This window comes from Lactuca sativa, chromosome 3 (assembly GCF_002870075.4).
Source record: "Lactuca sativa cultivar Salinas chromosome 3, Lsat_Salinas_v11, whole genome shotgun sequence".
In the NCBI taxonomy this organism is placed as follows: Eukaryota; Viridiplantae; Streptophyta; class Magnoliopsida; order Asterales; family Asteraceae; genus Lactuca; species Lactuca sativa.
Genome location: NC_056625.2, coordinates 264,882,548 through 264,954,636, shown reverse-complemented (window position 1 = coordinate 264,954,636; position 72,089 = coordinate 264,882,548). Strand labels below are relative to the sequence as shown.

General features: G+C 38.0%; 1 protein-coding gene and 1 non-coding gene across 3 annotated transcripts; one reads left to right on the top strand and one right to left on the bottom strand.

Moving 5' to 3' along the window:
- Positions 1 to 20,908: 20,908 nt before the first annotated feature.
- On the bottom strand, positions 20,909 to 28,197 carry LOC111919142 (DNA repair protein RAD5B). 2 transcript variants are annotated; one of them, XM_023914755.3, is made up of 18 exons: positions 27,283 to 28,197; positions 27,077 to 27,210; positions 26,855 to 26,990; positions 26,700 to 26,750; positions 26,448 to 26,600; positions 26,127 to 26,278; positions 25,945 to 26,029; positions 24,991 to 25,188; positions 24,118 to 24,261; positions 23,858 to 24,010; positions 23,446 to 23,513; positions 23,224 to 23,346; positions 23,050 to 23,149; positions 22,846 to 22,958; positions 22,186 to 22,753; positions 21,926 to 21,997; positions 21,752 to 21,850; positions 20,909 to 21,192 (listed from the first exon to the last, which is right to left on the bottom strand). In XM_023914755.3, exons 1-18 carry the CDS (start codon positions 28,162 to 28,164, stop codon positions 21,070 to 21,072), a joined length of 3,354 nt encoding a protein of 1,117 aa, XP_023770523.2. In that variant the 5' UTR covers positions 28,165 to 28,197; the 3' UTR covers positions 20,909 to 21,069. The 2 variants fall into 2 exon arrangements, with proteins under 2 accessions (XP_023770523.2, XP_052625528.1); XM_052769568.1 differs by lacking the exon at positions 24,118 to 24,261.
- Positions 28,198 to 49,759: 21,562 nt separating this feature from the next.
- On the top strand, positions 49,760 to 49,866 carry LOC111919158 (small nucleolar RNA R71). Its single transcript, XR_002859416.1, has one exon. It is a non-coding gene; the product is annotated as a small nucleolar RNA R71 (small nucleolar RNA).
- Positions 49,867 to 72,089: the final 22,223 nt, after the last annotated feature.

Sequence of the window (72,089 nt, the reverse complement as noted above, 5' to 3'; positions counted from 1 at the left end):
GAGTTTAGTCTAACGGTTGACGAGACTAATTTAATAGTCTAGCTATTATTATTATATAAGCGTTAAAAAATACTTATATAACCCATAATAATAGCCCAAATACTCCTTATAAGGCCCTAATAACATTACTATATTGTAACATAAGCTATACTAAAGATAGGATAGGTACAGCTCACTTACAGCGGGTTTTTCGCAAAAACCGAGCTTTGCTGGAGCAGTGTTCCCGAGCCGAAAGGCTCTTTTCTTGGGACTCCGGGATCCTCGGGGCTTCCTTCAGGTGCTAGAGGGTTTACCTAAACTTTAGGGGGGGTGGGAGGCTAGAGAGAGAAACTAGAGAGAGAAAGTGAGTTTGGGAGGTGTGAAGAAGAGGCTAGACCCGGCACCTCTATATATAGTGAAAATATCTGATGGACTTGCCGAGTAGGGGGACCTACTCGCCGAGTTGGTGCATGTGGTGGCCTTCTGGTGGTGCCACGTCACCCCCTATCGCGTATCAGCCTTCAAACATAGAAAAATCATAACTTTCGCATACAAGCTCCGTTTTCGACGTTCTTTTTGTTTCAACGCGTAGGTAAAATCAAGATCTACAACTTTCATTTAGACTCCGTCGGCTAATTCTCGACCGATCTCAAATTTAACAGTAGGAGGCATTTAGACTGTTAAATGACCGCGAAGAATTCGTAACTCCTTCATACGGACTCCGTTTTCGTCTATCTTTTTACGGTTGAGTTCCTATTAATGAGATCTTCAACTCTCATTTAGGTCGCGTAAGCCAACAACCGCTCGAACTAAAATTCGAGTTTCGGGTCGTGCACTGCTAAGCCGAGACTTCGAAAAATCATAACTTCCTCATACGAAGTCAGATTTGGGCGTTCTTTTTATCGACGCTCTTAGTTTAACATGCTCTACGATTTTTGTTTATATCACTAAGGCTAAAACTCGCTCTATCGTAAATTCACTATTTACGTCTCCCGGTGTCGTGCAGGTTTTGCCGTAAAACTTCGGCGGGTCATAACTTCTCCGTTATAACTCGGATTTCGGCGTTGTTTATATGTACGGAAACCTTGTGATATATACTACAACTTGGTTCAAATTATTTATTCTAAATAATCTTTTGCCAAAAATTCGTTTTCGACACTTATTGCATCTAAATTGACTAGCCCTGATCTACAGGAGTTACAATTATCTCCCCCTTAGGATGATTACGTCCCAGAATCATCAATGAAACAGGATTGTATAATGACTCCATACGTTATCTCTTCATCCTAGGTAATAATTGTAACTTCTATGTTGCTCCAAACGAGTATCTAACTCTTGGACTCCTTGACTGCAGGCGGTGCTCGGTCTTGCACCTGCTCGTTAGACTTTCAATCATGACCTTTGTCTCACAACCTCATTCTTTGTCAGATACTTCTTCATCTTCTTAATAAACTTAGGATAAGTTAATTTGATTACTACAATTAACCGATGTGTCATATTCTAATGACCTATCATCGTATGTAGCAATGCTTAGACTCGGGTCTCTTAGAGTCAAATTTCGGAATGGAATATGCCTTCCTTCATTGTCTAATGTGATATAATCACATTTTAACAGGTAGCATTTCTAGATACCAACTTTTTTTAACAACTAGCGCGATACTTCTATTGATCGCTTTGATTTCAATCGTTTGGTTTAAGTCGGACACTACATCAAACTTGGTTCTCCGAACCACGTAACATACTTACCGTAGTCGGACTCAATTCAATATGACCACTAGGGTTGGAATAACAATCATCCTCTTAGTCATTACTAAAATGATGGTAACGACATGCTTGAATAAAACGAAATCATTTACTAGCTTCTTGGTAACCTTGTGACTTTCCCTGATCCAAGTGTGAGTCTTGTGCTTCTGGTAGTATAGGCCTCTACTACCATTCACACCTACTCATACTCATCCAAAGTATTGTCTCGCACTTTTCCCAAGTTATTATCACAAAATAAAAAATTTTAACACATGTATATGTGTCGAAACAATCATAAAATTTTCCCTAGACTCTACTAGGACTTCTTCCATGTGTATCTTCAATAATACATTCTGCTTCAACTCGGTTGTCAGACAATGGGATAACTTTATGGATTATACCAAAAATCTTTCTTTTTGCTAATCGAAAGTGTACTTCTCCCGTACTAGACGTATTATTTATTAGACGCATTCTAAAGGCAAGATATCACTCTTACGATATCTTCTGATATGTATCATTCACTATCATAAGCCTTCTCATTTCCTCCATTTACTCAATTCACTACGAGTCTTCACCATGATGTTTTGCACACCAAAGAAGGCGTTCGGTGTATCGAGACGAGAATATAGATAGAGGAAGATTTAGACGCGTATTCCTCCTTATTACTCCGAAAAGTTACATGCCAGTTCTAACACCGTAATTAAACATTTAGAAATCTGATCACATAAAATTTCCAGATCCGATCAAACAATAGCATAAAGCATCACAAATCATTTAGCACATAAAAGCATTTTAGGCATCTCCCCTAATTAAGCTAGTGCTTGTGTCTATTCAGGTGTACTTCCTAAAATATATTAGACACACTCCTCACAATCATCGCTTAGCATTCTAAGTTTAAATCTAGAAATAAATCCTTATTCCTAGTTCACTTAAGCCGATGCTCGGATACCAACTGTGACATCCCCATTTTTACGGCCAGAAAAGACCGATTTTGTTTATGCTTTATAAAAATCAGAGTATCTCTTTTAATAAAAATGTTGCGGAATTTGTTCCCAGAAAAACATGATAATCGCGTTATCAAAGCATTTCTAAAGAAATATATTTTTATTCACTTTTAAAACATTTGGGATGTCATCGTCAATACAGAAACATAAGCATAAACAGAACTTACATTCATTTACACTAGTGATCTACATCTCTTTTAAATCTCTCAGTGTAATGTGACTTCATATCAATACCTGTGATATAAATAAACTGAGTGGGTCAGGTTGGGAAACCTGGTGAGTACATAGGGTTTTCAACCCACAATAATATAATTATTATGTTTAAACAATCAAACAATCAACCCAATTACCCATCCCTATTATCTTCTTTATTCTTAAGGGTCTACCCTAAGAATCAGCTATTTCTCATTCATTCATTCCTAAGGATCATCCTAAGGAAACAACATGAAGTCCATTGTTGCCAATGACACATTGGTCAAGCGCAGCTGCTAATATTATCACTTAGGCGCAGCTGCCAGAATTGGGACATTTTCTATGAGGCGCTTCTGCCGGTATTGACCTTTAAACGCTACTGTCATGGTCATAAGGCTCCCTATTAGGCGCAACTGCCGATACTGTCCTTAGAGCGCAATTGCTAGGACGTTTACCGTAGATCTAAATCATCGACGAGTTGTGGCGCAGCTGCCAGTGCTCATATATAGGGTACTAGGTCCACTGCTGCCAATATATACCTATAGGCCACTAGGTCCGTACTACTAATGTTCCTCTATTTCAGCTTTTATCCCTCATAAATCATCTACCCATGTTTTACCCAACATATTTTGTAGATATAAAATACTTTATACAGCTTACATCATTTAAAACATGTATAAAAATCTTTCATCAGCATAGACAACAAGTATTCAGACAATATGCACACATAGCACGTAATTTATATTAAAATACTTCATATCTATGTGTAAGATGAAAGGGACTATGCACTCACCTGGGAAGGTGGTGACTCGGCACTCGGACAGCACTTCGTTACTCTTAAAACAATTATCCCTTGACAAAACCTAGTATCATTACCACTAGAGTTTAGTCTAACGGTTGACGAGACTAATTTAATAGTCTAGCTATTATTATTATATAAGCGTTAAAAAATACTTATATAACCCATAATAATAGCCCAAATACTCCTTATAAGGCCCTAATAACATTACTATATTGTAACATAAGCTATACTAAAGATAGGATATGTACAGCTCACTTACAGCGGGTTTTTCGCAAAAACCGGGCTTTGCTGGAGCAGCGTTCCCGAGCCGAAAGGCTCTTTTCTTGGGACTCCGGGATCCTCGGGTCTTCCTTCAGGTGCTAGGGGTTTTACCTAGACTTTAGCGGGGGGGTTGGGAGGCTAGAGAGAGAAACTAGAGAGAGAAAGTGAGTTTGGGAGGTGTGAAGAAGAGGCTAGACCCGGCACCTCTATATATAGTGAAAATATCTGATGGACTCGCCGAGTAGGGGGGCCTACTCGCCGAGTTGGTGCATGTGGTGGCCTTCTGGTGGTGCCACGTCACCCCCTATCGCGTATCAGCCTTCAAACATAGAAAAATCATAACTTTCGCATACAAGCTCCGTTTTCGACGTTCTTTTTGTTTCAATGCGTAGGTAAAATCAAGATCTACAACTTTCATTTAGACTCCATCGGCTAATTCTCGACCAATCTCAAATTTAACAGTAGGAGGCATTTAGACTGTTAAATGACCGCGAAGAATCCGTAACTCCTTCATACGGACTCCGTTTTCGTCTATATTTTTACCGTTGAGTTCCTATTAATGAGATCTTCAACTCTCATTTAGGTCGCGTAAGCCAAAAACCGCTCGAACTAAAATTCAAGTTTCAGGTCATGCATTGCTAAGCCGAAACTTCGAAAAATCATAACTTCCTCATACGAAGTCAGATTTGGGTGTTCTTTTTATCGACGCTCTTAATTTAACATGCTCTACGATTTTTGTTTATATCGCTAAGGCTAAAACTCGCTCTATCGTAAATTCACTATTTACGTCTCCCGGTGTCGTGCCGATTTTGCCGTAAAACTTCGGCGGGTCATAACTTCTCCGTTATAACTCGGATTTCGGTGTTCTTTATATGTACGAAAACCTTGTGACATATACTATAACTTGGTTCAAATTATTTATTCTAAATAATCTTTTGCCAAAAAGTCATTTTCGACACTTATTGCATCTAAATTGACTAGCCCTAATCTACGGGCGTTACAGAACATGTGTCGAACATGTGCAACCATTGAATAAAGGAAGTCTAAGAGATTATATACTCTAACAGACAAATATTTCAGTTAAGGGAAATATAGCATAAACCCAAAAATCAAGAAAGGGTCAAAATGATTAATGTTGTTTTTATTGTGGAAGAAACTGGACACTGAAAGAGGAACTGCACATCTAATCTCATGGAGTTGAGAAAGTCTGGCTTGACCAATACTTCAGATATCTATATAATAGAACTATATATTTTTCCATCATTCACTTGAGTATGTTATACTTTAGGTGACTAGTAATTGATATTATGTCTTGATGATTGGAATAAATAATCAACTGATTACAGAGAAATGGCATTTCATGTTGAAGATATAACAAGTGTTGTTATAGTCTGTATTTGAACAATAGATGTTTTGTACTTATTTTATACGGCATGTAACAGTTGTAAATTTATGAATAAATCCAAATTTACTTATCTAATGGATGTTCGCATTCATGATCTAAAACGATGTATTTTGTGTTAAGAATACTTTCTCATAATGTTATTTACGAAGTAAACTATATGCTTTCATTAAATTGATAGTTCTGATCATAACACCTAAATAATCAAATGATATTTGATTCAAACTTATCTATGTCATAATAATCATGCCTATATAAACATGAAACACATATACCAACTTCAAAATGATGGAATTTTGAAGGCATATGAGTTTGATTCATTTAATATATATGAATCTTATTTATATGGGAACATGATTCGCAAGTGTCTTTATCTATTAGTAGTTAAAGAACAAAAGGCTTGATAAAGAATTATATATAAGTGATGTATGTAATCTTTTCAATCCATGAATAGATTTGGTGATAGGTACTTAGTCAATTTCACTGACGGCTTTTATTCGTTTTTATTGAAACCTTTTGATTTGCTCAAAATTGTTTCATAAGGAAGATTGAAATACAACTTAATGAGACCATAATTAACCTTTTGTTGTGATAAATAAAATGAGTTTTGTAAAACAAGTCTTCTTGGAACATCTTAGGAGTTGTAGAATCAATTCACAACTCATTCCGTCAAAAACACTCACTTGTCATTCGTATGGTTCTTGTGGCATAGGATCACCTAGTCGCTTCGATCTGTATTATGATGTTCGAGGTAGCCTTCTAATTCTCTAGTAGGATAGGGTCACCTGGCCACTGGCTAAATGTCAATAGTACAAGTTTTTGAATAGGATAACATAGAGCTTGTAGTCTACAATATGATATTTTTAAAAGAACTATTTACTTTATAAATTTTTGGAATTATGCTCACTGCAACAAATATGTATTGAATATATATTTTCAACCAAAAAAGTACATTAAATACTTTCATTAGACTAAGGATGTAATGGTTTGTCCTTATCTAAAAGGTATGGAGTTATGGACCTTATGTTATACAATAAGCCTAATAACTCTAGCATCTATTAACTGCATTTATGTAGACTGTCATAAATGATTGTTTAGGATGAAGTTTCAACAGTCCTACTGATTTTCATTCCAGAAGACTTATACTTAGAAAGTTCTTTTTCTAAGTGGGAGCAATATGGAAATTTAATAGCTAAAGAACCATAAACTAAATGCATCATAGTTTGGAACTAGAAAGTTTTTCAACTGTTGTTGAATCTGTTCAAGAGTTGATCAAAAACTAATAAAACACATAGAGATGCATTCATGTATGATCATCAAGTATGGGATTGATTAATCTTCCTCGATATATTGCGAATATAAAGAGTATGTGAGTTTTCAAAGGAGAAAACATATATGAAGAAAAATCTTTTTAGATTTAAGCTAACATCTCAAAGTAAGAATCATCTTTCTTATAAGATAATTACATTGTATGATTCAATTATAAATCAATATGACTCTTGTGTTTTATTATAAAGCTAGTGGGAGCGCAGTAACATTCCTAGACTTATATGACATACTAATTCTTGGAATAAATATCTATATAGATAGATCATGGTAGCTTAAAAGATTAAGTAAAATTGCATTGATTATCAAGGATCTTAAAGAGCTTAAGATAAAGGACTATGAGAGAGTTATCTTGTCAAATACCACATGACATGATTTTGAGCACTCCTCAAAATCCTAGTATGATGTTTTGAACTAGATAATATGATTGTATTTTATATGTTGTTGCAACTGGATTAATCATATATGTCATGATTATGCATGAACGTCAAATAAATCGTATCCTTAGAGCATGTCGAACGATACCAGTATAATCCTAGAATAAGTCATGGTGTAACTTATAGGAACACTCTAAAGTACCTGCGAGAACTAGAGAAATATTCCTAATCTACGGAGTATTTGAAAAAAATATGTTTAAGCTGTTACACATATGTCAAACGTCCAAATAGATTGAAATTGTAACATCCCAAAAAAATTCAAGCCAATTTAAAACCTTTTAAAACATTTAAAATCGTTAAGTTATTACAATTTGTTTTCAAAATAGTTTAAGCATCAGAGTATCCCCATAATCAAATCATGAAAATATAATGAGGTGCACGATCACGCCTTCGCCTTCCCGCAATCATCAGAAGCACCTGAAACATAATCAACAACTGCAAGCCCAAAGCTTAGTGACTTCCCTCAAAATACCAACGTCATACCAATATAACCATATCATATAACAAATACCAAACAACATGCATATAGAGTCTACAGTAAGACTGAATTGCCCCTACCGGGCCTACAGTCTCACTGGCCCACTCTCAAAACCTTCAGCATGTCTGGTTCACCCACTCGGGCCTTTAGCCTGTCTGGACCGTTCTCCGGGCCTTCGACCTGACTGATATGCCCCTAGGGCCTGAAATCTATCTGTTCCGCCTTGGGTCTGTTGGCCTTCAGCATAAAGCAAGACCGCCTCAACCCAACCAAACACAATATGTCGACATATAAACAATCATGATCAAGTAGGCACATAATACAAGCAACAATAATCATACAACTCACTACTGCCTACTAATCCTCAACCATATATAGTCCTGCTACCAGCTAACCCCCATAGAATGCATAACCATAAGTAACCAGAGGTGAGATAGCCACCCGAACAGATAGTCCTACTCTATAACCACAACCAAACAAGGAAAAAGCAAGAGAGCCTAGACCAAGAGTTCTTAGGCTATCCTGCGTGACCACCGACAGTCGCTAAGGGCACTCCATGGATGATAACCATCAAGCATAGATAACATACAGATCTACAAATCACTAACATAACAACCATCCTATAACCAGGATATTCATCTAACCGATCTCTAACATAGCAACCATCCTATAACCAGGATACTGATCTAACCAATCACTAGCATAGCAACCATCCTATAACCAGGATACATATCATAAAGCATAACGTGCAATGAACTCAGATACAAATCCGAAAAGTGTCGGCATTGGTGCATTCGACCCTGTTAGTATAGAGACGACAACTACCTGGCACTGCTGAAGTCCCGCGGGTGAAACTCCAGGTGTTCGCTAACAGATTCCCGAACTGCCAACATCAAACAATACCCAATTAATAATTGGGTTCCAAGCCCAAGGTCCAACTCACATTCCAAAGGCCTAATAGTCAAGTAATGGGCTCGTGCATGTCCCGATCAATCCCTAAAATTAGGGTTTTCCAAACCCTAATTAGGGTTTCCAACCCACATACTAGCCCATTAGTCAGATGGTTGGGCTTTCGGTCAATTAGGGCTTTATTAGGCCCATTAGGGTTTCATTAGGCCCACTAGGGTTTCATTAGTCGGGCACCACCCACTACCACCTTGGGTAGTGGTGGTCAATGGCGACTCACGGCCGCGGCCACCACCTCGTGGTGGTGGTTAGGGGTCTATTCCAATTGTGTCCAAGCATTCCAAAAGTAATCCAAACACATGGAAAGCAGACCGCCACCCAACACGGCGGTCGATGGAGGTAGGAGGTGGTAGCCACCACCCTACGGTGGTGGTTTTTGAGTTTTCTTTGATTATACCTACCTTATTACAATTTTACAATGCAAATCTCAAATAACACACACACTAAGCTAAACACACACACAGCCACCTTGTGGTGGCCGGCGGTGGTAGACGGTAGCAGCCACCACCTCACGGTGGTGGTGGTGGTGGGTTCTCTTTTGGTTCCAGGTCAAGCAAACACACATCAATATATGAACAACACAACACATACATACACTTGACACACACACTAATAAACGCACACAACCACTCACATATGGTGGCTAATGGTGGTAGAAAACAGAAATGGCGGCAGAAAGAGCATCACGGGCGGCAACCACCATGGTTGGCTGCCATGGTGGCCCCTTGCGTTTTCCGGCCAAACAACACATCCACACCACGACCCCGACTGAACCCGCACACACACTCATCGACCTAAGCTAAAACACATACACATGCGAAATTACAACAAACACAACCACCCATGCGGCGGCAGGTGGCGGCAACGGAATAGTAAAACAGAATGGAGGTGGCGAAAAGAAAGGTTCGTATGTCAGCTCGTGTTCTTCGTCGTCAGCAGCAGCGGGAGTAGCGGTGGCATCGGCTTGGCGGTTCACCACAACGGCAAGGGGGTTAGTAGTGTCCCTCTCTGGTGTTGACGGATCCTCCCGACAATCCTCGACGTCGCCGGCAGTAGGAGCATCGATGATTCGGCGCAGTAGAGAGTGGATGGTGGCGGCGACTGGAATAGGGTGGCGGCGGCTGAGATCATTTAGGGTTAAGGTTTGTGATGGTTGCGGTTCAAAAATGAACGGACGATGGAAGGGTGACGGGTATTAACCCGTCTCTTATGAACTTCTGCCAATATTTCACTTTCAGTCCCTCCCACATCCATTTTTCTCAATTCAAGTACATAAATTACCAAACAGACCTTGCTTCATGAATTTCTTTACATTTCAAGTCCAATTGATACAATTTAGACTCCAAATTCCTAAAATTATACTCCCTCCATCCCAAAATTATAGTTCATCTTTCATTTTTGGTTTGTCCCAAAATAATAGTCCACTTCTAAAAATAAATAACATTTTTACCAAAATACCCCCTCATTATTACTTAACCAACTAAGCATTTAATGGAACATTAAATTCAAGGTAAGGACAAAACTGTCATTTTATTATATAAAGTTACTGGTAATTAGTGCTTCCTTAATCTGTGTGTTTTTTGTCTATGGACAATAATTTTGGGACGGAGAGAGTAACATTCAACTCCCCTGCTAACACTGGTCAATTAATACAGACTTAAGGCTAAAATAAAATAAAATATAAAATATATCTCGAGACTTTAGGGCTTATTATTTATTTATTTATCTACTTATTTTATTTATCATTATTATTATCTTTATTTATTTTATTACTTATTTTATTTTATTTTTAAACAGAATGTTACAGAAATGACTCTCAATCACAATTGAGAGTGTTCTTATTATGAATGAAGAGAAATTGCATGGATTATAGTTCCATGTAGATTTTAATTACAGTTATACATTAGAGTTAGAGTACATTGTTGTTCGGGTAACCACATACTAAGATGTTTAATGTATAGTTCATTATGACTATGAGTAATCTCATTATACAAGTATTGGTATCTAGGTCATATTTAAGCATCTAATACATTCTCAATAGTTTTCTCTCTCTCTCTCTCTCTCTCTCTATATATATATATATATATATATATATATATATATATATATATAATTGAAAATGTAGGTATTCACATAGTTTATACAAATCAAGTTTGTAAAATCTACTTAACAAAGTTCTTTCATTAGCTAAAGCATGAAAGTCACGTTGGTGCTATAGGATCTTGTTGGCCCGTATAGATGTATATGATTGAAATTTAGTATTTGGATATTGGAACAATAGAAGCAACATATACTGTAATGAGTTGAGATATTGGATATAGTATTTCATTAAATAATTGTTGTGTTCTATATTAGCATGTTTAATCCTTGAATAACTAGGTTATTCTAAATGTCCATAGTCGCTCATAGTTGTGGGAGTATCTATGAGGTAAGACTAATATGAGTGGATTGGTTAATTCTCGTGGAGATGAGAATAGCAAGAGTTGTTACAAACTTCGTAGGTACTTGATTAGGAGAATAAGTATTGGACTTGACCCGCATCAAAATCATTTTATGGATCATAGTTATGAGTGATGTTTTGATCAAGGTTATATCTTTGTATTCTTAGATCTGAGATACATATTTGGGAATTGAAATGTAGGAATTGTTGTGTTTTGACATGGTTTAACGTTGTTCCATAAAAGGAAGTTATAAGGGTCATCGTTGGGTATAACATGAACTACATGATAGGCGTATGTAGTCGAGATGGGATTTGTTCCTCTTATTCGTTGAGAGTTAGACATCTAAGGCCTTCCTAAAAGTTGAACACTAAATAAGATTGATAGCGATCCGTATCTCATGCTTAACATGATGTCTGAGACAAGGGAATAGCTGATACCATACATTTAGTAACAATTGTATCTTAGAGCTCCTGGAATTGGTTGTTGATAAGATGGCACCCTTCATATGTTGTTAGGGGCAGTAGCTCTTTTTTTGTTATTACTTTAGAATAAAATAAGGAGTAGCCTTTTTGCATGCATGGAGTATATAAGAGAGTTTTATGGAGTATATAAGAGAGTATATAAGAGAGTTTTATGGAGTATATAAGAGAGTTTTATTAAGAAAACTTGCTAGTTTTTTTGGTATTGGATTCTCTCCATAATGAAGAAGCTGTAGCTTCTCTTCTACCCTTCTCTTCACTCTCTTTTGAAGTTAGTTTGGTGGTTAAAGCTTCCTCGAGTTGTCTCCTTTAGTGATTATTTGAGTTAACTACTTAAAGAATTAAGACACTCAAGAATACAAGAAGGAACTAGCATTCCAAGTGCCTTATTCTTGATGGTGGATACTTATAAAGAAGATCATCTTCTTTGATCTTTCTATCTTCATCAATACCCCCAAAACCAAGTGTGTTCAAAGGCTACAAAGGTTGTCATTATAAAACACTTTATGGTTGTTTGTAATATCATTCTAACCTATATAAATGGATCTTAGATGGTTTGGTTTTATTATAAACTCAAAAATAAACTTGTTATTTTGAAAGCTTCCATTGTCGTTTTTTATGAAAAACTAACTTATATTTTATATCAAAACTCATCAATGTGTTGTTACCCAAAGCAACTTGTTGATGAAAAATGTCATCAAGAGCTATACCTAAATTGTTGAGATCATCAAGAGCCTTTGTAATATTTTTCCAAACCCTAGGCAAAGTCTTTTTTCGAAGCCTCCCAGCAAGGCTTTCTTACAAGATTGTAAATCCCCTAATGAACTTTACACCACAAGGAGTTTTTGTCATCTTGAAGGCACCATATCCATTTAACTAGAATAGAAATGTTTTGAGCTTTTAGAGAACCCACACCTAGACCCCATTCCTTTTTGGGAGCTAACACCCTGTAACGCCCGTAGATCCGGTCTAGTCAAATTAGAGGCAATAGGGGTCGAAAACGACTTTTCGACAAAAGATTATTTAGAATAAATAATCTTAACCAAGATTTAGGATATGTCACAAGGTTTCCGTACATATAAAGAACGCCGAAATCCGAGTTATAACGAAGAAGTTATGACCCGTCGAAGTTTCGCGTCAGAACCGGCACGGTACCGGGAAGCGTAAATAGTGAATTTACGATAGAGTGAGATTTAGCCTTAGCGATCTAAACGAAAGTCGTAGAATATGTTAAACTAAGAACATCGATAAAAAGAACTCCCAAATCTGACTTCGTATGAAGAAGTTATGATTTTTCGAAGTTTCGGACTAGCAGTGTACAACCCGAAATTCGAATATTAGATCGAGCGGTTTTTAGCCGACACGACCTAAACGAGAATCGAAGATCTCGTTAAAAGTAGCATAACAAGAAAAAGATGGGCAAAAACAGATGTCGGATGAAGAAGTTATGCGGATTTAACGGACCAATCCTGTCCCGGCCTGTTAATAATATAAAATTTAAAATCGAGCCAAAATTAGCCGACGGATTCTAAACAAAAGTTGTAGAGTACGTTCCCACCTTCATGTGGATATAAAGAACGTCGAAAACGGAGCTTGTACGCGAAAGTTACGAATTTTTAAAGTTGAAGCATGAACTTGCGAAGCTGATGCATGAAATGATGACATGGCTCAATTAGGTCCGTTGCTTGTTGATCACGGTCTAGTCTTCGGATTCGGAAACCTGTACTTCGGACGCCCAGTGTAGCCAAGAAGCGCCTCGCGTACGAGGTACGCCATGCATACGATGAGGGAGCGTTGCACGTACGCCAAGCCTTCTGCGGTCCGAGAAGCAGCCACGATGCACCATCAGCGAAGTGACACATCTCAAGGAGAACGCACCGTGTCCGAGGCTATGCCCCGCGTAGACCGAGGACCTCTGGCCTATAAATTGAATGCGAGATTTCCCGGATTTTCACACCTTTTTCACTTCTCTCTCTAACTTCTTTCTCTCTCTAACCCATTCCAACCCCCCCTAAACCCTAGAAAAACCCCCTAGCACCCTAAGGAAGCCCCGAGGCTCCCGGAGTCCCGAGAAAAAGGAGTTTTTCGGTTTCGAAACGCTGCTCCAATTAAGTTCCGATTTTCGATAAAATTCGTTGTAAGTGTGCTATGCTTATGCAATTTTTAATATAGCTTTCAAATAATTATAGGAATGTTATTAGGTCCTTAAAATAATTATTTGGGCTATTATTATGAGTTATATTGAGCATTATTAACGCTTAATAATAGTCAGACTAAGTAATTTGTCGCGGTTATCGTTAGACTAAACCCTAGTGGTATTGGTACTAGATTTTATCGAAGGAATATCGTTTTGAGAGTATCGAAGCGCTATCCGAGTGCTGAGTCACCACCTACTCAAGTGAGTGCATAGTCCCTTTCATCTTACACATAGATATGAAGTATTTTATATAAACTACGTGCTATGTGTGCATATTATCTGAATACTTGTTGTCTATGTTGGATGAACGTTTTATACATGTTTTAAAGGATTTAAACTGTATATGTATTTTATATATACGAATGTGTTGGGTATGAGATGGGTAGATGAATGATGAGAGATAGAAGATGACGTGAGTATACATTGGCAGCTATAGACTTAGTGCCTATGGGACAAACACCGGTAGCTATGGACTTAGTACCTGTTAAACGTTGGTAGCTATGGATTTAGTACCTGTTAGGAATTGGTAGCTATGGACTTAGTACCTATTAGTTAGACGTTGGTAGCTATGGATTTAGTACCTGTTAGGAATTGGTAGCTATGGACTTAGTACCTATTGAACACTGGTAGCTATGGATTTAGTACCCGATGAGTAAGATATAACAGCTATGGAATTAGTGTTCTACGAACGAACATCGGCAGCTATGGATTTAGTGCCAGTCCTATAACCCTAGAAGTAAGGGACTTCGGAATAAACCAATGCATGATAGATGACTCTTAGGTTAAATCCTTAAGAGTAAAGAAGATAATGGGGATGGGTATTTGGGTTGATTGTTTGATTGTTTAAACATAATAATTATATTATTGTGGGTTGAAAACCCTATGTACTCACCAGGTTTCCCAACCTGACCCACTCAGTTTATTTATATCACAGGTGTTGATATGAAGTCACATTACACTGAGAGATTTAAAGAGATGTAGATCACTAGTGTAAAGAATTGTAAGTTCTGTTTATGCTTATGTTTCTGTATTAACGATGACATCTCAAACGTTTTAAAATGAAATAAATACGTTTCTTCGAAAATGTTTTGATAACGTATTTACCATGTTTTTCTGGGAACAAATTCCGCAACCTTTTTACGAAATGAAGTACTCTGATTTTTATAAAGCATAAACAAAATCGGTCTTTTCTGGCCGTGAAAATTGGGGATGTCACAGTTGGTATCAGAGCATTAGTTTAAGCGAACTAGGAATATGGATTTATTTCTAGACTTAAACTTAGAATGCTAAGCGATGATTGTGAGGTGTGAGCACTAGCTTATTTTAGGAATGGTGCCTAAAATGCTTTTATGTGCTAAATGCTTTGTGCATGATATGTTGTTAATTGTTCGGATCTAGAAACCTTATGTGTTTAGGATTCTAAACGTATGACTACGATATTAGAACTAGCATGTAAACGTTTCGAAGTGATAAGGATGATTTAACCGTTAATCCTAAGTAAAGATCTAGATTCACCTTATTCGGTGTATAGATCAAGATGGTAAGGACCCGTAGCGGAAACGTAAACGCAAATGGAGATAGGAACCAACCTTCAGTGGTTCAGCAAATACCTATTGTTGAAGAAGTTGCACCTGAGCCGGCTGTCATGGCTGGAGTTCAAGCCATGATTCAGGCTATGCTAGCTGAACAAAGGGAAGAAATGAGACGGATGCTCCATGAAAATAGGGACGAACCTACCATACGTGTCGAACCGACGGAGCCAGTTCCCGAGCAATCTGAGGAAGGGAACTACATCCGCCAAGTGAATCAAGTAGGGACTCAAGGTGAGCAAAGTGATGGCCCATAAGGGAGAAACAACAAGGATGGGCGGGTGTACAAGAATTTCTTGGGTGCGAAACCACCAAGTCTCTCAGGAAGCCCGAAGCCGGTTGAGATTATGGATTGGATCTCTGAGATGGAGATGGTGTTTGAGAGCTGCAGTTGTAATGAGAAACAGAAGACTGTCTTCGCAGTAAGACAGCTGAAAACTGGAGTCTTGAGCTGGTGGAAGCTATTGGCAGATACGATGCCACGAGGAGAAGCCTTAAGGATGTCATGGGAAGAGTTCTTGGAACAGTTGAAAATGCAGTACTGCTCGGAGATAGATCTGATAGACCTAAACAACGAGTTTCAGAACCTGAAGAAAAGGAAGATGAGTGTTGATGAGTATGCCACCGCATTCACCGAGAGGATGAAGTTATTCCCCTACTTGGTGCCTACTGAACTCTCCAAGATTGATAGGTTTGCTAACAGACTGCCCACTGACTTTGGCCCAATGGTCAAAATGGCAACTACCTTGAAAGCAGCTGTTAGGGCAGCTAAGAACGTAGAGGCCCAGATAAGAGAAAAGGGTCTAGAAAAAGATAAGGCAAGAGAGAAGCAGAAGTTTGAAGGATCTTCGAGGTCGAACAAGGAAAGAAAATTCTCAAAGTTTGGAGGAGGAGATGGAGGTGAAGCGAGATGGTGTGATAGATGTAAGAAGAAGCATGGTGGGAAGTGCAATGAAGAAGTGACTTGTTACAAGTGTGGGAGGACTGGTCACTATTCCAAAGACTGCACACATGATGATAAAGTATGCTACAGATGTGGAGGCAAGGGGCACATGTCCAGAAACTGCCCAAGGAAAAATAAAGCAGCAAGACCAGAAACGCCACCAAGGCCGAGGGTATTTCACATGATCCTTGACGAGGCAGAGAACCATGCGAGGAATCAAGAATGAGGACTTCTTACCCGAAGATCGGATTATGCAGTAGCGATAGTTTCGTATGATGTAGCCTAGTAGAGGCATAGTCTAGGGTGAACTTGAACACCTATGTAATCGTTTCAAGAAATAATATAAAACCTTCGTTTTGTTATCTGATGTGTTTAATGATTGTGTGATTTGCTGCATAGTAACTTGGGAAACTGCGAGAAAATACTTGGGACGAGTATGAGTAGGTGTGAATGGTAGTAGAGGCCTATACTACCAGAAGCACAGGACTCACACTTGGATCAGGGAAAGTCACAAGGTTACCAAGAAGCTAGTAATTGATTTCGTTTTATTCAAGTGTGTTGTTACCATCGTTTCGGTAATGACTAAGAAGATTGTTGATATTTCGACCCTAGTGGTCATATCGAATTGAGTCCGACTACGCTAAGTATGCTATGTGGTTTAGAAATCAAGGTCGATGTAGCGTACGACTTAAACCAAATGATTGAAATCAAAACGATCAATAGAAATATCACGCTTGTTATTAAAGAAGTTGGTAGCTAGAAATGCCAAATGTTAAATTGTGATTATATCACATTAGAACATGAAGGAAGGCATAGCTTGTTTTAGAATTTAACTCTAAGAGACCTAAGTCTAAGTGTTGCAACATACGATGATAGGTCATTAGAATATGACACATCGATCCATAGTAGTAATAAAAGAAATCATCTCAAGTTCGTATCCAGTAAGGATTGAGATTGTGACTTGAAGGTCATAATTGGGAGTCTAGCCTGAGGTAGAGAGCAGGTACACGATCGAGTACTTCTTGCAGTCAATGAGTCTAAGAGATAGACTTGAATGAATGTAGAAGTTATAATTATTACCTAGGATGAAGAGATGATGTATGGAGTCATTATACGACCCTGTTTCGTTGATGATTCCGGGACGTAATCATCCTAAGGGGGAGATAATAACACTCGTAGATCCGGGCTAGTCAAATTAGAGGCAATAGGGGTCGAAAATGACTTTTCGACAAAAGATTATTTAGAATAAATAATCTTAACCAAGATGTAGGATATGTCACAAGGTTTCTGTACATATAAAGAACGCCGAAATCCGAGTTATAACGAAGAAGTTATGACCCGTCGAAGTTTCGCGTCAGAACCGGCACGGTACCGGGAAGCGTAAATAGTGAATTTACGATAGAGTGAGATTTAGCCTTATCGATCTAAACGAAAGTCATAGAATATGTTAAACTAAGAACATCGATAAAAAGAACGCCCAAATCTGACTTCGTATGAAGAAGTTATGATTTTTCGAAGTTTCGAACTAGCAGTGTACAGCCCGAAATTCGAATATTAGATCGAGCGGTTTTAGCCAACACGACCTAAACGAGAATCAAAGATCTCATTAAAATTAGCGTAACGAGAAAAAGATGGGCGAAAACGGATGTCGGATGAAGAAGTTATGAGGATTTAACGGACCAATCATGTCCCGGCCTGTTAATAATATAAAATTTAAAATCCAGCCAAAATTAGCTGACGGATTCTAAACGAAAGTTGTAGAGTACGTTCCCACCTTCGCGTGGATATAAAGAACTTCAAAAATAGAGCTCGTACGCGAAAGTTACGAATTTTTAAAGTTGAAGCATGAACTTGTGAAGCTGATGCATGAAATGATGACGTGGCTCAATCAGGTCCGTTGCTTGTTGTTCACGGTCTAGTCTTCGGATTCGGACACCTGTACTTCGGACGCCCAGCATAGCCAAGAAGCGCCTCGCGTACGAGGTACGCCATGCGTACGAGGAGGGAGCGCTGCGCGTACGCCAAGCCTTCTGCGGTCCGAGAAGCAGCCACGATGCACCATCAGCGAAGCGACACATCTCAAGGAGAACGCGCCGCGTCCGAGGCTACGCCCCGCGTAGTCCGAGGACCTCCGGCCTATAAATTGAATGCGAGATTTCCCGGATTTTCACACCTTTTTCACTTCTCTCTCTAACTTCTTTCTCTCTCTAACCTATTCCAACCCCCCTAAACCCTAGAAAAACCCCCTAGCACCCTAAGGAAGCCCCGAGGCTCCCGGAGTCCCGAGAAAAAGGAGTTTTTCGGTTTCGAAACGCTGCTCCAATTAAGTTCCGGTTTTCGATAAAATTCGTTGTAAGTGTGCTACGCTTACGCAATTTTTAATATAGCTTTCAAATAATTATAGAAATGTTATTAGGTCCTTAAAATAATTATTTGGGCTATTATTATGAGTTATATTGAGCATTATTAACACTTAATAATAGTCAGACTAATTAATTTGTCGCGGTTATCGTTAGACTAAACCCTAGTGGTATTTGTACTAGGTTTTATCGAAGGAATATCGTTTTGAGAGTATCGAAGCGTTGTCCGAGTGCTGAGTCACCACCTACTCAGGTGAGTGCATAGTCCCTTTCATCTTACACATAGATATGAAGTATTTTATATAAACTACGTGCTATGTGTGCATATTATCTGAATACTTGTTGTCTATGCTGGATGAACGTTTTATACATGTTTTAAAGGATTTAAACTGTATACATATTTTATATATACGAATGTGTTGGGTATGAGATGGGTAGATGAATGATGAGAGATAGAAGATGACGTGAGTATAATTGGCAGCTATAGACTTAGTGCCTATGGGACAAACACCGGTAGCTATGGACTTAGTACCTGTTAAACGTTGGTAGTTATGGATTTAGTACCTGTTAGGAATTGGTAGCTATGGACTTAGTACCTATTAGTTAGACGTTGGTAGCTATGGATTCAGTACCTGTTAGGAATTGGTAGCTATGGACTTAGTACCTATTGAACACTGGTAGCTATGGATTTAGTACCCGATGAGCAAGATATAGCAGCTATGGAATTAGTGCTCTACGAACGAACATCGGCAACTATGGATTTAGTGTCGGTCCTATAACCCGAGAAGTAAGGGACTTCGGAATAAACTAATGCATGATAGATGACTCTTAGGTTAAATCCTTAAGAGTAAAGAAGATAATGGGGATGGGTATTTGGGTTGATTGTTTGATTGTTTAAACATAATAATTATATTATTGTGGGTTGAAAACCCTATGTACTCACCAGGTTTCCCAACCTGACCCACTCAGTTTATTTATATCACAGGTGTTGATATGAAGTCACATTACACTGAGAGATTTAAAGAGATGTAGATCACTAGTGTAAAGAATTGTAAGTTCTGTTTATGCTTATGTTTCTGTATTAACGATGACATCTCAAACGTTTTAAAATGAAATAAATACGTTTCTTCGAAAATGTTTTGATAACGTATTTACCATGTTTTTCTGGGAACAAATTCCGCAACCTTTTTACGAAATGAAGTACTCTGATTTTTATAAAGCATAAACAAAATCGGTCTTTTCTGGCCGTGAAAATTGGGGATGTCACACACCCTATCCCAGGCAATCCAGTGGATTTTCTTTTCAAATCTTGAACTTCCTCATAAGAAATTCTTCTCAGCTTTTCAAGTTCATCCATTATGCACGAAGGGGCTTTAAATAGTGAAAAATAATACGTAGGAAGACTACCGAGGACTGATTTGATCAAGGTAACCCTTCCACCAAATGACAATGATTTAGCTTTCTAATCCGACAAATTAAATTGGAATGTCAGTAATTGGTTTCAAATGTTTCCTTCGAGACATATTGGCACCTACCGGAACACCAAGGTGTGAAACTTGAAAGCATCCAAATATTTGGGCTATGTTTTTTATGTTTGAGCGAGTACCATCACCCACAAAGATAGCATCATCAACATATAATACATGAGAGAGCATAGGTCCATTGTTGGGGATTTTGATACCGCTCAAGATAGACTTATTACATACAATTTTCATGAAAACATTCAATCCTTCCATAGCTAAAATAAAAAGAAAATGTGAGAGATGGTCACCTTGACGAACACCTTTAGTGATCGGAAATTCAAGGGTAAGAAAACCATTAATAAGAACCAAAGCTTAGGCAAAAACGAAACAACTTTTAATCCAAGATCTCCATCTACCACCAAACCCCATTTGTTATGTAACTGAATCAAGAAACCCCGGTTTAATTTTACTAATTTTAATTGTAGCATTGAACTAAATAACAAACATATCAAACAGCCATTATGTTATATAAGTATATTAACTAACTAATATCACCACTAAAAGATAAATAATCAATATCTATAACATAGGAGAACTAGAATCGACTAGACTAATTTACATATTAAGCTCGTCCTAAATGTTACAATCTACATAACATTACAGAATAAATTTATTTCTACTAAAATATATATATCATTTGTTTCAATGGGATTGTAACCTTCCATAACTTTATATTTTTATTTGTATTTGTATTTATAAATAAAATAATTGTAATATGATTATTTTTTGCATAAATATAATTACTTTGTTTATAAACAACTAAATATTAAACAAAAGGAGTAATAATGATCAATAAGATTTTTCATAAAAAAAGACATGGATTACATTCAATGGTTTTACCAATATACAAAATTGGGAATGAAAGGAAATCAATTCCACCTCCAAAAATGACAAATCCATGTCTCAATTCTTTAAAACAAAAGGATTTTATATAAAACAAAATAAAATTATCTAAAAAGCATCTTGAGTTCTTCAAGTCGAGCTGACCGAACTTCTTCATCAGTAAGAGCTCCCGCAATCATCCGTTGCTTCCTCGCCTGAACTTGTTGCATTCTTTCCTCCACCGTTTCCTATACACATTTTTATTGAAGGGTTAAATAAGTTTATTTTTCAAAAACAAATTATCTTTTATAAAGAAAAAGATTGTAAATATAATAATATATTAGATAGAAATAAAAACTAAGGAACTATAATACACAAACAAATAAAGCACATTTATATTTCTTGCATTTAGACTATTCTTAAAACGTCATGAAAAATGGTATCTTAGTTTTATATGTTATCAAGACTATAAAAAGGAGAAAATTCCACGTGGACATGGAATCGTAAAAAAGTCAAAGATCGAATGTGGTTGGTCAACTTCAAAATTTTAGAAAAAGAAATATATTTATTTAATTAATTAAGTTTTCAAGCAGGTGTTTCATATTAGTGATTGGGATTTGTTGACCAACCAATTTTGAAATACTAGAAAAAAAAAGGTTTGATTTCGATTGACTTTGACTTTGACTTTAAGGTCAAAACTAGCAAAATCCAAAGACTTATTGAAGATTATGAACACTTTAATGGTATTTGAAACGAAATTAACAAAAATTAAATATGGGTTTTTATTTAAAAATTAAATATTCTAACCTTGACAATAAATCTTCTAACACAAACAGTTCGCTTTTGACCAATACGATGAATTCTCATAATCGCCTGCTCCTCCACCGCAGGATTCCACCATGGATCCTACACAAATTAGAGCAAAATCCAAAAGTCAAAATCAATTTTTCTTAAAAAAAAAAGTCAAAATTAGGGCTTTACCATAAGGAAAACATTAGAAGCTGCTGTCAAATTCAATCCAACCCCACCGGCTTTTAACGACATTAACAATACCTACAAGGGTAAAACAGACTTTTCATTATAATCTTTTGCAAAATAATATAAATTTTCTAGGGTCCCCTTTTTACAAAATGGTGAAGATAAAACTTTATCTTTCCAAAAAGGTTACGAAAAAATCGATTTCACCACTTTTTAAGGGTAAAATAAAGTAACTTTGAAAGGGTAAAATGGTAATTACGCACCATTTTATCTGAAGTCTCATTAAACTCCTTCAAAGTCTTTTCTCTGTTCTTCTGTGATAAACTCCCATCAAATCTCAAAAACCCAATCTTTCTCCTCTTCAATGGAATCTCCAAAAGATCCAAAAACGAAGTCCATTGACTAAAAACAATACTTTTTTCTCCAAATCCTTTTCCCCTTATACTCTCCAAACATTCCAGAAGCTTCAAAACCTTCGAAGATTCTTTCCAATTCTTCTCAACATCAACCCTAAATTTACTCTCAGTAGGGCATGTAATCAGGTCAGTTTTTCTCAAATTTTGCCGACAAATCGGACATAAACCTTGAATTGGGCTTCTCCAGCTTGATAAAAGACACTCCCGACACATCCGATGCGCACATGGTGTAAGAACAGGGTCGTCTGCTGATTCTAGACAAATTGGGCATTCGGTGTTTTCGCCTTTTTTTAAATCGGTGACTACTTCTTCGATGTATGCTTTACTTGGATTTGGAGCAGAAGAATCGGAATTTATATCGAGAAATCGTTTTGCGAGTTTGTTTAGATCCGAAAATTGTTGGGTGTCGCCTCGGCTGTTGACATTCGAACAAGATTTTAGTTACAAAAACGACAAATTGAAGGGTTTTTTGTACAGAATTGGATCATAAATTCATAATCATATTACCTCATAACTAGAAAAGGGTGATTGCAGCATTGTCGTAATCTGAGTAGAAGCTCGAGAATGTTAGCGTAATTGTGAAGAACTTTGCCTTGTGCTACAAATTGATCGAATTGGACCTGTTTTGCGAAGACGAAAACACATCAAATGTTTAATTTTGTTCGCTGAATTTGAAGAAAACGCGAAAAAGAAGCGATAAACAAGACTTACTTTGGATCTCTTGAATAAAGCATCATAGAAATCACGTTCAGCTTCTGATTGTTCGCATTCAATCACTTGTATGTCTGTTGGTGGAAGAACAAGAATGGGCCTATAGATCATACATTAAACAATTCAGTAAATTACTCTTATTTTATTTTCTTTTTTTTAATAATTTTTACAAACCTTCCTTCTTTATCCTTTGTGTCTTTTGTTCTTCTAAGCATGAGTGGCCTTAAAATGGCTTTTACAAGCTTTAGCCCTCTTTTATCATCATTCTCATATGGCTTCTGAATTAACTTGTTCCACCTAACACACATTTTAAAAAACAAAAATTAAATAAAAATAAGAAAAAGTCATAAAATTTACATTTGGGTCATAATAATATTACTCAAATAGACCACTTACCATGCCCAATTGCACCATGGCTCAACACGTAAGAAACACAGAAGACTGTAAAGATCTTCCAAATTGTTCTGCAGAAATGACAAAATTGCCCTCCATCTTATATTTGATTAACAACTTGGATGAAATCGTTGTTTTACGTTAAATTCAACAACCATCTACATTTTTTTTTGGTTTTTTCAACTTTTGTCTCTTTTGTTCCCTTCTAGCAACTCTATTAAAAGATAGTTGTTAAATGCATGTGAAATGACAATTTTACCCTTTGTTTGGGGAAAAAATTGGCATTCCAGTCTATTTACACTTCACAGTGTTACTACAAGCAATCAATAGAAACCAAAAAAAACATCTTTTTCAACAAAATCCAATAAAGAATAACATAAAGGGCAAAAGGGTAATTTAGTAAAACAATAAATACCTGAAGAGGGGTACCAGTTAAACACCAACGACAATATGCTGACAAGGCAAAAGCAGCTTGAGCACATTGACTTTTTGAAGACTTGATAGTGTGAGCTTCATCTAACACCACTCTATACCAATCCACTTTATGAAAAATGCTATTCTCTGAGTACTGAAAACAATGAATTACATAAATTAATTACTCAAAAGGGTATTTTATGTGTAAAATGAATCTTTATAATAATTTCAACAAGTAAAGTAAGAAAGTGGAATAAATACAGTTTTATAAGATGCAGAAAGAACACCATAAGTTGTTAAAACAACAGTAGGTTCAGCTATCACTTTTGGATCATTGCTTCTCTCTCCTCCATAATGAACAAAAACAGATAAACTGTTTGGTGTTGAATGAGTTTCCAGCTCATCCTATTAAAAAAAAGATTAATTTTTAAGTGAAAAAATGGTTGATTTATCATGGTTAAGAGTTAGCTCTACTCTTTCTTGGGGTATTTTCAATGAGAAGGGCATTTATGTCTTTTGCATAGACAAGATCAAGTGAGTAGTTGTCACAACTTGTTCAAATGGGATAAATGCAAGAAATAGCAACATTTTTTTTATTTAACTATGTAGTAAAAAATCCTTCTTTATTTCTTTTTATTACAAAAGTTTTAGTAAAAACTTTTTTCTTGAAAAATCCACCCAATTATAGCATTGTATTTTCCATTTTTTTTTTCTTATTAAAACAATGTACTTTGAAAATTTTACCTAATTTTAACATTATTCTTTGGGTTAATCTCATAAAAAAACCTTATATTTTTTTTTGTTTTTACAGATTAAACCTCATTTTTTATTTTTTCATGAAAAAAGGCCTTAAATTTTTTCATTTTTTTCTGAAGAAAACCTAAACTTTATCTTTTTTCCAAAAAAAAACCCTCAACCTTCTAAATGTTACCAAATACATCCTCAACTTTTTTAGTTTTTCCTAAAACCCCTCAGATTTTACAACTTTTTTTTGGAGAAAAATGACTAAAAGATCCAAATCAGAAAAAATAAAAAAATTGAGGTCTTTTTCATGAAAAAAATAAAGTTAAGGTTTAATCCGGATAAAAGACAAGATCTAATGTAAATGTAACAAATAAGGACAAAAAGTCAAACCTTCCATTGACTCAACAAAGCCATAGGACAAACAATGAGTGTTCCACCTTTTGGTCTTTTTGAGAAGCTTTCATTATTATTTCTACTTTTTATGGAATCTTTTTTTTCTTGAATTTCTAGGGTTTCTTTTCCTGTTCTTGAAAGGATTAAAGAAATTGTCATCACAGTTTTACCAAGTCCCATTGCATCTGCTAATATCTGTACAATTTCAATCAAATCACAAAAAAAAAAAAAAAAAAAAAAATCATTACTATGTGTATTTGCTATTATCAAACTAAATACTTCCATTTATTTGTATATCATAGCATCCAACTTTGTTTCTTTTAAAACATTATACTTTCAAGTTTTTTTTATTAATATATTATGCTTTTAAAGATTTTACTCAATTACAGCATTAAAGTTTCGATTTTTTTCTTATTAGGACATTATACTTTCAAAAATCTGCACTTTGTGTTTGGATTTTTAAGGTTTAATTTCATAAAAGACCTTGTATTTTGTGTTTTTTCTAGATTAAACCTCAACTTTAATGTCATTAAAGACCTTGTATTTTTTTCATTTTTTCAAGTAAAGGCCCTTTAAGTCAATTTTTTTTCTGAAAAACTTGTAAAATGTGAGGGTTTTTTGGAAAAAACAAATAAAAGTTGAGGGTTTTTTTAGAAACTGTTAGAAGATTGAGGGTTTTTTCAGAAGAAAAAAAAAAGACAAAGTTGAGTGTTTTTTCATAAAAACTGAAAATATAAAAGGTCTTTTTCAGGAAAAAAAATTAACTTGAGTTTTAATCCGGAAAAAATACAAAATATAGAGTAATAAATTTATGAGATTAACCCGATTTTTAAAGTACAAAGATTTAATAGCAAGAAATTAAAATAGGATGCTTTAATAAAGAAATCAATGGAAGAAAAAGTACATCGAAAATTCTTGTAATTCATCAATTCTGTGAAAGGACAAACTTACCCCTCCAATGGCTGTTTGTGTTGCTTTTGGGAATTTAGTAGTTGCTTCCCCAGAGAAAATATTCACATAAATTGCAGTGGCCCTTCTGTTAAATTAAGTCCCCAAAACAGTAAATTATTTATCAAAAAAAAAAGAATTTTTTTATATATATAATTAAAATTTGAGATTAAAAGTGTTCATACTCATCACATATATTATATGCAGCCCAACATGGATGAAGTGTCTCTTCTGCTTTCTCAACATCAACACCTTTCTCTGATTCTGTCATCCAATAAAGAGCTTGCTTCTGGTATGGCCTTAAATCACATCTAAGGGTAGTTGGAGGATCCATTTCCTTCAAAAAACACAAGGGCATTTCAGTCATTTTGTTATGAAATTCAATACCTTAACCAGAAAAAGACTGAAAGTACAATGATGTCAAAAATGGTGTAAGACATAAATAAATGAAAGTGTGTTTGATATTTCTTTAATAATACCCTTGAGTTAAATTATTTAAAATATACCTCCAAATTGTACATGTCAGCAGCTCCAACAAGCTTGTTTAAAGATGATTCAGAAAGAATTTGAGCATCTTTATTGGGTTCTAAAAGCAATGGTTCTCCACCTTTTTGTCTTTTTACAACAGGAAGTGATGATGCAGCTTCATTTATATCAGCCTGTTTACACAAAGTCAAAAACATTTGTGATTACATGTTTAAATACACTAAACAAAAGAAAGAAGAAAAAAATGAAGGTATAAAAGGAAACAAACATACTTCAAGTGTTGCTTTTTTACGAGAATCAAGCTCCTCTGGTGTGAATTCAGCCTAGTTAAGATACAGTTTAACAAAAGTCAAACAAAGTCAAGAGAGGATGAATTGTAATGGATTCTTGAAAAGTTCTGAAATCGAAAGTTGAAAGAACATGTTACCTTTTGAAATGGATTCTTTTTCAACAACTTAAACAAAGTCAAGAGAGGATAAAGTGTTGAGTCGATGTTTGAAGAGGATTCCAGCTTCCATGAAGACTTTCCATCTTCACTAAAGATTGAATGATGAATATAAAAACTGTCGAACAAAACAACAATCAAAACATTTAGAAAACATAATCATACACAAAGTAAAACAAGAAATACAAAAGATGAAGATTTTACCTAATATAAAGCATGATCTCTTGCATCATTGAGAGACACACAGGTGCAGCTACACATCTGCCAAGAACTTTCACCTTTTTTGAATTAACAAGTGGAATTAAGCACTTTGACCACTCCATTGGAAGACGCCCAATCTAAAACAAAAACATGAAATCAACAATTTCTTATAACAACTAAAAAAATTGAGAATATGAGTAAATTGTTACCTCTCCGGATCGTTTTGTAGAGAATCTTACTATCCCAGAAGCAGCAATTGCAGCTCGTGAATTGGTCCAGTAGCTACTCTTACTTCTTGAATCGATATTAGGAAAAGCAAAGTGGACGATTTCGTTGTCTTCGAGTTTCCTCCCTTTTGTAGTCGATACACCAGTAATGGCGGTTCTTCCGACCAGCAACCAATCAGGTTCTTCTTCGAAATCCCCGTTTTCTATTAGTATTGGATTCAGCTTCTTATCATCCGTAACTCCTTCCCTCTCCCTCTTCAAATGTAAACTGTATAGAGATTGAGGCATCGATGAAATCGGTTGAACCAACTTTGGTTTTTGTTCTTGTTTGCCCACTTGAAATCCATCCAACTCTTTCTTTACAGGGATCGGTTTTACTTGAGGTTTGGTTTCAGATTCATCAACTTGTTCTGATTTAACAGATACGTTTTGGGAGTTCTGATTAAAACCAGCTTTGTTGGAAACAGAAATAGGTTCCACATCAAGGACCGGTTCAGATTCATCCATTCTTTCTTTCTTAACAAAAGCAAGATACCGGGGATCGTTTTCCGATAAAACCTTAGTATTGGTTGCATCGAGAAACTCAGAAAAAGACATTCTAGGTTTTTTTGCCTTACTACAGCCATCATCGCCAATGTAACAATCCTTACCTTCTTGTTCTTCCTCTTTGATCATCGGAGTTGTCGTGATTCGAGTCCCGCCTGTGCTTGTAATCGTCCGTTTGACAGGAAATCCCGGCGTATCGATGGCCATGGCGTCTTCGGTTTTTATGGGTTTTGAAGGGGGTGAAAGAGTGAGATCAATTGAAACGATGGGTTTGCTGCTCTTTGCATCGTCTTCTATATCAATGGGTGATTTCTCCATTGCTGGATTATAGCTAAAGAGTATAGAGAATTGAAAATTGCGAATGGATTGTGAAGTGATATTTATTTGGAGACAAAATTGGCGCGATCTGTTAAACATTGTTTAAAGCTTTTCGCGGGTGTTTACGTCTTGGTGTAAATTATTGGCGGGTAAAAAATGGAGGTAAAAACGAAGGGCAAAATTGGTGGGAGTTATTTCCATATTTTTTTTTTCTCGGTTATTTATATCCGGTTAAAAAATGAAATAAAAAGATGTTTGTATTGATAACAAGATTAAATTACATAATAATAAATGTGGTAGATTTTAAGTTATAAGACAAAATTATACAAATGATCATTGTGTTTGTTATAAAATATCACTGTAAATCTTTTTAATGAATTTTTTACATGATCCTTTTTAGGTTTAAAACCTTTGCCAACCACAAAGAGTGATCCTTTGAGCTTTAAACATGAAAATGATCAACCATACTAAAATTTTCTCAAAATGATTGCATTGGCATTTTCTATCAACGATAAGAACCATTTGTATAATTTTGTCAAATTATAAGTTTTAGTTTTAGAGTTTGTGTTGATTTCTTTTCAATATTACTCTTTTTCAGAAACATATACCAAAGGTAGATGCCGTATAAACCACTACACACAAATGAAATAAAATAGCATCAATTATCACAAAGTTTTGAAAAGTTTAAAGCCTAAGGAAATAATGTAGGGGGGGATCCCAAAAAGTTTATGGTTTAGGCAACTTATGATCAAAAAGGTAAAATCTTGATTATGACAAATGTATAACGTTTGTGATTCCATCATTTGGAAAAAAGAACCTTTTAGATTATAGAAATGACGATTATTTTATTTAGTCATAGGATAAATAAAACAGTACATAAATGATCATCGGCCATTCGGCCTTGCCACTATCCTTGCACCTTCATTTAAACATATGATATATTAATCTTCGTTTTTTTGTATGTTAAAAATTGGATATTTGTTCCAAAATATTTTGGAGTTTGCAAAATATTTCAAATGACTGATTTGTTCTTTTAATTTTGTTTTTTCATTTTTTTATTTATAAAAATTAAAGAAATAGCTAAATAAAATATCACATAGCATCTCTCTCTCTCTCTCTCTCTCTCTCTCTCTCTGTGTGTGTGTGTGTGTGTGTGTGTGGGGGGGGGGGGGGGGGGGGGGGTTCAACATGCAAAATGATGAAGCAAATGTTCATCTGAGTTTAAATTCAACACACATTAGCTCATACACATCAGAAAAACTCGAAAGGCTACCCAAAAGCATTGCAATTTTATGGTGTTGTAGTGTTTAAATTCAGATCTCGAAGACTTCACAGAAGGGGAAAGATGAAAATCCAAGATCTCTCAGAACGATTTGCAAAATCGAGACTGATAAGCTACAGAAATTCAATTGATGAATCGGAAGGTGAAGAACACTGGTGTGATGAATTTGAAGACAAAGAACTGTCACACCCCCAAACCGACACGGCGAAAATGTTCGGGGGCGAAGGACGTCTTGTACAATATCACAACAATTGCATCATAGTAATCAAAGTAAACACAACCATTACATTGAATATGTAAAGTATTTACATCTATTCGATACATAATTTGTATGACAACAAAAAGGTATAACAAAAGTATAAAAGACGCGACTCTAACAACTCCGTCTTCTCAAAACCTGTGGGTGTACATAATTGTCCACGTTTGACTGTAGTGCCCAACATCTAAACACTTTTGTTGTGTTCTTATTGTGATAATGTTTCTGGTATGTATGTAGTGTTAGTATACTTCTTATAAAATACTTAGATTTTAAAAGTATACTTTTAGTTCAGAGCGTTCCGGCCCCTTAGTGTGTATAGTTGTATGTCATGTAAGGTTTGATATACTTAGTTCACTATAAACAATGCTATGATACCAATCTATCACACCCCCAAACCGAGACGGAAGAAACGTTCGGGGGCGGAGGATATCATGTACAGTAGGATTAGTTTCGTACCCCCAGAGGGTACAAGTGAAGTAGTGTCTCACAACCCTGTATTAACTAGTTTACGTGTAGTGTTGTAGTGTTCTTTTGTATTTGAAACCGTATGTACGACTTGTAGAGTAAAAATAATTATACTTAAATAATTATTTAGTATGGTATTCCTGTATTTGGAAAATAGTGTTGTATACCAAAAACTATATCTAACATAGTTTATATGTTCCTTAATGTGTAAGGTTCTTGAGTTAGTAAGACTGTGTATTTAATCCTAAACTATACCTATTATAGTTGTATGTATGTTCTCGTTGCATGTGTCGAATTCTGTAAAGGTTTTGTAATGTTCCCAAACTAAATCGACCATAGTTTGAATGTATGATATATATTGTACTGAAAACTTGCAATTATGGTTGTATGTTGAAAACTACCCTTATGCTCGACATGTTACAAAAGGGATAAAAAAGTATGAATATTTTTATAAAATGTAGTAAAATTCTCGGCTTGTATCAGTTACAAAAGTTTTTGATCTGTTTGAAATCATTTGTATGAAAACACAAAAATCATTGTGTGTTTACTTGTATCCCCCCCCCCCCCGATGAAAACATTAAAATAATGGAAATATAAGGGTATGAACTCACATTTAGTGTGTGCTTGCAGCTGGATAGCGGGCTGAAAATATGACTCTCGAGTTGATGTACGTGGAATTAACGAATTCCTAATGATAATCAAACGCATAATTGTATTTATATTAGTGAAACCATTAATTAAAGTGTTAGAAAACACTTGTTTTTTGTTAGGAATAGTTACCGAGAGTGGTTGAAGTGAATTGGAGAGTTTTCGGTCAAGCTCAACCTGAGAACAAGGTTCTCAGTTCAATGCAGTTTTCGGTTGGACACTATTTTCGGCCAAATACTAGTTTGCGGCCGAAAACTATTTCCGGTTCTGCTGGGTTTTCAGCCCATTGAAGATATAAAGGTTGTTCATGGTGTTATTGGGGGAAAATATGAAGATTTGAAGGTTTCCCCTTGAAGATCTAAGTGTTCTTGGGAGCGTTTGAGAGAGTTTTCGGGTGAAAAATGGGAAATGACTAAGTTTTCAGGTGAAACAAATATATACGGTTGGGTTTTCGGCTGGAGATGGGTTTTCGGCCGAAATTTGTTTTCGGCCAGAGGGTTTTCGGCCGAAAACTCCTAGCTGAACGAGTTTTGCTAATTTTCGAGGAAAAACTTAGTTTTTCGAGTGTTTTCGGTTCCGAATACTTATATAATTTTATTTAACGGGATTGACTTGTGTTGACTAAAAAAGTATCGAGTTGTCACATCATCCCCCCGTTAGAGGGAATTTCGTCCCGAAATTCTTTCTATAGAATACAATCATGGACTAGGAAAAAGATACGGGTAGTTCTGTTGCATCTGGTCTTCTCGCTCCCAAGTGAATTCAGGTTCCCGCTTGGCATTCCAATGAACCTTCATTTTTGGTATGCAACGTTGTTTCGTTCGTTTGACTTCCCTATTCATGATTTTGACTGGTTCTTCCACGAAGTTAAGACTCTCGTTTATCTTGATTTCATCGAGTGGAATCACATGAGTCTTGTCGGATAGACACTTTTTAAGATTTGACACGTGGAAAACAGGATGAATGTTGCTAAGCTCTTGGGGTAGCCGAAATTTATAAGCTATGGGACCGACCCTTGCAAGGATTTCGAATGGACCTAAGTATATTGGATTTAGCTTTCCACGCTTTCTGAAGTGTATCATGCCCTTCCAGGGGGAGACATTCAACAGAACTTGGTTGCCAACTTGGAATTCCAAAGGTTTTCGTCTTCTGTTTGCGTAGCTCTTTTGTCTATCCCTTGAGGCTTTTAGTTGTTCCCGAATTTGTACGATCTTTTCTGTGGTTTCTTGAATGATTTTCGGGCCAGTGAGAGTGTTATCAGGGACTTGTCCCTTAGCCAGCTACGTGTCGCCTACTTCAGCCCAACACAGAGGGGATCCGCACTTACGACCATATAGGGCTTCAAATGGAGAATCCTTGATGCTGGTGTGATAGCTTTTGTTGCATGAAAACTCGACTAGTGGCAAATGGGTATCCCATGACTTGACAAAGTAGATAACATATGCTCTCAACATGCCTTCTAGCATTTTAATGGTTCTTTCACTTTGCCCGTCGGTTTGTGGATGATAAGTTGTACTCATGTCCAGCTTAGTTCCAGGAGCCTTTTGAAGTGACTGCCAGAATCGCGAGGTGAATCTACTATCTCTATCCGAGATAATGGATACGGGCACACCGTGCATTCGTACTATCTCTTGGATGTGGGTTATAGTTAGTTTCTCCATTTTGTATGTTTCTTTGATTGGTAGGAAGTGGGCGGACTTGGTCAGTCTGTCAACTATCACCCAAATAATGTCGTGGCCACTCAAGGTTTTGGGCAATTTGGTGATGAAGTCCATTGTAATTCGTTCCCACTTCCACTCAGGTATTTATGGCTACTTTACCCCTAACTTAGTTTGATTCAAGCCCAAGGCCCAATCTAACGGCCCAAAAGTCTAATAATGAACCTAAGCCCATCATATGGCCCATTTTTCCAAATTGGGCCCAAACCTTTACATGGTCTTCCCTTGAGGCCCAATTTTTTAGTCCAGTCCAACATATCTCATTCTAAGGGCCCAATATCATACAACCATCTAGGCCCAAACTATGGCCCATTTATGGCCTAATTTTCCAAATTAGGCCCAAACCCTCATATGGGCCTTACCCCAAAGCTCATCTAAATATTCTAGTCCATAAGATTATTCTTAGATGGCCCATATTGGCCCAATTACCAAATCCCAATAGGAAATCCCAGCTCAAGGTCCAAGTGAAATTAGGTTTTTACATAAAATGATGATTAGGGTTAAGTGTTTCTCACTTAACCCATTATGGACTTAATCCATTAAGTCCTTTACTCTACTAGATAAATGACATGGAATAATTTGGGCTTAATACACAATCCAATCCCAATAGCCCAAAGGTGGGTCCAATAAGTCCAAGGCCCACATTTCTAAAATTAGGGTTTTCTAAACCCTAATTAAGGTTTCCTGCCCAAACATGGCCCAAAACTAATCTTTAAGCCCATTAGGCTTTCATTAGGTCATTTAGGGTTTTGCTTGTGGGACACCACCTACTACCACCTCGGGAAGTGGTGGTCAACGGCGGTTCACGGCGGCGTCCACCACCTTACGGTGGTGGTTATGGTTCTTTTCATTATTCTTTGCTAATTACAATTACAATGCTTAATCCAAAAATAAAAACACACACACACAGCCACTCTAGTGGTGACCGGTGGTGGTGGTGGCTTTTCCGGCCAACAAACCACCTACAATCTTATGAAAAACGGACACAACAGGTCTACTAGGATACTTACGTGTAACATCCTGTTCCAGATTATTTTGTGATTTAAGGTCCGTGGCCCTTAATCCGAGTATGAGAAGGTTTTGAGGCTTTGAAGGATAAAGGTTTAGGCCTTTTGGGGATATGGTAAGGTAGGTTGTGCGATAAAAGAGTTTGGTTTGTCCTTTAGAGCCCAAATGTATTGTTAAAGGCGCTGGTGCGGGCTTTTCATGAATTTTGGATCTGAGTTCGAGTGGGATTCAGGAGGAATAAAGTTGATAGAAGTGTAGGGCTTCTCGTTACCTTTTAGTGGATATAAGGACCGTCGAAAACGAATTTATAACGAAGATGTTATGGCCTTCAGAAGTTTTGTGGTTGTAGGCTTAGTCGAGTACGTTGGGCCTCAGACTCCATCCCTCTAAACCCTTGAAATCGACCCTAAGCCTCCATTTGAGTGATTCTTGAGCATTGTGGTGATTTAGTGAGTTTTTGGTGCATATTGTGGAAGATAGAGTTCCTTGAGGAAGCATTGCTTGGCTTGGAGCTTGTGGATCCAAGCCCTAATCATGTTGATCTAGCTCTAGAAAGCATAAAGTTTGAATCTTGGTGGCTTTCTCATGTGGATATAGTGGGGTGATCACTTGTTCTGTTTGGCCTTTGAAGAAGAAGGAGCTTTGAAAGAGAATAGCTGGAGCACCTAGCTTTTGGATCTATGTTCTTCTCTTGTTGGTGCATCTTCCAGAGATATCAAGTTTTGAACTTGCTTATTGTTGTGCTAGTTTTTGTTTTGGGTCCATTTTGGGTTTTTTGGTCCCAAAGCTTGAAGCTTTATGACCTGTTGAACTCCAGAGCCTAATATATGTCCCTTTGAGTATATTCAGCGGTGTTATGTCATAAAAGTCCAATCTTGGACGTTGGAATCAAGACATGCATGAGATAGGAGGTTTTTGAGATAAGGAAGTGAGTGTTTTGGGTGGTTGTGACCTTTCCAGCCATGCAAAGGCTTAAAGTCACTGACTTTATGGAGTAAGTGCCATTAGGGAGTCTAGATTTGGGGCTTGAGGTAATGTCTTAACTGTTTAAGACCAAATGAGTAGAAAAAATGAATATGGGGAGTACGTTGAGCGTAATTCCTGTATGCCCCGCGTACTGCCCCAGTGTCCCCGATGGCCAATATGGATTCGTGAGTACACTGAGCATACTAAGAAAGGTATGCCCCGCGTAACCTTACTGTGGACTTTTGGGCTAAGTCTCATTTTGAGCCTTGAGTGTTGGGCCTGGAGTTTGGACTTGTTGCAATAGAGTCTTGGACCAGAGGATTATATATATATATATATATATATATATATATATATATATATATGTGTGTGTGTGTGTGTGTGTTATGGGCCCTTGAGTTGGGCTCACCATTAGATGTGAGGGAGTTAGGCCTCGGGAGAGCCCATTTATTATCGGGCCTTGGTGGTCCCAATGGATTTTAGGTCATTGATGGTTTGGTTAGTGGACTACCTTTAGACCTAATGAGTGAGAGTGGGACTTAGTTCCTAATTGGGATAATTGTGGGCTTGGTATAGAGTTAGAGGCCGCAACGTTTATAGGGGTTGTTCATCATCCGAGGTGAGTCTTCTCACTATATTTTACCATGAGTGGTATTTTCGTGTGACTGAGATGTCTTATGTGCTTATCTACGTATTGTGATATCCTGCATTATTTCTTTGTGATTTATGTTGTGTATTACTTAAAGTTACAGAGTTAGGACTAGAAGGTCCACAGAGTTAGGATCGGAGGGTCCACCAGAGTTTTGGGACTGGAGGGTCCCACTGAGACACATTGACCGGAGGGTCATACGGAGTTATAGCCTCGAGTGGCTAAAGAGTTGTATGTGGTATTTTGGGGAACTCACTAAGCTTCGTGCTTACCATGTTATGTGATATGTGTTTCAGGTTATCTCAGGATCGCGGGAAGGCATCGGTTTGATTGTACACACCAGAGAAGGAGTTATGTTTTGAGGATCCTGTAGTATTAATCAAACAATTATGGAGTTGTGTTTTGTAAATTAAATTAATGAGATTTTTGTGAAATGTGTTATGAGAATTTTATGATTTTTAAAATAAAAAAAAATGTTTGAAAATTTACGTTGTTACAACACCCATACACAAACTCTTAGCGGTGGCTGATGGTGTCAAGATCCGGCAGAAGACAACAGAAGGAAGGTTACATGGCGGCAGCAAGGTAACGACCACCATGGTGGTTCCCACGTTTTTCCGGCCAACAGAGAGCATGAACGCACCCACGAACACGAGCTGAACAAGGAAAACACTCCAAATCACAACCACCTCACGGTGGCTCATGGCAGTCGGAGGGAAAGGCAATGAAACAACCTCATTTGTTGGTTGAACAAGCGGTGACGGCGTCTAGTGGCTAAATGACGAGCTCAAAAGCAAGGGATGGTCAGAACTGCACCGGCAACGGTCAGGTGCGGCTGAGAACGGCGACCAGCGATTAGAAGAATAAGAGAATGGCGACGGAGAAATAGCAGTGGTGCTCACAGCTTTACCAATGGTTCTTCTTGTTACCGACGGCAAAGCACGACGGTGGCATTCATTAGCAAGCAGCGGTGGACGACGGGCTACTCCGACTCAGTGAACGAATGGGGGGGGGGGGTTGACTTCACGCATGACGGCTGAACCCTTAAGTTAGGGTTAGGGTTCTCATAAAGATTATATACCCGCTGCTATTCAAACGTATTTCCATAATGACCATTATGGTTCCTCCTTCTCATTCTTCTTTCAAACTAAGTCCTTGATTTACCCTTTCTACCCTCACTCCTGAAATCCTTTACAGTTTAAGTACGGATTTTACCAAACAACCCTCGGTTCTCAAAATCCTTTCATAACAAGTCCAAGACTTACCAAGCACCCCCTGCCTTCTAAGGAACTTTACAAAATAGATTCCGAAACTTACATTTTTAGCCCCAACTTCTAAATTTATAACTTTTAATCCCCATAACTAACGCCTTGCTACATTATTCTACATTCAGGGCTACTATTCATATTAATTTTTATCTATTCATTTATTTAACAAACAGGATGTTATAACTCTCCCCCACTTAAATGGGATTTCATCCTTGAAATCATTTCTTACCATTCCTTACGCTCCAAACCACTACGGTAACATGGTCACATTCATAGGTACATCCTAGCCCTTCCGAGGCAATCCAAATCATCCCTCGCAGGGTTCTAAAACCCGAACAAACGAACCCCTTGAGACAATCACAACTACCTAATCTGAAATCTGCAGTCTCAAGGTGGTCTGAATCCCTAACATACCACCCATACTGAATCATTATAGGCGAAACCCTGCAGTGGGTGATTTGGCATTACTTAACAATTTGTTGCTCTAACCATACCTGAGATTATAAAATACTATTACTGCTTGAGACACTGTACTGTCTGAAGCACTGAGCTGCCTGAAAACACTAAATGCCTGAAACAATATGCTGCACCCTAGCTGCCTTCCACAAATCTAACGGGACCTCCCTGGTCTCAGTTCGTTATCCAGACATCTGAAGTATCGGGCTCTAGCCCAGTTGCGCAGCCAAAGGAATCTTACAGTCGCCCCACGCGACTTCTGAACAAAAGCCTTGTCTATCAATAATTGGAACTGGTTATCATGCCACTGTGGCTCTAATAACCTTTTGATCTAACCGATCAGGTCCATGCGTCAAATCCCGTCGTCATCAAATCCAAGGCTAAAAGTGATTGCTACATGACCAAAGGTAGCCTTATATCATAAACAACCCTAAGCAGTCCATTGCTTCCCTAATCTCATAATTGTATTGGCGTTCATACAGTCTTATCGTTGACTCAACCAGGTCTAATCCCTTTGAGGAAATCCATAAATCAATTCGGGGATTTCCATATCCTTACTGCTACACCCAAACTGGTGAGTTCTACTATTCCTTCCATGTTCTAACAATGCAATCATGCTATCTACCAACCTGGTGAATGCTACGGCTACGCCTGCAGACTTACAACACTCTATCACTATCTGCCGACCTCATGAATGCTACGGCTACACCCGTAAACTTACAACATCCTAGCACTATCTGACCGGTAGTGAATGCTACGGCTACACCCGCAGACTTACAACACTCTAACACCATCTGGCTGCTAGTGAATGATACGGCTATACCCACAGACTTACAACACTCTATCACTATTTGGCTGCTAGTGAATGCTACGGCTACGCCCGCAAACTTACAACACTCTAACACTATCTGACTACTAGTGAATGCTATTGCTACACCCGCAGACTTACAACACTCTAACACTATCTGACTGCTAGTGAATGCTACGACTACACCTGCAGACTTACAACACTCTAACACTAGCTGACTGCTAGTGAATGTTACGGCTACACCCGTAAACTTACAACACTCTACATATTGGGTCGAACACACACTTGACCTAACATTCAACTTGTCCTGACTGGAATTCCCAATATGATTCCCTAAGGCTTGCTATCACGTGACCCCACTGCATCAGTACCGCACCCATACCTGTGATCGAAGCATCACAGTAAACCATGAAATCATCTACACCCTCTGGCAGGGTGAGAACTGGTGTCTCGCACAATCGTTGTCTGAGAGTCTCGAAGGTTGCCTGCTCCTCAGGCCACCAGTGAAAGGCCACCGACTTCTTGGTCAGTCGAGTCAAAGGAACTGCAATCTTGGAAAAATCTCGAATAAATCTCCTGTAACTACCTACTAACCCAGGAAGCTCCGCATCTTAGTTGGAGACCTCGAAATCTCCCACTGCATCACGGCCTCTATCTTGGCCGGATCGACCAGTACACCCTTCTGGTTGACAGGGTGCCCAAGGAATTGCACCTCGCGCAACCAGAACTCATATTTGGAGAACCTGGCAGAAAGTCTCTCCCTCCTCAAAGTCTCCAGCACCTCCCTCAGGTGCTTCTCGTGCTGCTCCTCAGTCTTGGAATAAACCAAAATGACATTGTACTCTCCCAATCTCGCAATTTGGGAGATGCTCTATCACTATTCACGAATGCTTCTCGGTATGCAATTGGCGCATGGAATCTCTTGAAAATATAATTCAGACACAAATCGAGGATAACTCAGGGTCACACTTACTCAAACCCTTGGAACGAAAGACTCCATCATGTAGTTTCCCGCATGTGTTGTATTGAATCTAACCCTGCTGGTCCCTCAGAAGTTGATCCGAAATCTAGGGTCTCCTTCCGAGACCCCTCAATATAAGCAACTGATATGGTTCCCTCTTACCAATGTGCTCCAAGTCCATATCCACTTCTCAAGCTCTAGAATTCATAGCATTAGGGTCTTGCACCTCGAGATACTCACGATCTCCCTGCTATCATTCTACAGTATGTTCTGATATCTTACCTTACTCACCTCCTCTTCTGCTGCATTTTGCGGTACCATGTAAGCTCTTTCCTAAAACTTGGCAATGATCAATGCAACGGTCTCAGTCGTCTGGTGGAGATCTAACAACTCTCGCGCCAACTGTTGCGCCTTAATCGCCAGGGCACACTCTGCCCAGAATCTGGTCTAAAAGTCATCCAATGACATAGCATAAACCGCTTCATCACTTATCTCACTTCCAACCTCTTCTAATCAATATCGTGCTTTGTCCCTCAGGAGACAGGAAGTAAGTCGAATCTTGTCTCCTTTAAGACAACGTTTGGTACGATAAGTGTTGGTGACATCTGCCAACCACCCGCTGCTAACAATGGGGTCCCTAACCCCCATGGCAATCTAAAGCCTCACAAACTCTGAATTCATGAAACATCAACGTACGGTTCCCTATCATGACTGTTATCTCAGTGCAGGTTGCACTCGACCTCTCATCGCAAATCTCTATTAGGCCCTCCTTTATCATACCGAGGATCACAAGAGTCCGGTCAATGATATTACGCGTAATCTTAGATGGAATGAACTTCCTCATCTGATCATCGAGCTACCCGACTACAGAGTCTGAGCCTGATCCCTCGTTGACACCAGAACTACCATATGGTCTACCACGTAGCGTCACTATACTCTGTAATATACCACCACTAACATCACAATACTCATCAAAATTCGAGGGATCTCACACACTACAAGTTCCCTGGTCTTATCTCAAAGTTCCTTGATTCGAGTACAAATCCTCTGCTTTCAGTAGTACGAGCCCATACTACCTTCCACATCTATCCATACTTTCCTCAAGAACTGCCTTGACTCCACCAAGTCCCTTCTACTGTTGCTGCTCTTTGTTACTCTCATCCTAGGCTTGCCCTAGGGTAATCACCAACTCACTCTCTGCCATCAGCTGCATGAGAAGTCCCAGCTTTCTTCCCTTAACTAGCTCGCGAATACTATTACATATTACTCAAACTAGATAATTCTTCGAATGAGAGGTCCTACCCTACAACGGTTGGACTCAAACAAGAGCTGCGAAATAGAGCTTGACCTAATCTTCTGGAATTATTTAGTACTTGCAATATGTAATTTAACATATTCATTTACTAGTTAGTGAAATACAACTAGAACTCCTAAAAGCACAAAGCAAGCAGAAATTCGGGTATTGAGTACACATAATCAAGCACATACTACTCTGGCTATCACACTGTCTGATTTGTACTAGCATGCAATTCATAAGCTGATACACATAATACATGCACATAAGGCATCATTCCTAGATCCTCAGTCAAATCTAGCATGTTGTTTTAATAAAGCTGACAATCATAATATAGCATAAACTTGTATGGGTAATTTAGGAGTACTTACTTGAGCTCGACTGATTGCATGCACGATGCCATTTTCTCTTTTCAAAGTTCTTTTCTTTCTAAAAATTATTTTCACTTTTTCTAAAACTCGTTTCTTTTCTCAAAACTCCTTTTAAAAAAAATGATTTTCCTTTTGAAAATTTCTATACCAATTCCTTAGTTTGAGTTCATACACACCCGAAAGTGTGTCTGAATCCCTCAAACCAAGGCTCTGATACCAACTTGAAACATCCCAAAATTAAAATACAGTATAAAAATTTCGTTTTTAATTCATTAAGAAAACCATAATATCAAATAACCTATAAAAACCATAAGTCGTGTATCTCGAATTATCATAAACATCTGTCAAATATATCAGAGTGAAAACCTCCCAGACTATAACAAATGGTGTGTGCACTGCAATCATCCTGAGCTCCACGTTTGAAACCGAAGTACATGAAACCAAAACTGAAAGTCGTAAGCACGAAGCTTAGTGAGTCTTCCCAAACTACCACATACCATACACATAATCATTGCTACCAAGAGATACGGGCCCTGCCCACACTCAAGGAGATACGGGCCCCACCCACACTCCATTAACTAGGAGATACGGGCCCCGCCCACACTCCGCTAACTAGGAGATACGAGTCCTGCCCACACTCCACTACTAGGAGATATGGGTCCCACCCCTACTCCGCTGACTATAAGATACGGGCCCCACCCACACTCTTCTGACTGTGAGATACGGGCCACGCCCATACTCACATACATAAACAAGCACATACAGGTATCATACAGACAACAAGTACACAACCTAACATTATATCAATAACCATACGCAAGTAATGATGAGGTACGGGCCCCACCCACACTCAGCTAATGATGAGATACGGGCCCCGCCCACACTCATCTTATAATGAGATACGGGCCCACCCACACTCACATATATAACAAACACATACAAGTACAACAATCCAACAATTTGATTGATATCTATACTCTGATAATAATGAGATCTGGGCCCCGCCCATACTCAACTACTAACATATCACATATACGGGCCGACATTGGTGCCTTAGACCCGTTCCTACTGGAGGAAAACTCCCCTAACACAGCTGAAGTCCCGCTGATAAAACCCTAGTTGTTGGATGACAGATTCCCGAATCCGTCAACATCAAAATAACACCCAATCAACAATTGGGTTCCATCACATAAACCCATAAGTCCATGCTTGGGTAAAGGCTACTTTACCCCTAACTTAGCTTGATTTAAGCCTAAGGCCTAATCCAACTGCCCAAAAGTCTAATAATGAACCTAAGCCCATCATATGGCCTAATTTTCAAAATTGGGCCCAAACCTTTACATGGTCTTCCCTTAAGGCCCAATTGTTCAGTCCATTCCAACATATCTCATTCTAAGGGCCCAATATCATACAACCATCTAGGCCCAAAATATGGCCCATCTATGGCCTAATTTTCCAAATTGGGCCCAAACCCTTATATAGGCCTTACCCCAAAGCCCATCTAAATATTCTAGTCCATAAGATTATTCTTGGATGGCCCATATTGGCCCAATTACCAAATCCCAATAGGAAATCCCAACTCAAGGTCCAAGTGAAATTAGGTTTTTACATAAAATGATGATTAGGGTTAAGTGTTTGTTACTTAACCCATTATGGACTTAATCCATTAAGTCCTTTACTCTACTAGATAAATGACATGGAATAATTTGGGCTTAATACACAATCCAATCCCAATAGCCCAAAGGTAGGTCCAATAAGTCCAAGGCCCACATTTCTAAAATTAGGGTTTTCTAAACCCTAATTAAGGTTTCCTGCCCAAACATGGTCCAAAACTAATCTTTAAGCCCATTAGGCTTTCATTAGGTCATTTAGGGTTTTGCTTGTGGGACACCACCTACTACCACCTTGGGAAGTGGTGGTCAACGGCGGTTCACGGCGGCGGCCACCACCTTACGGTGGTGGTTATGGTTCTTTTCATTATTCTTTGCTAATTACAACTACAATGCTTAATCCAAAAATAAACACACACACACACACACTAACTAACTAACACTCACACATACACTCTAATGTTGGCTGGTGGTGATGGTGGCTTTTCCGGCCAACAAGCCATGTACAATCTTATGAAAAACAGACACAATAGGTCTACTAGGATACACACCCATACACAAACTCTTAGCAGTGGCTGATGGTGTCAAGATCCGACAGAAGGAAGGTTACACGGCGGCAGCAAGGTAATGACCACCATGGTGGTTTCGATGCTTTTTCGTCCACGAACACGATCTAAACAAGGGAAACACTCCAAATCACAACCACCTCACGGTGGCTCATGGAAGTCGGATGGAAAGGCAGTGAAACAACCTCATTTGTTGGTTGAACAAGCGATGACGGCGGCTAGCAGCTTAATAACGAGCTCAGAAGCGAGGGATGGTCGGAACAACACCGGAAGCGGACAGGTGCGGATGAGAATGGCGACCAACGATCAGAATAAGAAGAGAATAGTGACAGAGAGATAGCAGTGGTCCTCACAGATTTACTGATGGTTCTTCTTGTCGCCGACAGCAAAGCACGACGGTGGCGGTCATTAGCAAGCAGCGGCGGACGACGGGCTACTTCGACTGATCAGAACAGTGAACGAGGGGGGGGGGGCCTGACTTCATGGATGGCGGTTGAAACCTTGAGTTAGGGTTAGGGTTCTCATAAAGATTCTATACCCGCTGCTATTCAAACGTATTTCCATAATGACCATTGATGTGTGTTAAATGCACTTGTTTTATTCCTACTTTTAAATTATAAATTTAGCACACAAAGGCAGTGAACCTGTCTTTTAGTGGTATAGTTGGATAAGTAGGGTGTCGAACTCATGGAACGGAAATTAAACTAATAACTAATTTTAACTAAGCAAGTAATAAAAGTAAAAGGGTTTTTCTCTAGTTTTGCAAGACTAGAAAGTTACACACACCACCTAAGCACGTAATTAACTAAACAACTAGAACAAGTAACAAATTCACCAAATTTGATAAAGAGTTTTTGTTTAGGTCCAACCAATTCACTCTTATGGTTAATTATATGATAATATGATAAATTAATTGTTACTGGTTACCAACTATAGTGGTTAGGTTCATGTTCATTACTACTAACCCTTAGACAGTTAATTAATTCAAGCAGTGGCCAATTGTTTAAACTAATTAATTCCCTAGTTTAATTGTTTGGATTAAATAAGATTTGTAATTGGTTAATCAAGTTGGTGGTTCAATTAACCTCTTGTTTGTTGGTTTCTCAAACAAGCTCACACATTAATTTACCCATTCTCTTATTAACTCTAGTTTCATGTTCATTATTCTTAGACATATGATAAAGTGGTCACATAAACATATGTGGTTAACAACTAAGAGATGTTCATACAACTTAATTGTCTTTCAATTAACATAAAATAGTTTTGGTTAATTCATAAGGTTATTTAACAAACTTAATTTAATAAAATCACCAATAAACAATCAATAAAAATAATAATTAAACCATAGGAGTAACTTGGTCTTCCTAAACAGAAACAATACGAATTTAGCTCATGGTTATAGTAAAAACAAACTCAAAAACAAATTCAACTAGGCTAGACATGCTTAATTCCTAAGATTAAGTGGAAAGTATAACCTAAGTTGCCTTGATTCTTTAAAAGATCGAGGGTTAGGGTTTCTCAGCTCTCCGTAGGGTTCTTCAATCATAGGTGTAACTCCCAAAAGCCAGAAAAGGTTCCCCATTCGAATAAAGGTTCAATATTTATAATTATCACAAAACAGGGGCAACTCGGCGAGTAGGTCACCCAACTCGCCGAGTAGATGCGTAAAAAACGTGTATGGCCAGGAGTCTTGACTTATCTTCGGGAACATTCTTGGGTACTCGCCGAGTAGCCTCGCGGACTCGCCGAGTTGGTGTGTTTTTCCTCTTTCTTCATTATTTGGTCTCTAATTGCTTCTACTTGTTCCTTTTTACTTCCAAGCATGTATTTTGGACTGAAAACAAAATTTAAGCATTATTAAGTACCTTTTGTCCATATTATGCACATAATTAGCTAAAAATGAATAAAAATGTATGCTAAACATATGACTAATTATGTAAATATCAAAATACCCCACAATTGACTTTTGCTTGCCCCCAAGCAAAACTGAATTTTAACACATTAGAACCACATATGACAACTCCAATCTAACCCAGCCATTATGCCAAGACCGCAACGCATGCATTTGTGTCTAAAATTTTCCTAAATACCCCCATACTCTAAATACTCACAATCCTCATAAACATTCGCCCACTCATCCCGAACAATGCTCATTTTATGCATCCCTCCGAATCCATCCGCAAAAAACCTCCTATCCTCAAGGTATTTTTGGTTGAGCAACCCAAGCATACATAATCTAGACAATTACAATTTATGATACCACATTTGAGCTCTTTGGAATTCTTCAATTTCTTGATAATTTGACCTTTGATTTCTTTGAATTCACCACCTTGTTGTTTGATTTTTGGTATCATCAACTTTTTGAACTCTTGGAATTTTGATATTTTAATCTTCATTTTAGTTGTTCCAAAATTCTTCAAACTTTTATTGCAATTCTCTCTCGCTCTCTCTCTCTCTCTCTCTCTCTCTCTCTCTCTCTCTCTCTCTCTTTTTAACATGTACCTCACTTTTTTTTCACTCAAAAACCTACATGCTTAATTAAGCAGGGGCGTTCAACTTCAACCTTTATTGGCTAACGATAATAATTTTCCTGGATACATTTCTGGTACACGATGCTAAAGATATTGCATCCTTCGGGCTGAGCGAGGTCGTGTTTTTGTTCCATGATTTCACTAGAATAAGGGGGACACAAATGCACTATAACGTATATAGGCTCAACTAAACATTTGGGTTTTCATGCAATCATCAACACAATTCTAACATGGAATCCTAATTACTTTTTACCAAAATTTTCTAAATTAATTCCTAAGTCACATTTTTGGTATGCAAGAATGCAAAAAAATTTAAAATAGACCTAAATTACGATATTAAGATTCTCAATTTACTAGAAATTAACCAACCCCCTACCCCACACTTATTTTATGCAATGTCCTCATTGCATATCATACATGAAAAAAATAAAAATATGAAATATAGAGAGAATTGGAACAAACTCCCCTGGGGTAGCAGTCGCTAGGTTGATATCTCTTCTTTTCAACTCCATCTTCAATTGACTTTAGACATGGGAACAGCTCATCCATGTTTTGGGTGTCAAAATCTCGTGTGGTAGATATGCAAATATATCAAAAATGTAGGACAAAGCTCCTATAAACCTCTAGTAATGACTCTTCACGAAAAATGGACAAGTAATGCATTGAATGTGCCCAAAACAGCTCTGAAATTCGAAAAATGTTAACGAACTCGGCGAGTAGTATCGTGTACTCGGCGAGTTAGTTGCCAACTTGCAATTATGTCGGGTAATTACCCATGTACTCACCGAGTAGGCTATGTGCACTCGACGAGTAGGCGCTGAGTTGGGAAAAAGTTGTCCAACTCGTTTACTCTTCGACTGAGGTGTTGAATTGGGGTAATTCAGTGACTCTTCTTCTAATTACTCCAGTAACAATGCACTCTATCACTCCCAACTCTAACAGACTCAACCTTAATGAAAACACTTCGCACTCTTAATTGAACATTCCTCACTTGAACATTGACCATTAAGACTTCTATATGCATCCTAACCTTCCAATCCTGAAAAAAATGCAACCACGAGTGAAAGCAACCAAATAAAAGTCCTAAATAAAACAATCATCCAAGTTCAACAATTGTCCAAATCAAACACCATAAAAAAACAAAATAAATAATAAAAAACTCTTCATTCTTCCTCCTCCATGTTAGTTCCTCTAGCACCACTTCCTCCTCCTTCATTGTCTCTCCGCATCCTTTCCTCCCAATTCGTAATATAGGGATAACCGGGTCCGGGCCTCGGGGCGATATTCATTTGTTGGAAAAGATACTCAAATGATTGATTATTATAATTGACAACTCTCCTAATATCATCCAAGTATCTCCGGTACTCAACTTGGTTCCACCCGTCGTTCTCTTCCTCCATTGGAATAACCGGTGGGTCTTCCCGTACCCGCTCACTCCTTTGCCTCACCCTCCGTCCCCGGCAGAGTGGTCAGTAAAAATAGTTGTTTTTGATAGAACTAAATAAGGGTGGAATTTATCAAAAGCGTACACCACAACTAATAATTCTTTTTTAGTGGTGGTGTAATTCTCTTGGGCCGGATTTAAAGTTTTACTAGCATAATAAATGGGTCGAAAGTGATTATCAACCCTTTGACCAAGGATAGCTCCTAATGCAAAATCACTAGCATCACACATTATTTAAAATGGTAAATCCCAATTTGGGGCAACAATGATCGAGGCATTAGTCAATTTTTCCTTTAAGAATTCAAACGCCTCTAAACACTCTTTAGTAAAATTAAATGGTGCATCCTTTAAAAGCAGTTGTGTTAGAGGTCTAGTTATTTTAGAAAAATCTTTTATAAAACGCCGGTAAAAACCCGCGTGTCCTATAAAACTTCTAATGCCCTTCACATTAGTTGGTGGGGGTAATTTGGCAATGGTGTCAATCTTTGCCCGATCCACTTCAATTCCCAATTTGGAAACCTTGTGGCCTAAAACTATACCCTCCTTGACCATAAATTGACATTTCTCCCAATTAAGGACTAAGTCGGTTTTTTCACACCTAGCAAGCATTAAGTCAAGATTTGTGAGACAATCATGGAAGGAAGATCCAAAATCAGAAAAATCGTCCATAAATACTTCCATGAATTTTTCCACCATATCGTGGAATATGGCTGTCATGCACCTTTGAAATGTCGTGGGTGCATTCATAACCTAAAAGGCATGCATCGATAAGCAAAGGTCCCACTTGGGCAAGTAAACATGGTCTTTTCTTGGTCCATTGGGTCTATGGGTATTTGGAAATAACTCGAAAAGCCGTCTAAAAAGCAATAATAACTATGGCCCGATAATCTTTCTAACGTTTGATCAATAAAAGGTAAGGGGAAATGGTCTTTACGAGTGGCATCGTTTAGCTTTCGATAATCGATGCACACTCTCCAACCGGTTACCGTTCGTGTCGGAATAAGCTCATTCTTCTTGTTGGTTATGACCGTCATCCCTCCTTTCTTGGGCACCACTTGGACCGGACTCACCCACGGACTGTCGGAAATGGAATATATAATCCCCGCATCTAAAAGCTTGACCACTTTTTTCTTGACCACTTCTTGCATATTTGGGTTTAATCTTCTTTGGTGATGCACAACCGGATTTGCTCCTTCTTCCAGATTAATCTTGTGAGAACAATAAGAGGGGCTTATTCCCTTGATGTCGGTAATGCTCCATGCTATGTCCCGCTTTCACTTCTTCAAAACTTGAACTAGTTCTTCCTTTTCAGATTCGGAGAGGTCAAAGGCTATTATCACTGGCTTTTGATGACCATCTTCAAGGAAAGCATAATCCAAGTAATCTGGTAACGTTTCGAGATCTGTTTTTTCGATCTGCATGGTGTACTCGTCGAGTACAGGTAAGGGACTCGGTGAGTTGGCAGCTGAATTCACGAATTCAATTTTCTTTTCGCATGGACTCGATGAGTAGATCGGCCCTACTCGGCGAGTTGATTTGTCAGATTGCTTCATCAATTCTTCATACTCAGCTTCTTCCAGCAGCCTCTCGATCTCCAATAAGTCTTTTTTCAGCATCAAATTCTTCATAAAAAATGGTGGACTAGTTGGGATCTTCGTTATTGCATTCCTCCATCAATTCATCAAGCATGTCAATTGAGAACGCCACGTCATCACTATTCCTTGAATGCTTCATAGCTTGATCAACCCCAAAAGTGACTGAATCATCTCCTACCCGTAAAGTAAGCTTCGAGTCTCTCATGTCTACTATAGCACTTGCCGTCTTGAGGAAAGGTCTTCCAAGGATGATCGGGACTTGAGGATCCGCCTCCATGTGTAGAATTATAAAATCTGCGGGAAATACAAACTTGTCCACCTTGACCAATAAGTCTTCACATATTCCTCTTGGAAAGGTGACCGTCTTGTTTGCTAAGTGAATCGCCATACGAATTGGCCTTGGTTTCGGGAGATCCAGCTTCTTGAAGAATGAATACTACATGAGGTTCACACTTGCTCCCGAATCGGCCAAAGCATGAATGGTAGCCAAGTTACCAAATTGGCAAGGTAAATTCAAGCTTCCCGGGTCACCCTTCTTCTTTGGTAACTTGTTTAGCATGGCAGCTGAGCAGTTCTCATTAAGAACTATCTTTTTTACTTCCTCCATCTTCCTTCTATTAGCGAGAAGTTCCTTAAGGAATTTTTCATATTTTGGCATTTGTGCAAAAACTTCGATGAAGGGTATGTTGATTTGAAGAGCTTTAATATGATCAAGAAACTTATGGTACTCCTCTTCCTGCTTTTCTCTCTTAGCTCGGGTTAGATATGGCAATGGAGGCTGAAAGGGCTTTTCAGGAATCTGATTTTTCGAGTTTGGCAGTGGACTCGGCGAGTAGGCTCTGCTTTATGAAGATCTTGATTTTGGTCTTGAGTTTCTGCATCCTCCTTCTGCAATTCTTTGGGTGCTTCATTCTGAATAGGGGCCAGAGGAGTGATTATCTTCCCACTTCTTGTTGTGACTATGTTTATGTGCGCGCCTCGTGGGTTATTTTCGGTTTTACTAGGAAGTTCGCCCGGTGATCTTTGGGTTATTTGTTGAGCAAGTTGCCCAAGTTGCGTTTCTATGTTGTGGATAGATGCTTGCTGGTATCTAAGCATGGTTCTTGTTTCTTGAATTGCAGCATCATGATCACTATGTCTCTTTTCTGAAGCAACTACAAATTTGGTAAGCATCTCTTCCAAACTTGGTTTTCTTTCTTGTGCCGACTCCTCCTTTTGGTAAAAACCTCTTCCTTTTTGCTTGTACTTCTCCTCCTTGGCCTTCTTGTACTCTTCATAAAGGAGCCACTCTTTCTTTGGTTTTCGCCAATCTTCATCATCCCCACTTGAGTAACATACTTGCACCTTCTTGTTACCATTTTCATCCAAGTTGCAGTCTCTAGTAAGATGAGGCCCATTGCAGTTTTCACACCCCACCCGTATAGCATGTATCGTTTGGTCCATTTTGTCCATCCTCCTATCCATGTTTTACAACATGGCCATCACTACTGACAAGTCTTCTGAAGCTGCATAGGCGGACCCCCTTGTTACATCATTTCTTGGATTATAGTTATCTCTAGAATGCTTAGAGAATTCTTCAATTAGTTGCTTTATCATTGGAGGTGCCTTCTTCGTAAGTGGACCTTGCGAATCAAGTAATTACCTTGTTGTAACATTTAATCCATCATAAAATATGGAGACTTCTTGTTGACTATTGAGGTCATGATGCGGGCAATTCCTTAGCAAGCTCTTGTACCTGTCCCAAGCTTCATATAGTGACTCTCCAGCTTGTTATTCAAAGTTGGCTATGGCCTTCTTGAGCTTAGATATCTTGGATGGGGGGCAGAATTGATCAATGAACTCTTCTTTCAGTTGGGCCCATGTAGTGATGGATTCGAGGGGCAGTGACTTGAGCCAATCCTTTGTAGCACCCTTCAATGTAACCGGAAGCATGCGAAGTAGCTGCGTTTCCTGAGGCACGTTGGGAACATTGAAATAATCAGCTACATCATTAACTTCATCCAAGTGCTTGTAGGCATCTTCGTGGTCTTTGTCAGTGCAGGGGATATCCTTGAGCAAAGCAAGGATATGACCCTTAAGCTTAAAGGTAGCAGCTGCGGGAATTGCGGGTTGCACGAGTCTCGGTCCAGTGTCATCGCGCATCCTCTTCTTCCATTCCCCCATGGGGACTTCATCGATATTAGCCATAGTAATAGCTAAATCGCCCTCAAAATCGGATTCGTGCTCGTATGTAGGTTCTTCTTCTCCCTCGGTCTCGTACTCGGTGTCTTCTTTAATCGGGTCTTCGATTGCTACAGAGGCACTGAATGCTCCTGATTTACTGCTCTTCTTCTTGCTGAAAACGGACTTGAGGTTCTTTAGTGGCGAATTCTTTGAAGAAACGAATTCTCCAACGGATTTTCCTTTGTTCCTCCTTAGTGTGGATTCCGGGTCTTCGAGAGGAGGGACCAGAGGTGTATCAGATCCTCAGGTCATGAAACAACTGCAAACAAACAAGAAAAAACACGTAAAAAGAACAAAAGTGAAACAGAACGAAAACGAAAATTAGTTTGGCAAACAGCAGGGTACTCGCCGAGTAGGTGCGAATGCACTCGGCGAGTATCCTGTTTAAAACTAAAAAAATTAAAATCTAATTAAAAGACTTCTAAAAAAAACTAATAAATTCTAAAACCTAACCTACTTACTGTATTACGAAAAAAATAACTTTGTGCAAGAAAAACTCACACAAAGGATCGATAAAATTAGGAATTAGACTTAATTTTGGAACTGTTCCCCGGCAACGGCGCCAAAAACTTGATGTGTGTTAAATGCACTTGTTTTATTCCTACTTTTAAATTATAAATTTAGCACACAAAGGCAGTGAACCTGTCTTTTAGTGGTATAGTTGGATAAGTAAGGTGTCGAACTCATGGAACGGAAATTAAACTAATAACTAATTTTAACTTAGCAAGTAATAAAAGTAAGAGGGTTTTTCTCTAGTTTTGCAAGACTAGAAACTTACACACACCACCTAAGCACGTAATTAACTAAACAACTAGAACAAGTAACAAATAAACCAAATTTGATAAAGAGTTTCTGTTTAGGTCCAACCAATTCACTCCTAGGGTTATTTATATGATAATATGATAAATTAATTGTTATTGGTTACCAACTATAGTGGTTAGGTTCATGTTCATTGCTACTAACCCTTAGACAATTAATTAATTCAAGCAGTGGCCAATTGTTTAAACTAATTAATTCCCTAGTTCAATTGTTTGGGTTAAATAAGATTTGTAATTGGTTAATCAAGTTGGTGGTTCAATTAACCTCTTGTTTGTTGGTTTCTCAAACAAGCTCACACATTAATTTACCCATTCTCTTATTAACTCTAGTTTCATGTTCATTATTCTTAGACATATGATAAAGTGGTCACATAAACATATGTGGTTAACAACTAAGAGATGTTCATACAACTTAATTGTCTTTCAATTAACATAAAATAGTTGTGGTTAATGCATAAGGTTATTTAACAAACTTAATTTAATAAAATCACCAATAAACAATCAATAAAAATAATAATTAAACCATAGGAGTAACTTGGTCTTCCTAAACAGAAACAATACGAATTTAGCTCATGGTTACAGTAAAAACAAACTCAAAAACAAATTCAACTAGGCTAGACATGCTTAATTCCTAAGATTAAGTGGAAAGTATAACCTAAGTTGCCTTGATTCTTCAAAAGATCGAGGGTTAGGGTTTCTCAGCTCTCCGTAGGGTTCTTCAATCATAGGTGTAACTCCCAAAAGCCAGAAAAGGTTCCCCATTCGAATAAAGGTTCAATATTTATAATTATCACAAAACAGGGGCAACTCGGCGAGTAGGTCACCCAACTCGCCGAGTAGATGCGTAAAAAACGTGTATGGCCAGGAGTCTTGACTTATCTTCGGGAACATTCTTGGGTACTCGCCGAGTAGCCTCGCGGACTCGCCAAGTTGGTGTGTTTTTCCTCTTTCTTCATTATTTGGTCTCTAGCTTCTACTTGTTCCTTTTTACTTCCAAGCATGTATTTTGGACTGAAAACAAAATTTAAGCATTATTAAGTACCTTTTGTCCATATTATGCACATAATTAGCTAAAAATGAATAAAAATGTATGCTAAACATATGACTAATTATGCAAATATCAACCATTACGGGCCCTCCTTCTCATTCTTCTTTCAAATTAAGTCCTTGATTTACCCTTTCTACCCTCACTCCTGAAATCCTTTACAATTTAAGTACGAATTTTACCAAACAACCATCTGTTCTCAAAGTCCTTTCATAACAAGTCCAAGACTTACCAAACAACCCTTGCCTTCTAAAAACCTTTACAAAATAGATCCCAGAACTTACATTTTTAACCCCCACTTCTAAGTTTATAACTTTTAATCCCCATAACTAACGCCTTGCTACATTATTCCACATTCAGGGCTACTATTCATATTAATTTATATCTATTAATTTATTTAACAAACGGGATGTTACAGTGAGACCCAAGAATTGACGGATTTTTGTGGGCGTTCTCGGTGCTGACCAATTCTCAATTGCCTTTATCTTGGAAGGTCCATGTGTATGCCTTCCTTGCTGACCACGTAACCTAGTAAAGTTACCTTCCTGATCCAAAACTCACACTTAGAGAATTCCACATATAGTTTCTCCATCCTCAATGTTCCTAGCACTTTTCTCAAGTGCTGGCTATGCTCTTCCACACTTCATGAATATACAAGTATATCATCTATGAACATTATCACGAATTTGTATAGGAAAGGACGGCACACCCGATTCATTAAGTCCATGAATACGGCGGGTGCGTTGGTTTGACCAAAGGGCATCACTACGAACTCGTAGTGACCATACCGAGTCCGAAATGCTGTCTTGGGAAAATTGCTCTCCCGGACTCATAATTGATGGTTCCCTGATCTCAAGTCTATCTTTGAAAAGTAACTCGCCCCCTGTAGTTGGTCGAAGAGGTCGTCAATTCTGGGTAGTGGGCAGCGATTTTTAACGGTGAGTTTGTTGAGTTCGCAATAGTCTATTCACATTCGGAATGATCCATCCTTCTTCTTCATGAACATGATTGGTGCTCCCCAGGGTTAGGAACATGGTCTAATGAATCCCTTGTTGAGCATTTCGTTTGGCTAACCAGATAATTCATGCATTTCTATCGGTGCTAGACGGTAAGGGGATTTGGCTACGGAGGTAGCTCCGGGAATCAAGTCGATTCGAAACTCGACTTGGCATTCAGGTGGAACTCCTGGGAGATCTTCGGGGAAGATATCAAGAAAGCTGCAGACTTCGGGATGCTCTTGAGGTCTTTAACTTCTTGTTATTCATTGACTACATGCGCCAAGAATGCATGGCACTCCTTTTGCATGTATTTTTTGGGCTTTGATGCACCAAATGTGTGACAACCCGGAAATTCTTTCGTTGTAAACCCAGCCAGTCAACTCAACTGAGTGTCAGACTCGTTTCTGCTATCATTTATCATTGTTTAGAGTCCGTTCAAAGGTCCAAAGCTCTATACATTCTAGCCTCGAGTATAGGATTGGGTCGCGTACACTTCTAAACCAACAAACAAGCCCTACACTCCATTTGAGGGAGTGTACGGCCATACACATGAGTGTACGTTTGTACACCCATGTTGGGCCGTACACACCCCTCCCTAAGTATGTTATCCCTTCATTTCTAAGCCATTCTTAAGTTTCCAAGTCAAGAACATCGAGTTTTCTCTCAACTATCATCCCGTTTTTCATCTTGATCTTCAAAAGTGGTAAGTGATTCTTCCATATTTCTTGTTATCCTTCCTAGGATTTTCTGGAGGAACAGGCGAACTTTTTTAAACAAAACTTACAACTTACTACAATTTACTAAGCTTTCTACAACATACTTACATCACTAAAATCTTATGAACTCACCAGCTTAATTGCTGATCAACTCTTTCAAAATAATTTGTATTCTCAGGAAACTAGTAGAAAGGTACTCGCGCTGGGAATTTAGAAGATGGAGCATAATAGCTTCAAGTATTGTTTTGTTATTTACTTTGTAGTCTATGTTATGTGAACCACATACTTTGTAAACACTTTCTTTCTAATGAAATGGTTGTTCATTACTTTGATTACTATGATGCATGTCTTGTGATACTAAACATGACATCCTCCACCCCAGAACGGTTTCGTCGTTCCGGTTTTGGGGTGTGACAGATTGGTATGAGAGCATTTTTTATAGTGAACTAAGTATATCAACCGATAAAAGATATACAACTATAAATACAATGGGGCTTAAATAATACATTTTAAGAATATAACGATAAGTTATAAGAATATACCTACTTGCTTGTACATGTATACATACCAGAATAAGTATCACGAGAAGAACAGAACAGAAGTATTTAAAGGTTGAATATTGCAGTCAAACCTAGGCAGTTATGTAATCGTATCTGGGATCAATATAGCCTGATCAACTATATTCATTTGAGATGCGACTGACATGTGCTTGGGAGTGATGTGGTGTTGCAATGGTGTTAAAAATTACCTAACTCTATACAAGAGATTTCTAGATCAGAACATCAAAGTTAGAATACTATAGGAGTATTCTATGACACTATAACACGATAAAAAGTTTGAAACATACTAAGTACATTACATTAAAATACTATAGGAGTATTTTAGGCACTATATAAATAACTTATGTGATAACTTAAAAGACCCATACAGACAGGCCTGTAATCTTGCAATGTATACTCCCAAGGTTTTATATAATTGAGATTTTATAGACTTAGAATTTGTGATCTACGCTTCACTATCTGTTCCTTGTTTGGTTGTGGTTTTGGAGTAAGATCACTTATTCGAAGGCCTATTTAATCTTAAATTATATACAACTTGTATATATTGTACAAATTACAGGAGGACTCTGTAAGGATCACCCCATAAAGTTACCCTAAATCTCATAGATTCTTTAGTCACATCCATTCTCGCAAGACAAACCCATATAGATGTAACCACTTCCTCATAGCAGTCAACAGAAGAGTCAAGGAGGAACAAGAGTAGGTTCAAGAGAAGTTTTCAAGGAGGGATCAGCCGAAGTAACCACAACATCATATGCGTCACACTAATAAATAATAATCTTGGTTAACTTAATGAGTTAGTGGAAACACTGCTCACAGTATGTGTTAGGATTATTTTCTTACATGTAGCTGGTAATAGTTATTCAGGTAACAGATATTCATTCGAGGATAGACATTCTAAATTCATAAAGTATATTAGGTATATACTCTTTTATGAATTGTTTCCAGAACCCTGTGGAAGTCAAGACCCAATACAATCAGAACTAGGATAACCTTGTCTCTCAGCTTTCGACTTTTATCCATTGCTATAGACTTATTCATGTCTCATCTTTGTATTCTTTTAGCAAAGATGCCTCATCGCAGATCAAATAGACGCACTACTCTGATAACTCCAACTCAACCGCCACTACCTCTAACTCAATTCAACTTTGATGCCCTCCAAGCAGTGATTCATCCGCAGCGGCAACTGCTCTAGCTCACTTCGGTGAAAGTGGTACCTTCGGATCTGGTAGCGGTACCCACTTAGACAACCCCGGAGCTACTCACGGATACCCAAGGGAGTGTTTGTATAAGGACTTCATGAACTACAAATCCAATTTCTTTAGTGGAAATGGTGGATTCATCGCTCTGATGCAATGGTTTGAGAAAACAGATTCGGTCTTTGCAATCTGTTCATGCCCAGAAGGGAGCAAAGTGAAGTTTGTTGTATGCACCTTCTCTAATCGAGCCCTAACATGGTGGAATAGCCATGTTAAGTCACTGACCCTATCGGTTGCTAACTCAATAAGTTGGGAAAACCTAAAAGAGATGATGCTGGAAGAATATTGCCCGTTGGGCGAAGTTCAAAAGTTGGAACAAGAACTATGGGAGCTCACGATGGTCGGCTCATACATAATGGCCTACACTGACAGGTTTAGCGACCTGGCAACACTATGCCCCGGGATGGTTACCCCGGAGAGCAAGAAGATAGAAAGATACATTTGGGGTCTAACTGCCCCGATCCAAGGAGATGTGCTGTCTTCTAACCCTGCCACATTCGATAGTGCCAAACGCTTGGGCCAATGACTTATTGACCATGGAGTCCTCCATGGTATGGAAGTCCCAGTTCCCGATCCATCAAAGGGAGAGGACTATAAACAGAAGTCGGGGAACAAGAGGAAGAAGAAGCAGAAAACACAGGAAACCCCACAAGAGCAACAAACGAGTACTATGTACGCCGCCACAACACCTACTACTCCAGCACCTGCCAGCCGATATGCTGGATGTAACGCCCCGTTCTAAGAGTAATTATTCATGGATCCCCGGGATCAAGAGTAAGGGCGTTTTTGTCTTTTTGGGCAATGGGTTTTATCCGAGGAGGTTTCGAACCGGTGTATCTTGATAGAAGCATAGGGCTTCTCGCCACCTTCGTGTAGATATAAAGTTCGTTGGAAACGGGCTTAGAATAAAGGAGTTATGACATTTTGAAGATATTGACATTTATAGCCCTTAATGGGAAAAGTTGATAAGGAAGGCCAAGTATAAGAATGGGAAATGCTGGGTACGCCCAACGTAGGCTGGGTTACGCCCTGCGTAATCGGGTAAATGAACGCGGGTCTGTGGAGGCGTACGCCCAGCGTACTGGATGTATGCCCAACGTACGTACAGAGTCTTTAAACCCTAATTTGAGGGCGAGCCACTATATAAGGAACATAATGGCTCAAACCCTAGCCTCATTATCAGTCTCCCCAACCTCAGAGAAACCCTAGAACGTCCCAAACTCCATTTCTAGAGATCTTGGCCTTGGAAAGCTTATCTTGGTGGTTTAAGCTTGGAAGAGGAAAAGAGGAAGTGGTCAAGGAAGGAGTTGGGTGGCTGGAGCTCATAGATATGGGAAGGCATCATCTTCTGGAGCCCTTTTGAGGTATAAAGTCTCTTACTTGACATTTATTTTGTGTGGATTTTGGTGTTATGAAGTTTTGACATCATTCTTGCCCCAAAAACCTCATCTTGATGCATGATTTGAGTTGGTTGAGATTAGCTGTCCTTTTAGACCTTAGGAGAGGTCTTGAGTAAGAAAAATGAGGTCCCAAGGGCTTTGGTTGTCTCATATGTGATATAGATAGGTCTTAATGGATTAAGACCTTGAGTTAAGAGCTTTATGGACGTCCCAAGTGATAAAGTTTGAGACTTTATGGATCCTAGGCATGTTTGGTCGATGGATCTGAAGTTTGGGCTTAAGAACTTAAGCCATTAAGGACTTATGAGGACTTTTAGTTCAGCGGGTTTACGCCCCGCGTAAAGTGATGTACGCCCAACGTACTCACCATTCTGCCTGTACGCTTAGCGTACATGGGGGGTACGCCCCGCGTACTCTGTCTGCATGGATCATGAGTTTTTGGGCCGTGGTTTGGGGCATGTTTGGGTATTTGAGCCTTAGTGGGCCATCAGAAATCATATTTTATGGACGAAGGAATATATTGTGGGCTTAGGATGAGGCCCATTAAGGGATTGGGCCCAGTGTAGCAAATTGGGCCATTGGTGGGTCACTGGTGGGCTTGAGAAGCTTACCTAGTGTTGGGCTCTTCATATTCTGGTGTTGGGCCTTAGTCATGGACCAGATTGAGTTAAGGGTAAATTGGTCAATTTACCCCTTGGAAGGATATTGTGCTTGGGCTAATGGTTATGTTACTGCTTTAGATAGTTCGAGATTTTTGGTGAGACGGTGGTTCGGGCATCTACTTATTCAGTTCATAGTTTCGGCAGTTGCGAGGTGAGTTATCCTCACTATATCGACAGGGTCTACGGCACCAAGGCCGGCCCTTTATCGGATGGAAATTCGGGTAGTTGTCTGTTATGTTATTGCTTTATTATGTTTGCATCCTGGTAGTTAGGATGGTATATGTTAGAGACCTGGTTAGGGTCGGTATCCTGGTTTTTAGGATGATGCTATGCTAGTGACCGGTTAGGTCGGAATCCTGATAGGGATGTGCTATGTATGTGATCTGCTAGATTGGTTGATTTGTAGTGAATTGTTATGTGATTATATGTTTATGTGCACATGGTTGTTTGACTGGGGTTGGGTTGAGGCGGGTCCTGCTTTGTGTTGTAGGCCAACAAACCCAGGGTAGACCGGTTATCGCGGAGGCCCAGCGAGCGGTCCGGATAGATTGTAGGCCCCAAGAGGGCGGACCAGACGTGCCGAGGCTCGGAGAGTGGACCAGGCCGACTGAAGGCCCGGTACAGGCGAACCAGTCATACTGTAGAATCAGAGAGTGGACCAGGTGGATTGAAGGCGCGGTGCGGGCGGACCAATCATACTGTAAACTCGAGGTATAGGGTTGGACTCGGAGGGTGGACCAGGTGGTCTGTAGGCCCGGTGTGGCGGAACAGTCACACAGTAGACCCTAAGTGCATGGCTGTTATGCGTTCTGTTGCGATATGGCATGTTATGTGTATGGTATATGTGGTTGGTATTTTGGGGGTATCTCACTAAGCTTTCGGGCTTACAGTTGTGGTTTAAATGTTTCAGGTACTTCAGGAGACCGTGGCAAGGCAAAGGCATGATCGTACCGCTCCTCATGTTTTATGTGTTTATGATGTGGTTTTGGGAAATACTCTGATAATAAATGTATTGAAAACCTTTTTGTAATAACTTTATGAAATTGGGTTGTTTTCGAAAAGTTTAAATTGCTTGGAATTACTAGAGTGTTACACTGGAACCCTTCCAAAGTGTGGAAAGTGCAACTATCCCCACACCGGAGTATGCCGGAAAATGCAGTGTCTGAACTGCCACAGAAAGGGACACACAGTCCGTTTCTGCAGGGCATTGACTCAACCGATCTCCCAAGTCCCTGGAGTTGAGGAAAACCAAGCCTACTATGGCTGTTGTGAGATTGGACACTACCATAGGGAATGCCCGATAACAAAGAACTGAGGAGTTGATGGACGAATTATGATGATCACCGCAGGAGAACCAACCCCGGAGTCGCCTTCGAGCAGTGGTACGTTTTCGAAATAGTAATTATTTTTTTAAAATTAATTTATATTTATATATAAGATTAAAACTTAGGGAAAGTACTTAAAAGTAACTATAATAACTCACCTATGGAAACAAGTCATAGGATTCAAGAGAACTAAAAGATCCATTCAGAGAAGCTATGATGGCTTAGTATGTACATCAGGGTTGTGCATAGCTAAGATGTTGCAGACTTAGAGTGAGTGATTACATCTTAATTCCCGTTCCTTGTTTGGTTGTGGTTTTGAGGCAGATTTACTCAGTTGACCGTCTTATTCATCTTAATTACTCATAACTTGTATATGACAGGCGATCGTAGTGGTACCAAAGAGGGTCATAGTTTAAAGTATCGACACTAGTTATCAAAACACTTTCATTGTATGTACTCGCTCATCACGATACGATACATAGAAGTGTTAACATCAAAGGGAAAATAGAAAGCACTAGAACATTTACAAAGAGTGCAGTGTAGAACACACTAGGAGTACATTTGTGACAACCCGAAATTTCCATTCTGAACAAACCATTTGAAGCCAATAGAAGTAGAACAGTTACAGTGAAAACTCAGATTTCGAGTATAAGTTTGGCAGTTTTCAGGATTTTACACTTAAGGAGATATTAGGAGAGTGGATGCACTAGGGTTTTGTGCAACATTATTATTCCAATACTCTAGGACATTAGAGTTCGTTCCAAGAATAAAAATATTTTCTGCCAAAAATATCTCCGGACTATAAATAGAATTCTGAACCAAATTGGCTCATTTGTTGGATTCCATTTAGAGAAAAGTCAAAATTCTCTCTCAAAGATCTTCGGGTTTTTATCCCAAATTGTGAGTACTTCGATCTAGTTATGTTATATAGCTTAGTTTGTGTTTAGAAATATCAATTTCATAACAAAATGACTAGACTCGGGAGTTTACCGCCCAAGAACGTTCTTGGGGAGTAAACTCCAATATGTAGCTTAAATGCTACTTAGTCCTTTCCCCGTGATTTGTAACTACCTTAGACTTGTATGCTAGTGTGTATATGACTAGAAAACATCAAAATCGGATTAATACCCCAAGATTTGGGAGTTTACCGCCCAAGAACACTTGGGGAGTAAACTCCATTTTAAGGTCCTTAAGGGTTCCAATGACCCTCAAAGCTTTAGAACTCGAACTAGAAGCATTCATTTCATATTCAGGACACCAAAAACATTTCAAAACATAGAAGAAAGAGAGTTCATGGCCAATGATGTTCCAAGGCCGTGAACTCCATGTTTTAGGGCCAAAATGCTTTCAAACACTCCCTTAAGCCAAGAGACAAATTAGGACAAGTACCCTAGTGTGTTTGGGGATAGCAAACACCACTAAAACACCAAGAAAAGGGAGTTTACGACCCAAGATATATTAGGGTCGTGAACTCCAATATATGGTGCCATAATTCCTCCTAAAGCCTTGAAAAATTGCCTAGAACATATCCTATGTGAGTATGGGACTTGAAAGCATCATAAACACCCTCCCAAGGGAGTTTACGGCCGTAAACTCCAAGGGAATATGGTCCCAGGGCCGTAAACTCCTCAAAGGAGTTATTAGGAAGCCCAAACACTTGTTTAAGCCTTGAAGCAATTCACCACATGAGTTGTATAATTGTTAGACTTCATTTAAGGACTTGGTTGAGAGTTTACGGCCAGGAGTTTACTCCCCTGGGCCGTAAACTCCAAAACATATGGCCATTAGACCATAAACTCCCATTAGGGGCATTGCACTCCTTTGTTGCAACCCATTAGCCTCCTAGCACTTTACCAAAAGTGTTTTCCTCGCGTTTAAATGTTTATACTTGCATAATTAGTGTTTTAATCACTAATTATTTATATACATATGTCTTCATATGTAATTAGGATCATTGTGTGTGTCTAAAGTCTTCACTTGACACCAAGCACTTGCCCGATCCTTCCTTACGATAACAGTCTGTTCAATTCGAGTCACTTACTGCAGGTGAGTTCATACCCCTTAACTAATTTTTTAAAACTATTTTTAAATGTTTTATGGAGGGATACAGTTAGAATCATGCTAGTTATTATATCAATCACATGTGATTAATAAGTAGAATTATGCTAGTTATTATATCCATCACATGTGATTAATATACAACAATTCAAATGATTTGGCTACTCATTAGCCGTTTTACCAAACGGTTTCCTTCAAATGATTTTTATAAACCTTTTATATGTTTTAAACTCCTTATTACACTGTACATTTTACTATGTATATTACATTTCAAACTTATTTACAATTGTGTTTCAAACAAATGTTTCTTTATACTAAACTGTTTTATCAAACCCATGCCTTCAAACTGTTTTATAGATTGACATCAAGTCGATCTTTTCTTAAGATAATATTTATGTTCAAATGTTTTACAAAACTTATTTATCCTTTTATATTATAAATTGCATGCCTCTATATGTATAGTTATATAAGAAATGTTTAAAAGACTTAGGAAGGCTATCCACCCTATTTCCTTTTCGCGCTTGAGATGTGGTCTGGTGGGATATCGGGTACTCGTCCGAAGGTCGTTTAAATATTAGTTATATATCATGTGTACATATATAGTCATAAAAGGTCCTTCCAGTTCATCCCATGCCCTTGGGTAGCAAGGGTATACATCCATGTCCATACGTACCAGTTAGATTACTAGTAAACTACCATATGGGTAGTTTAGGAAGATACTAGAACAATTACTAGAACACGATATCATACAATGAGTCAGTTCATTCATGAGTCAATACTTTCTAGAACATTACAGTACATTACATATACTACTATACTAGAAAGAGAACATATACAACTATACTAGAATGATTACATTACTATACTTGCTAGGTAGACAGCACGTACATTACAGCTAGAACAGTTCATTACATTACACTTACATGAATACGTTAAAAATTGTGATCCACTGTATCGGAGCATGCCTTAAATGTCATGGCCCGAGTTGTAGCCAGAATTCTCTTGGAGGGAGAGCGTGAGTTTGCATATAGATCTATACTGGATTGACTATCCTACACCTTGCTGCTAGCTACAGCTGGACCTGCAGGTCTGCGGGTGCCAAACGTCATTCCGTTATTACGACCATTCGTATGTCGTTGTTACCAGTCGATAGTATGGTGCAATTAATCACATGATGCCTTAATATAAATCCGGTTTAAGGTAATTAGTACAGCAGTAGTTCTTATAGCGCTATGTTTTAGTACTACATTAATTTTCCCTGTACATATATTTAGTGATCCTTTCACTTAAACTATAGATGTAAAAACTATATTCTGTTAATAATAGTGACACTTGGGAAAATTACACACTTTACAAGAAACGAACATATATAACAGTTAAGTCTTGGTAGAAGACTACATAGAGATCAGTTAAGTCTTGGTAGAAGACTCCCTGTTATAATAGTAGGAATCATAGGGATTTCTAGGGTTTTTCAAATGTTTACAGTTGTTTTACAAACATTTTCATACTTACAGTTCATCTACATTTTATACTTACAGTTCATATACAAATTCTTACATATAAATTAAGACACTAAATACTTATGATCTCACCAGCTTCAAAGCTGATACTCGCTTTCAAAATTACTTGTATCCTCAGGTCATCATAGACAGGTATCGATGCAAGGAGAAAGGAAGATGGAGCTTGTTCAAGACTCATCTTTCATTTTGATTTATGCTTTAGTGTTTATCAAAATTTGATAGAACATACTTGTATAATAATTCTATTATTAATGCAATGGATGATGTTGTTGCTTGTTTACTACTTTTCATTGTTGTGATACTGTACATGACGTCCTCCGCCCCAGAACGTTTCCGCCGTTCTTGGTTTTGGGGTGTGACAACATCATCTCATAACAGACGTTTCTTTCAAATCGGCCAGAACTTTGTTCAATAAAGATTCCGTTAATATCATTCGTCATGAGTTGGCGTGGTCCTCACCATACTAAGTTCATGTGTTTCTATCGCTTTGACCGTCAAATTCGTGAAACCTTCGTCATTCATACCGACAATCCAACCTAAACCTTAGTTTTGTATTTCGTATTCTAAACCTCGAAGTACTCATGTGAAGAGTACTTTGACCAGCCTTGTCATCATATGTCCACACATCTTTCCGAAATACCACTCGTCCACCATACCAAGTTCGAGCACAGAGGCTAAGGACGAATACAACCCACCTATCATTATTCAGTGTATACACGAGGGTGGCATATGATTATGATTACGCAGATTTAGTATGTGTGTTTCCGCCCTATCTCCTGTTCCTTGTTTAGTTGTGGACCTAGGACAGAGTCGCACATCCGACCGTCTAACTAATCCTAATTATATGCGACTTGTATACATGAGGTAATGATAGATGGACCAAGTATGAGTCCTATCATGAACACCAGGGCAAAGTTGCTAGGTCTACGAGTGGGTATTCTGCAAATCAGAGGAACGCAACCCCAATAGTACTTCTAAGAAAGCTAATTTCGGAACGAAATTCCATCTAACGGGGGGATGATGTGACAACCCGAAAATTCATGCCTTGTAAAGCCCAGCCAGTCAACTCAACTGAGTGTCAGACTCATTTCTGCTATCATTTATCCTTTTTTAGAGTTCTTTCAAAGGGTCCAAAGCTCAGTACATTCAAGCCTCGAGTATAGGATTGGGTCACATACACTTCTAAACCAACAAACAAGCCCTACGCTCCATTTCAGGGAGTGTACGGCCGCACACATGAGTGTACGGCCGTACACATGAGTGTATGGCCGTAAACCCGTGTTGGGTCGTACACACTCCTCCCTAAGTATGTTATCCCTTCATTTCTAAGCCATTCTTTAGTTTCCAAGTCAAGAACATCGAGTTTTCTCTCAACTATAATCCTGTTTTTCATCTTGATCTTCAGAAGTGGTAAGTGATTCTTCCGTCTTTCTTGTTATCCTTCCTAGTCTTGTAATCATCTCTTGATTCATCCATGAAAACATCTCTTTTGACTAGATCTTCAAATCTCACCAAGAACACACACTTGTTCTTGGTGATTGTGAACCCTTTTGAGCCTCCAAATTGTAAGTACTCTTTCCCAATGCTTGAATCTTATTTAGAACACTAGATTGACACCTTAAAAATTCCCAGAACTCATGAACATGAGGTGTGTACGTCCGTACACCCATGTGTGGTCGTACACTCCTCAAAACACCCTTAAAGGGCCTTCAAAGTGCATTTCCAGCTTCAACACTTGAAAAGCAATTGTCCCATAAGCATTTCTACCCTTGGAAAAGGTTTTTGTGCACTTTTTACCATGAGTGTATGGCCATACACTCCCTGTCCGTACACCCATGTCCGTACACTCTTCATATTGACCATACACTCCCTTTTAGTGAATCACATGTGATTCAAACACTAGGTCAGAGTGTTTCCTAGTCTCGTGAGGTGTTTCCTTGCATTTAGTTGCTTCTAAACACTATGTTTATTTCAATATATGTCATTTAGGACTCGTTAAGTCTCGGGACTTCATTCGTGGAACTTCTCATCCTTACACACACATTCGTTTGAATCACCCACATCAGGTGAGTTCATACCCCATAATGAATCTTTAACTGTTTTATATGTTTTAAGGGTGGGGGGAATACAAGTTGAACACAATGATAATTGTGTAAATGTTTGTTATAAACATCTTTCAAAAGATTGCTTATGTCTTTTATAAGTGATCAAAACATTTCAAAAGCTCTTTTAAAGTTATGTTACTTTTTAGCTTAACAAAAATCCATTTTTAAAGTACAAGCATAACTTAGTAGTAAAATGAGTCTTTTCAATAACAGTTCAAGTAAAATACTAGTAAACTATAAGGGGTATATTTTAGAGGTTCAGTCCATACTATATAAGAGAACATACTATGACGAGAAACAAAGAGAACACAATACAAGATAACAGAAAGAACATACTAAGATACTATAACAGAACGAACTTACTAAGATGCTATAGCATGGAACAACTACAGGATCTAATTATACCAATGAATCACTAACTCATTGTTCTAAACAAAAGGTGATAGTTAAATTGGGTATACATAATCACATAACTTTAATGTGGATTACACGGCCTAGCAATTGGTTTGCTGAAGTCGCGTTTGGTTCCCAGAATCTCTTGACAGGGAGAACGTATAGTATGGGTTCTAGCGTTCACATTATGACCTAAATTCCCATTACTTTCATAAAGTGACAGTACCACTTGAAAGTTAATGCAAACTATTTTTAGTCAAGATAGTTATAAACTAGGGAAAACTTACATCTTTTCAAACGACAAACAGAACAGTCGGGTCTAGTACATTTATTAGAAAGGGACCTATAATGCTAACCTTATGATTCCTTAATGCATACATCAAGGGATATATATTAATAGGATCCGATAGGTAATAGGATGTGTGCTTTCCGCTTCATTTCCTGTTCCTTGTTTAGTTGTGGGCTTAAAGCGGATTCACCCAGCCTATTATCCATTCGAGCTTAGTTATATATATATGTTATGTATACATTGTGTCATCATAAGGGGTACCAGGTATGGGTCAGGTCATAGGACACTAATTTAATGCACATTTTTCTAGTACAAAACACACTTTTCAAATAGAACTTTTGGTATACAAAACTAGAAACTTTCCAGTAAAAGGTTTAATCCATTTTATTAAACCAGTACAACTTAAAGGACCTTAGGTGATTAATTTTGTAATACCTTAGTTTATACAGAAAGGTTATATATAATTAATATCCGATAGGTAAATGGATGTGTGCTTTCTGCCTCATTCCCTGTTCCTTGTTTAGTTGTGGGTTTAAGGCAGATCCACACTATTAACTATCTGTTCGATATTAGATTATATATAGCTAGTATAAACTAAGTGATTATAGAAGGAACCAATGTGGTTACTATTTTATTATAAGAAATAAGGGGTTTCTTAAAGAATGTTTTCATCAAATATAAAGGAACTATTACAGTTAACTCCGTGAGTACAAGGGAATACACCAAGGTTATATACAACAAGGATCTAACAACCAATGGGATGTGTGCCATCCGCCTCATTCCCTGTTCCTTGTTTGGTTGTGGGTTAGGGCAGATACACACAATCGATTGTTTGTTTACTCTGAGTTTTATATAACGTGTATCCATTTAGTACTCATATAAAGGATTGTAGAGTCATTTTTACTTATCATTCAACAAAGCAGGAAATATAGGATTTTCTGGAGGAACAGGCGAACCTTTTTAAACAAAACTTACAAATTACTACAATTTACTAAGCTTTCTACAACATACTTACATCACTAAAATCTTATGAACTCACCAACTTAATTTTTGATCAACTCTTTCAAAATAACTTGTATTTTCAGGAAACTAGTAGACAGGTATTCGCACTGGGAATTTAGAAGATGGAGCATAATAGCTTCAAGTCTAGTTTTGTTATTTACTATGTAGTCTATGTTATGTGAACCACATACTTTGTAAACACTTTATTTCTAATGAAATGGTTGTTCATTACTTTGATTACTATGATGCATGTCTTGTGATACTAAACATGACGTCCTACACCCCAGAATGTTTCCGTCGTTCCGGTTTTTGATGGGTTTTGAGCAAAACATCATTCCTATGGTGTACATGCAAACCCCAATAGCTTTTGGATCTAGTTTGTCTAACGGACATGCAATTGACTACCCAAAGCTATAAACCCTAGATCTAGCATACAATTAATCATATTAAAATAAAATAGGGTTTAGATATGACCTTTGATTGTTATATAGTAATAACAGTCAATCCTTAGCTTCAGAAAGCTTAGTGCCTCAAGTGTTGCACCTCTAATGGAGTCACAAACAACACTAAGCAACAAGATGAAGAAGAGAAGAGAGGAGGCTGCTAAAATCGTCCAGAAACCCTAATCCAAGAGTTCACAACGTTTTTGTTGCATAAAGTGCCTTTATATACATGTAGGTTATTAGGGTTTACAACTAGGAAACCCTAATCTGGCTGCTTAAGCCCTAAGCAGCCCATGGACTCCTTTAACATATCCCTTGGATGAATTCTTTATAGGCTTCCCATGGAATTCGTCCAACCTATATTATTTAGGTAATCCATAGTCCAATTGTAATTATCTTATAATTACAAATCCAGTCCCCTAAGTTTAACTAATCTCTTTTAGCCACAAAATTAATTATTAATTAATTATTGACTAATATTAATTAAACAATATGATTTCTCATAATATCTTAATAAATCATAATTAATCCTTTCTCTCTTTAATTCATCCTACATATTGCTATGGTAAAGGCAACCCACAAGGACCATGCTCATAATCGGGTCAAGTACATACCAAAATAGTTATGGACTTAGACACTAATCCAACAGTCTCCCACTTGGATAAGTCTAATAACTATTTTTCGTATGACTTCAGAACTTGATCAACAATCGTAGCTTTCATAAGCCGTTGTCAACTCTGATCTTATCAGATACGTGTGTCCTTTAGATAGGGGATCATATATTCCTCCATTCTCAAGATATCGTATAGACACAAGACATCAATTTCAATCATTCTCTCTATACTGTTTCCCGACTTCTGATTTATGACGACTGACAACAGACTACTATTGAACACATCAACTTAGTCTCGGCTTGGCCAAGCGCTTAGGTGTCATCACTAAATCATCAAGGGGCCTACATATATCGCTTTTATCCACTTTGGGTAAAAGGAATGGATAAACTTCGACTCAAATGCTCGCTTGCATTCACTGATCGAATCATACACAACAATAAGTTTTATAACACCAAGTTACTGGTGTGTTTACATATTATCAATGTGCAACCGACCAACAAATAACAACTCACACGTCTCGGTTTCAAGAGTATACAATATTATCGACTCACAATCACTCGCGATATAAACCATGAAGTTATTCACGTGAGCGTGGGTTTAATCCAATACTCTAATCTTATCAAAGCACTCATGGACTATGAAACAAACTTGTGTTATGTCTAAACTCTTTAGACAATCTACAGACTCTTCATGACAGTCTTCCTTCATACCTACTTCCAACGTATGACCGACTGTGGAGGTTCGAATAACCCAGTTATTCTGGAAGTCAAAACATGCAAACTGAAACACAACAATAATACTTAATCCTATATCGCCCCAAACTCGTGGGAGTAAATAAAACACTTTTGTTTAAACACCATATTGATTACACATTATTCATCGTTTACTGTTTCAAAAAATCAACTTATTACTCAAATTACAACAATAGCTGTCCCATGCACAAAGCATGCACACTATGTTTCCTATGGTCCATACTTTGTGAAATAGATGAATTGAAATTTTTTCCAATGATGCTCATTTCACAATTCCCAATCCTTATCAGTAGTGTTAGAACACAAGGTTCTTGCCACTACTAGAATATGCTAGATTCTGACATTTTATTCAACGATCCTTTTGCAAAGTCATAGCACAAAAGTCACCAAGACTTGGCCAATGAAAATTACAAAGTACTCTATCGGAAATTGTTACAAGACAATTCCATAGACGTAAAGTCTCACATTCAAAGTACATTCCTTTGAACATCATTATTGCATAAAAGTTTCTAATCTAGACATGGATTCTCAATGTCCAACTCCAAATATGGAAACATTTCCACATTTGCCATATGACAACTCATTCTTAATAGAATCTTATCTATTCATAATAATGTCAATGTGGTCCATCAAATACCATACTTCCAACTACTCACAAGAGACCGATCCTCAACGAACTTTGGATCGTCTTTTGATAGTTGTTTAATTATTTTATTCAAAACTGATTCTAGTCCTTTTTCCCTCTTAATGCGCTAGACATTTGGAAAATTTTAGAATGGTCAAATATTATAACATTTGCAATCGATCCTATACCTGAAGTGTATGGGACACGATGCATAATGTCTTACATAAAGATATGATATTTTATCAATCTCCTACCATAATATTTTATGTGTCACGTTCTCACAATTCGAACTATGAAGAGGGATGCCGTAATTATAATCGAAATTTGAGAACACACTATGTATCCTTTGACTATATTTATTAAAATTTCTCAATCTAAGCTTTAGATTTGGAACGAAGTATAATATTCTCTCCGTTAATTATAGCAAAACAACTTTTCAACCCATCCAACTTTGCATATTGAATCTTTGTTTTTTCTATAAGTAATATTGCTAACTTGCAATACTTGCCATAATAATCCTACCAACATAACACTTATGATCCCACTATCATGATGATTATAATCATATAAGCATAACACTTATGCTCCCACTAGCTTTGACATGTATTTAGAAAACAACTGAACTTCCAGAAAACGATGCCTATTGAATTTCTGAAGTTCATATTTCTAATACTAGATGCTTCGATAAGCCTTTAACTAAGCTTCTTAAACTTATACACCTTTGCCTTAGATAGCTCATATGTGTGTCTAAACAATTTAGAACTTATATCAATAAGTCCTAAGTGTTAGACTAATTGCCAAATCTCACAATTCGAACTATGGAAAGGGATGCTGTAACCATAATCGAATTTGAGAATACAATTTTCACAGTTGCTATCTTCTTAAAATCTATCTTAGTGAAAGCATTGCCTCAAAGTCATTTTCATGAAGGAGGGAATCTTATGACACTTATATTTTTATGGTGTATGAGTTCCTATCCATGTGAATTTTCCAAAACCAAAGTTTGCGACGAATCCAATCTCATATGGACTAAACTTTCTTAATCTTGATTTCTTGCCTTATGGTAAAACGAGTGCCCACCATGTCTTCCAAGTAGTTTAGCAACTTATGCTTACCTATCAATTTACTTTCCATCGACCAAGGTGCTTTGTCTTTATGCATTCAAATGAGAACTCATAGAACCCACATGGATAATTAACTCAATTGGAATGGCACAGAAACAAAATAATGTCAACACGATAGGTTGTAAACCTCAAGTCGTGTGCTAGTGACGATAAGGTTTATTCTTGATTTGTTCTTGAAACTTTTTCAAGATCATTAAAACTCCCACTGTCCTCTTGACATATATGATTCTCTTGTCAGGAAACTATCCTAGACAAACAAATATTCAAGAGTTAGTGTAGTTCTTATCAAGACAAAACACTTCATATAATTCGTCCTAGTTGGTCTTTGTCTTATTTAAGACATCACAACTTACCAATTTCAAATATACAAGAATAAGAAACTTTCTTATTCTACATTTGATAAGTGTTACAAACCTACTTTAGAATTCTCACTCAAGTCACAATCTTGACTCTAAGACTTGATATTGGAATGAAGTATGATTGACTTCTTGATTTAACTATTTCTACAATTCTCGATTCCTCTTCTTAGACATGGAATTGCACTAAGATTCTCTTAGAGGATCAATTGAGACATGGTTCTTAATCATTAAGACCCATCATAAAACACAATAAAAGGTACTCTCCCTTCTTCTTAGAACAAAGAAACTTTTATCTTTCTGCCTTATTGATTCTTCTTATTCGTTCTGCCATTCATTGAAACTCTTCCAATCAACTCAGAATTACACTTATTCTTATAAGTATAATCATATTTACTAAACTTTTAGTAAATCATGACGAATATCTTTATTACTCTTGTGGTGGACTTGATTGATGCAAAACATTGTGAACTCAATCTCCTAGTCCTTCACTTGACTCTTTGTCAATGAATTAGTCTTGAATTTCCAATTATAAAGTTTCTCATTCATCACACAACCAAGTTGTATGATTCCAAGTTTCTGTCCAATTGAAACTTGGGTGATGAGAAACTCTCCCTATTTGGTAAATTCTCGATATTTCCACAAATAATATAATTAAGAATCAAATCCATTATTGCTAATAATAGAAACATTCAAACATCAATTTTTTATACATACCATTGCAAGGATAAATAAATAAGATAAAATCAAAATTTATTTTATTGCCGAAAAACTTGTCCTTACAATGTAATTCAACTGAAAAACTATGCTATTACATATTTCTTAGCAATCTACCCTAACTCTAAAGTAGCAGCTAAAAAATCCGATCTTTAAATCCATGCGATTGAAATCCATTTCTTCGTGATCAGATTCAACACGCTTCTTCCTTAAGCTTCCTTTCTTTTCTTTGATCCTGCAAAACATGAAAATGTAATCTTATCACATCATGTATTAAGAATAAAAAATAGGAACTTATAGAGTTAGTTGATGGATTTTACCTGAAGTAGAGCCATATGTCTTGACTCTCCCATCTCTTAGATCTCTCAGGTAAACAGGGCAGCTTCGTCTCCAATGCCCCTTTTCTTGGCAATGGAATCCCTTGGCACATTACATGGGACAATCTTATGCTCAGTCCTTTCTGGACTTTAAATGTTGCCAGTGTCCAATGAAGTGTAGGATTTTGATCGACCAATCAAGTTTGCTTGACCATTGAGCCAAATCATCGCTGATTCAGCAACAATAAGCAAATTGGTCAAATCAATGAGGGTCACGTCGTGAACCATCATATAGTACTCTCTTACGAACTCACTATACGAATCAGGAAGTGACTGAAGAACCCAGTCAACAGCCAACATCTATGAGATATCGACATCCAACATCCTTAACCTATCAATGTGTGACTTCACCTCTAAGACGTGTGCACCCACATGTTTCCCATCTTCGTGTTTACTTGCCAAAAGGGCTTGAGTGAGCTTGAACTTTTCAAGCCTTTCAACTTGTGGGTCAGGGAGAACAATTGGAGGAGGTGGAGGAAGTGAAGCATGACTCTCATTTCCTTGATCGTATCTTGGAACGTCATCTTCGTTTGGAAAGCTTGTTCCAAAGGATTTGGGAAGACCATTGTAAGATTCAGACATCTACAAAACTAGAGAAAATTCAAGTTAAGTTGATTGAGTCCTTAATAAAACACCCAAATGAGT

Bases quoted from the DNA above. Each gene is read 5' to 3' on its own strand.
- LOC111919142 (XM_023914755.3), bottom strand. From the start codon at position 28,164: ATGGAGAAATCACCCATTGATATAGAAGACGATGCAAAGAGCAGCAAA. The intron at 26,991-27,076 runs GTAAAATCTTCA...TTTGTTCGACAG, and splicing joins GAGATCATGCTTTATATTAG to TTTTTATATTCATCATTCAA. The intron at 21,193-21,751 runs GTTAGAATATTT...AAATGTGTATAG, and splicing joins TTAGAAGATTTATTGTCAAG to GAAACGGTGGAGGAAAGAAT.